This window comes from Lissotriton vulgaris, chromosome 4_1 (assembly GCF_964263255.1).
Source record: "Lissotriton vulgaris chromosome 4_1, aLisVul1.2, whole genome shotgun sequence".
Classification (NCBI taxonomy): Eukaryota; Metazoa; Chordata; class Amphibia; order Caudata; family Salamandridae; genus Lissotriton; species Lissotriton vulgaris.
Window position 1 is genome coordinate 545,417,631 of NC_141691.1, and position 72,089 is coordinate 545,489,719.

Consider the following 72,089-nt stretch of genomic DNA (forward strand, 5'->3'; position numbering starts at 1 on the left):
TGTTATTACCTATTGACTTTCCATGGAGTTCTGCCTTCCAAATGTAAGACAATGTGTAAAAAAGAAGTCACTTTGAAAAATGTTCTATAATTTTGGAGCTGTGCAAATAATTTCTGCTTCTAAACTGTACTTTTGGTCCCATTTCAGAAATACATAGGTGTTCTTGATACCTCTTTTTCCCTCTTCATATTTTACCAAATGAATTGCTATAGACCTAGTATACAATGAAAAACCATTGCAAGTTGCAGCTCAGTTATTGTCTATGGGTTCCTCGGGTTCTTGGTGAGCCTACAAGTCCAATATATCCCCACAACCAGAAGTGTCCAGCGGATATAAATGCATAAAGCTTTCAATAAAATATTGGCACAAATGGCTGTTTTTTTCAACTCATTTCCAATGTATCTAATTTTCAACTGTTAGTTTATATAAAAAAACACTTGAGTGATCTACACAAGTGATCCCTTGCTGAATTCAAAACGCTGTCTACTTCACAGAAATGTATAGTTTTCCCCCAGATCCATCATTGCTTTTACACCCATGTCTACCACTAAATTGAAGGAGGTTGAAAGCACAACAAGTAACAAAAATAACCTATGTCCCAGTAAAATGCCAAAACTGTGGTTTCTGATTAAAGTCTGCCTGTGTCTGAAAGTTGGGATGATGGTGATTTCAGCGCCACACACTCTTTGTTGATAGCATTTGCAGGGAAAAAACAGACACTTTCTTTTACAGCACTTTTTCCCCATTTAAAAAAAGAACATTTTGATGAATTTTGGATAATTTATGGGTCCCCTCCAGGGTAATCCACAAACCCTGGGTACCTTGAACATCCCCATGATGTTGGACGAAAATGACACAAATCTGATGTGGATACCTTATGTGGACAAAAAGTAACAGGGGCCTAAGCGCGAACTAACCCAAACAGCCAAAAAACAGCCTTAGTAGAGAGGAAGGCCTAGCAGCAAAAGGGTTAAATAACCACATATTTTAATTGACATATTTAATGCTGATAGTATGTCTCCTGGAATTGACTGTGTCCTGTGACACATCGCACTCTGCAGGTACTGGAATATTTGCAGTACAACTGCTTATCTGATTCAGGTTGGCAAATTGACTAAGTCCTGAGTGCCCAGGAGTCTAGAAAACATAGTTTCAGGCTTATCCTGTGTAACCTGGCAGTGGCAGTCTGAACTGTGCTACCTGGCCTGTCATTATCACCCTTTATAGTAAGATATTTTTGGCCGGTGCACACCTGAGTTAGAATAAAGTTCGATAGTACGATATGTACATTCAAATAGGTGCTCCTATGGTATGGCCCTCCACCCTTGGGCGAGTGAATTAAAGTGAAAGTGAAGTGTGATCAGTTGGAAACTGATGACATCCCTTAGGGCACTCCAGTTTTTTGGTGAAATCCTCCTCTGTTGTTCAAGAAATGATATGAATAGCTTTAAAGAGTTCATTTTCTCCTTTTATTCAAGTATAACCCATAATGTTAAAAAATTAATAAAGTTTCCATTGCAAACATATATTCCATTCCATTTCATATATGATTGAATCAGCTCCAATGCATTTCGGGCTATGCCCTTCGTCGGGGAGCATCTAAACAAAAACGACAGAATGTGCACATGTGGGTAAGGGTCGCAATTCGACAAAGGTGAAAGATACACCGGAACGCGCTAGGGTGACAGGAAGGTGAGGAGTTAGTACATTATGAACGGCTCGTTGCAACCAAATGTATCGAGCGGTCATATGAGCGAGCAATGTGGCGGGTTTACTTACTCGTTTGTTCAATGAACGGTAACATGGTTGGCAAAGTCTCCAGTTTGCGGGAATATTAACTACGGGGAAAGTCCCTGGTCAAATTTCATACGGAAAACCAGGAAGTGATGTGGTCACGTGGGTTAGTGAGCATGGTTATGGAAATAGGACTAAAGTCAACAGTGCCGATGTGATCGGTGTAGAAAGGGTATAATATGAAAATAATATGAAAATACACATTTTGAACAACAATCATGTGATAAATGAGACAAAGTGATCGTGCTAAAAAATAAATGTTACTACATGTGAATTTCATAATTACAGGCCAAGTGGAGTTTCAGAACAGAACAGAACACCCACAAAAAGTGGGGTAACTCATAAGTAACATGCAAACTCAATACGTTCATTTAGTCCATTCGGTTTAATCGAACGCAAACTCAAGACTCGCCTTAACGAGCACAAGTCCAATATCAGAATCAAAAACTTTAAATCATCTGTAGCAAGCCATTTCATTGAAATGAACCATAACATTTCTCAACTTAAGTTTATGGTGTTGGAAACCATCGACAAAATAGAAGGAAGATACAACAACAGGACATTGTTACAGTGTGAAAACCATTGGATCTACAGACTTAATTCGATTAAACCGAATGGACTCAATGAACGCATTGAGTTTGCATGTTACTTATGAGTTTCCCCACTTTTTGTGGGTGTTCTGTTCTGAAACTCCACTTGGCCTGTAATTATGAAACTCACATGTAGTAACATTTATTTTTTTAGCACAATCACTTTGTCTCATTTATCACATGCTTGTTGTTCAAAATGTGTATTTTCATATTATTTTCATATTATACCCTTTCTACACCGATCACATCGGCACTGTTGACTTTAGCCCTATTTCCATAACCATGCTCACTAACCCACGTGACCACATCACTTCCTGGTTTTCCGTATGAAATTTGACCAGGGACTTTCCCCATAGTTAATATTCCCACAAGCTGGAGACTTTGCCAACCATGTTACCGTTCATTGAACAAACGAGTAAGTAAACCCGCCACATTGCTCGCTCATATGACCGCTCGTTATATTCGGTTGCAACGAGCCGTTCACAATGTACTAACTCCTCACCTTACTGTCACCCTAGCGCGTTCCGGCGTATCTTTCACCTTTGTCGAATTGCGACCCTTACCCACATGTGCACATTCAGTTCTCTATAACTTAACACTTAATGAACTGTTCTAATCTCATGACATTGTTTCCATATCATCGTTATCTAAACCCGCAATCACACGCTGTTTACTTCTGTCGATCACGTGACTTTCCACTACATGTTTTTTTACCGTTTTTACACAACATTGACCCCATCCCGTTATAATGACGATAACTAATACTTGCACTTGTTGCTGATTCATTTCCTAGCCGAATCAAGTTTATACCTTTAGCTTTGTATTATTGTATATGTGTGATATCATACTTAGAACATTATATGTCATTTTTGTTTAGATGCTCTCCGACGAAGGGCATAGCCCGAAATGCATTGGAGGTGATTCAATCATATATGAAATGGAATGGAATATATGTTTGCAACTGAAACTTTATTAATTTTTGAACATTATGGGTTATACTTAAATAAAAAGAGAAAATAAACTCTTTAAAGCTATTCATATCATTTCTTGAACAACAGAGGAAGATTTCACCCAAAAACTGGAGTGCCCTGAGGGATGTCATCAGTTTCCAACTGATCACACTTCAATTTCACATTATCACCCTTTAGCCAGTAGGGAAAGCCTAATTTTAACTATTAGATATGTCATCCCTAAGTGCAACTTGCTGTGCAGAAGGTAGGGTACGTAATATTTTAGAGAGGAACATGTGTAGCATTAAAAATGATATGTTCCCCCAGTGACAAGAGCCAGAACAACACTGGCAGTGGTCAAGCTGCTACTCACAGATAGGAAAACTCAAAGTAAAGATTATATACTTAACCAATAGCTTTTGTCCTGTCCTTGCTACTGACTACATTAAAAGACTTTCTAATTATTAAAAATCGAATCAAATGGTAAAGTCTGATTGTTATTAAGTATACGGAAAATGTAATGTTTAGAATATTACCTTTACTCTGCCTGCAGCTGCTGGAAGCTAATTTATATTAGCTCTCCAGCAAACCCTCACCTCAATTAGGTGTGAAAGGGGTGAGAAAACAGCTCCTAGAGCAGAGACAATGGCTGGGAGTGGAGAGGTGTTTTCTTCCCTTCGCTGGAAGATCATTTGGGGTGGGCACAAAAAACTATTATGAGACACCTGGAAAGACCCCAGCTTTTCTCTCACAGCCAGGCTGTTACCAATCGCATTGAGGAAAAACTACAGCAGAACCATTTTGAGTCACCATAAATGAGGGGATGCTCAGTACCTTTGTCACACTTCTGGCTGGGCACACAAGCTCTGAACAAGGAGACAAGCTTCCCCATATTAGACTTTGAAAGTAAAGAACACTATGCATTGTTTGCAATAGGGCAGTCATTCACTCTTGTTACTCATTATGAGTTTACAATCAAAAACACGAAAACAGTCCAGCAATGAGTGTGGGGGTGTCATCAGAAGGAGTTGTCAATCATAAAAGACTAAAGTGGCCATTTAAGAGCAAGCAATCTGTCGTAGCTTGAAACAACCGGTTTCAGCAACTAGTTCAAGGGGATTCTTTTGTAGACATGTTCGCTTGGGCACAAATAGTAAATTGTTTAATTTATTGACTCTGGCATCTATTAGTAAAGTCAACTGTGAGCAATTCTAACAGGTTTAGTAGCTCAAGTTGGTTACCTAGTGAATAAAGATCAAAACACTTCACATAAAAATAATTTGGTATTTAATGAAGGGTGCCTTGGCTTAGGATATCTGTATGAATAGTATATAAAAATAGCAAAAAATGATATTGTAAAAGAGTTAAATTCATTACTTTGACTATCGTTGTGTAAATGTATTCCAGATATGCAAGTTTAATGACTGTAGGAGATTTAGAAAATGTTTAAGTGTGCTTGATGTGAACACAATATTGATCCTGCAGAAATTTAGAATACCCATATATTCAGTGTAAGTAATTGGGTTATTGATTGAGGGGGTGAATCCCTACTCAAGCAACAACCACAATCATTGTCAGGATGAACCACAAAAGGCACACAATTAGCCTATGCTTACCTCTCTGGTAGCTTGCCACTAAAGAAGTCAGACTTAATTTAGAATCACTAAGTGAAGTACTAATTCAACACACAAGCTATAATGAAGTGAAAACACAACACATAAAGAATCCCAAACCAGTTGAGACACAGAGTTAATTTTAATAAATAAAATGAAACCAAAATGACAAAGGTCCAATTAGTAGAATCGTAGATATGCAATTTTAGACTTTTAGGTAGGTATAACACTAGGCCTGGGCAGAGCTTGTGGAGTTTCTTTCTGCGGTATTCTGCTGAGTTACCGAAAAACTCTGCTAAATTCCACAGAGATCCGTGAGCAGGCAGAGTATTGCCCTGCCGCCCCCTATGAAGTCGCCTTGGATGCTGAGGGTAGTTGGGGGCCAAGATCCACTCCTGTTACCACCAGTAAGTCTCACACAGCAAAATTACTGTGAGCTTGTCTGAGGCCCTGTTTCGGTTCTTCAGCACTCTACAAATGTGCCTCCTGGAACACTACGCATTGGGGAATTTAGTCCCCTTGATGCTAAGGGTCATTGGGGGACAAGAACCCCTCCTGTTACCACCAGTGAGTCCCACACAGAAGGATTGCTGAGAGCTTGTTGGAAGCCCCTCCACCTCTCCCCACTACTGGTTGGAGGATGAACTCCCCTTGGCTGCTGAGGATCGTTTGGGGCCAAGAACCCTTATTGTTACCACTAGTAAGTCCCACACTGTGGGATTGCTGAGAGCTTGTTGGAGGCCATGCCCCCTTTCTCAACTTTTCTGCAGAAGCTCCTCCTGGCACACTACTCATGGGGGTATTAAGTCCCCTTGGATGCTTAGGGTCTTTGGGGACCAAGTACCCCTTGTGATGCCACAAGTAAGTCCCTCACAGTGGGATTGCTGAGAGCTCTTTGGAGACCCCATTGCCCTTTTCAACCTCTCTGCAAACATGCCTTCTGGCACACTATTGGTTGGGGGATGAAGTCTCCTTGGCTATAGGGGGGGTGTTTTCCGTGGCGTCTTAGAGCTAGCTGTTGTTAATCTATGCAAGGAACATAGGGATCGGCTGAGATTAAGGAGTGAATAACCATGTTTTCAGTGCTTCCCTAAAAAGCAGCAAATTAGTTTGCTTTCTGAAACCAATAGGCATTGTCTTTCATGGTTTTGGGGCCAGATGTAGAAAACGTCTGCCACCCCACTTTAAAGTCGTTATCCTAGGGACCACCAGCAGGGAGGCTGATCCTGATCTAAGCTCTCGCTGTGGTATGTTGCACCTGAATGAATGAATGAATGAATGAATGTATGAATGAATGAATGAATGAATGAATGAGGAAACACTTATAAGGCGCCTGGTTACCCGAAGGCATCCCAGCGCTATGACCTATGCTATCACCTGACATTGTTGTTGATTGAGGTAAGCTGACGCTGCCCCATACAGGGTCTTGTTCAAAATGCACATGGATTTAAAATTAATCCTTGCCTGGACTGGTAACTGGTGCAGGTCACAAACGGCTTGGCTTATGGTCACAGTTCAGAGAGGGGTTATTCGTATTCAGAATAGAATGGCGCACAACATGTAGTGGTTGAGTGGTCACAAGAAAGTAGTAATGGTTGGTGCTTCTTGTGCAGAGACAACCCTAAAACTCTGCAACCAAAGGGTGTGGAACTACCCTTATGTAAAATACAACAGCCAGTCAAGCGCACACAACAGTTGTAAGGGTATAGTTGATTTATAGTAAAGCGATCAAGGATAAGATCAAAGACACAATGTTCTTTCCATCTTTTAATTGGTGAGTGGTTGGGCCTCCTGTCCAGGAGAGACCAACAAACATAAAAGAACCAGCCGACACGTGTTTCGTCAGTAAGGGCAGTTAACCCAATGACTCTTCAGGGCTGGAGATAATACAAAAGGAGGGGGTTTGTGATGGATAACAATAAGATTGCGAAAGAACAATCAAAATTTGGAACTACAAAGGAGAGGGGAACCTAGTGTGAGTGGAAACCTGGAGAAGAAGGTGTGTGGAGAAAAATACTGGAAGTGACTGTAAGGTTCGTGGATAATAAACACCTAAAGTGCGAACAGAACAATTTAGTGCCCTCATAGTGAGTGGTGACTTAATATGTGAAAGCACGGTTAAAAACAGTGTGCTGAAGCACTTGCAAATTGGAGGACAAGGAGCAAAACTGTAGGGAAGAAACATAAGAAGCTGAGGTATACATAACTATTGTACAATCATTCTGTATGTTGTACCTGTAACGGATTATCATAAGAGACAAAAGAAATGCTACATTGAGAAGTGGGTGAAGTGAAGTGACAAACCAGTGAACAAAAACAATGGCTGATTGACTCTTCGAATCAGAGAACATGCTCGGGCTATCTTACAACAAGATGCTCGTTATCCCATGGCCATTCACATGGCCTGCTGTTCGTCACAAAGCACCACAAAAAACTTCACCTTTTTTGGGATTGATGTGACAGACGCCAGCGTGAGAGGTGGCAATCGAGAACTGAAACTAAGACGCCAAGAGGCCACCTGGATCATGCGCCTTCAATCCGTCAGGCACGGACAGAACACTGATGATGAACTACATTACTTTCTAGGTCCTTAAATGATAATATATTTTGAATTCTGTAATTCCTTTAATGCAAGACTCTCAGTTATACTGTACGTATCAACGTTGAAACTACTTAACTCTAAATATTCTATGTCACTAACACTTTTCCTTTTCCCTTTTTCTTGTTCTCTCTAAGACTTGGCTTTGCTATCTCATACTCTCTCACTTGTGTCATAGGGTGCGACCTATCACCCTTTGCTATTTAGAAGATTAAGAACAATCATCTAAACATGCTGGTACCTTTTCAGTAAAAAATTATTTTTCATTACATTTTTTTCTATTATTCTTACTTTCATCCACCAGTTATTTGACCTTTGGCACTTTTTATTTTAATTACCGGATTCGCATTGCTGATCCAATATCAGTCTTACCTTTTCAACACTTCCTTTCCCTATCCCCAGTCTTTCCTCTAAAGATAGCCACCACTCGCGCTCACTGCCGCGGGTTCGCGCTCTAGTTCTCCACCCATGATGCAGTAACGCAGTGCATTCAGGAGTATAAACCTCGCTCCATATCATGCACGGGGTGTTTCCCGCATCCGGCAATACCGCGTCTCCTGATCACCTGGCACTACTGTAAGTGGCACCCCAGACCTGTGGCTTTCATTTACGGCTCTTTAACTTGCTCACGGCATTACCGTGACATCTCCTCACCCTTCCCGTATGTACATTTTCTTTTTCAGAGCCGCTTGTGATCCTTACTTGAGGCATTACCCGCCTTTTGGACCAATACAATTTTGACATTACCGATTCTGCTACTTCTGGTGGGGACATACTTTTCTCCCACCATAAACCCGACCAGGACCGGGTTGGAAGTATCACCGGTCCCCCGGTGAGTTACCTCACCATGTGCCACTTTTCTCTAATATCCTATTCAGAACACCATGCATTAACTGCTTTGCAGCGCTCTGATTCCACCTTTTTTATTTTCTTTCACCACAGATACTGCGATCATTTACTCCCCGACAGGTACCCTTTTCTACCTCATATTTTACATTCAATCTGCTATTACTTTAACTATTCTTCCTCTGGCTGTCTTTCAGACACACGGTTTCACTATGTTAGGAATGTTCGAATGTACGACGAGCTGCACTATATTAGTCATTAACTTACGGTTGAAAATGCAAGATTAAACACAAAATTGCAATGTTTTGTATATTCACGTACAATCAAAGAGTGGTTTTAAAGCGCCATTTACAACCTGTTGATCCCCTACCAAAATTGCAATGTTTTTTACATCTATTTACAATCAACGAGTGATGTTATAGCGCCATTTACAACCTGCTGATCCCCTACCAATATTAGCAATGGGTCGGTCTCACTTATCCTTTTCTCCTCCCCCAATGTGGACACGTTAACAAGCAGAAATACCTATCCTACATGTTTTGTTTCCGAACACGGACAAATCGCATAATATAGAAATGCATTTTCTGCCCTTGTCTTTTCCTCTTATGTGCAGGCTACGATGATTGTTCTTAATAACAAGCACAACCGACATTATACTGCATACTCTAGGACATGTCATAAGAGTCAATCAGCCATTGTTTTTGTTCACTGGTTTGTCACTTCACTTCACCCACTTCTCAATGTAGCATTTCTTTTGTCTCTTATGATAATCCGTTACAGGTACAACATACAGAATGATTGTACAATAGTTATGTATACCTCAGCTTCTTATGTTTCTTCCCTACAGTTTTGCTCCTTGTCCTCCAATTTGCAAGTGCTTCAGCACACTGTTTTTAACCATGCTTTCACATATTAAGTCACCACTCACTATGAGGGCACTAAATTGTTCTGTTCGCACTTTAGGTGTTTATTATCCACGAACCTTACAGTCAATTCCAGTATTTTTCTCCACACACCTTCTTCTCCAGGTTTCCACTCACACTAGGTTCCCCTCTCCTTTGTAGTTCCAAATTTTGATTGTTCTTTCGCAATCTTATTGTTATCCATCACAAACCCCCTCCTTTTGTATTATCTCCAGCCCTGAAGAGTCATTGGGTTAACTGCCCTTACTGACGAAACACGTGTCGGCTGGGTCTTTTATGTTCGTTGGTCTCTCCTGGACAGGAGGCCCAACCACTCACCAATTAAAAAACTAAGACGGAAAGAACATCGTGTCTTTGATCTTATCCTTGATCGCTTTACTATAAATCAACTATACCCTTACAACTGTTGTGTGCGCTTGACTGGCTGTTGTGGCTTGGCTTATGGGGCTGAATTTGGGAATTTTAAGGAGTAAACGTGACGCTGCATTCTGTAAAGTCTGCAGTTTACGAATAACTCTCCTCTTTGCTCCCAAGTAGAGAGCATTGCAATAATCAATTTTGGAAGGTACTAACGCCGTAATGACCTGTTTTTCTAAGGGTCATGGGGATAAAAGGTCAAATCTTTTGAAGAACTTTCAATGTAAAAAAGCAGGAACCTGCTGTTTCCGGCCACCAGGTAGAGTTCCAAATGGAAGTATCACTTCCAAACATAACCACTTCAGTTTTTTCCGGTATTTAATTTCAAACAGTTGTCCAGCATACACGTAATAATGTGACTCATACAGTTATTAAATTTGAGTGCCACTTCCTCAGGTTTGGATGTCAAGGAGATGACTATTTGCATGTCGTCCGCATAACATACAATATTAAAACCGTGGGAATGTATGAGTTTAGCCAGTGGGGTCACGTAAACGTTGAACAAGGTAGGAGAGAATGACCATCCCTGAGGGACCCCACTAGGCAAGGCATAGAAAAGCGATCTATGTTCTTCCATCATGATGGATTCCTCTCTTCCAGTTAGGTATGAATGAAGAATATCCGAGGCTTTGTTAACGATTCCTACTTCAGCCAGACGCTGAATAGGGATATGGTGATCAACCGTATCAAATGCGGTCGATAGGTCAAGTAAAATCAATATGGTGCCCCCCCCATCAAATTGGACGTGTATGTCTTCTGTAGCAGCGATCAGTGTGGACTCCGTGCTATGGCGTGGACGGAAACCGTATTGCGCTGAGTCAAGTTTGTTGTTTGCCTCTATGAAGAATAATAGTTCCTCGTTTAGAGCTTTTTCCAAAACTGTATAAGGAAATGCTAGGCAGCAAATAGGCCTGTAGTTGCTAAACTCCATGTGATTTAGGGTTGGCTTTTTTAGAAGGGGTCTTACCAATGATTATTTCCAGGTATCAGGAAAATGCCCTGACAGCTAAATATTGTTAAGAAGAGGTGTTAAATTGTTTGCAACTATCCTGAGTGTCATGAGAAAAACAATGGTGGGACAGTGGTCCAAGGGGATCCCAACGTTGTCGACAGTATTAACTTCTCTATTCTATCCTGTGTAAGGGTCTGGAATTAATGCAGGAAGACCTGAATAGTCGCATTGATGTTGTTACGTCGATATGATTGTGTTTCAGTTTTGCTGCTAGAGAAATGGTCATAGACTTTGACTACTTTATCATAAAAGAAGTCTGTGAGTTTATCGCAAATCTGTCTATTTGGATTGAACTGTTTACTATTACTGAAATTCGTTAAGTTAGAGACTGTCTTAAAAAGTTCTGTGACAGTATTCTTGGAGGCCATAATGTTACCACCAGTAAGTCCGACACAGAGGTATTGTTGAGAGTTCGTCGGAGGCCCAAACCCTTTCTCCCAAACTCTCAAAATGCACCTCCTGGTGTACTACTGGTTTTGGGATTAAGTCTAGGGGTGAGCGCTCTGGTAAACTCTGCTTGGCTGGTGGCTGGCAGAGTTTTTGGGAACTACGCGCTCCAAGAGAAGCGTGGAGTGGCAAAACTCTGTGAACTCCGCTGGTGGTGCGGAGGTTACTGCCCAACGCATATAACACATAAAAGTGCAAAGAGCCATTCGTGGTCATGTTGTTGCACAAAACCGGGGGGAAGTCACAAGTTCAGGCCAACTGCAAAGGAGCACAGGCCAAATACAGGGACCAGGTTGCTTTCAATGAAAAAGTAACCTTCTCAAAGTCCAGCGCAAAGAGTTCAGAACTTCAAGTTTTCTCTTTTTTCTTGTAGAGTAGTGCACTCTGATGCAAGCCAAGGGTCAAGGACATGGGGAGGTACCTCTTGGGCATCAGGGACTCACTTTAGCAGAGGGCAGCAGGGCGCAGGCAGGTCCTGTTGAAGGTCCCAGCAGGTCAATATGCAGCAGATTAGCTGGGCCATAGCAGGGAGGCCTCTGGACTTGCTGTGTCACTGTAGCTCAAAACAGTAGGTCAGCCAGTGGACCCTTGTAGTCACTCTGGTAGCCTGGGATGAAGGGAGTAAGCATGGGCGAAAAATCCGTTCCGTTCGCGGATTTTGCGGATTTTCGGTAAATCCGCAATCTACGAACTCCCGCGAATTTACCGAAAATCCGCAAATCCGCGAGCGGCGGATTTTATTGCTTGCTCGCACTATTCGCGCAAGTTTGCGGCTTCCCAGTTCAATTTCGCGCTTATTCGCGCCCGCGAATAAGCGCTAAATTGCAGAAAAACGATTTTTGGAAAACTGAAACTACTTACCAGGTTCAAAAGTTCAAGCTCATCATTAGTAGCCATTTCCTGTAGTGCTTCCTGAGGGGCCCCTCCAGAGTTCAGTTGCCTACTTGCAACTATTGTGTGACCCTGCTCTGACCCTCAGAATAGTTACACGTATGCCACAAAGGTCCTGAATTACAGCTAAGGAAGACAAGCAGGAGCCAGGCTGGAAGTTCAAATTCAGTGACACATTAATCAGCCCCTAATTCATTAATGTCAGTTGGGGCAGGGGAGGTGTTGTAACTAATTTTGCAAAAATTAAAGCACTTAGCAGGTGCAAAAGTTCAAGCACATCATTAATCAGGAAGCACTAAGGAAGCAGGTGCCAGCTAAAAAAATATTCTGTGACACATTAATCAGCCCCAAATTAATTCAGGTCACTTGAGGCAGGGAAGGTCTGCTTTGCTTTGCCACAATAATGTACACTGGTCAATCAGAGGGTGCTGTGATGAAACAGAGGGTGGCATGGGTGAGCCAGAGGGTGGCATGGGTGAACCAGAGAGTGGCAGTGGTGACAGAGGGTGGCAGTGATGAAGAAGAGGGTCGCAAACAGGCTGGACACATAGAAACAACAAGTTCGCAAAACTTGCGACCCGACAGGTAAGTTCGCGTTTGCGAAATTATACAAAAACTCTCGCGAACTGGCAGAAACCCGTGCGAACACAAAAAAAAATAATTTGCAAATCCGCGGGAATTAGCGGATTTTTGTGGATTGCGAATCCGCAAATCCGCAAATTCACGGATCGCGAATCCGAAAAATCTGCCCATGCTTAGAAGGGAGCATGTCCAGTCTTTCTTTGCAGAGAGAAGTGCAGGCCTCAAGCAATCGTACAGTTCTCTGGGACACAAGGCAGGCCTCAAACTGCTTGGTAGTCCTGCGGTAGCAGCAGGACTTTTCTCTGAGGAACAATGCAGGCAGCAGGGCAGTCCACCAGGAACAAGGCAGGCCTCAAGCAGCAGGGCAGTCCTCTGGGGAAACAAGGCATTCCTACTTCTGTAATGTCCACAGTTCCAGAAGTGTACTGAGGAGTGTCTATGGAGGCCCAATATTTGTACCTGGTGCCATCCTTTGAAGTGAGGGTATTTTTTATGCTACTACCACATCTGGTTCTAGAAGGTTCTTTCTTTCTTCTGAATTGTGAATATCATCATTTAGGAACGAAATTTATGAAGTGGACCTAAGTATAGATACTACATGTTGGATACATGTCAACAATTACGTCTGTGTCAACCATTTATGTTTTAACATCTTTTTATTCAAACTTTTATAAATATATAGAATGCAACAAATACAGAGTAATCAAAAAATATTTAACAGCTTGTTTTCAATAAAATTCATGCATAGGTGTGAGACAATAGAGTTAATAGACACAATATAATTCAATTTGTTTACATCGAAATGTGCAAAAACATAACCATTCAGTTATTCAAATTTTTTAAGACACATAATTGTCGTATTATAAGGTACAATTTTAGGCATGGCTAGGAAATACGTATTTCCTACCTATGCCTAAAATTGTAAAAGTTTAAATAAAAAGATATTAAAACATAATTGGTTGACACTGACGTAATTGATGACATGTATCCAACATGTAGTATCTATACATAGGTCCACTTCATAAATTTCGTTCCTAAATGATGATATTCACAATTTAGATATTTTCCCTGATTTAGGAACCTGTTTCAGGGGTACCCCTATTCTTACACACTCTTTCTTTCTTCTGCCCATCCTCCAAGAAATCTGGGGTGACAAATGACTAATGTCTGGTTCCTTTGCGTGTGAGAGAGTCAAACCCTTTAATTGAAAGTAGGGCAGGGAACAGCTTGGCCACCAACCGTCCCAGCATCCTGCCCGCAGCTAGTCGCCTATTGTTTACTGTTTGGGCCCAAACTGCTTTCTTAATGGGGGAGTGCCCGATTAGCAGGCCCAGACAGATAGAAACCCTTAGAAGGCCTTAGAACTTTTGGGAAGAAAATTGCCAACTTTCTAAAAGTGGTCTATTCAAAATTATAATCTAAAATGTGACTTGAGCATTAAAGAGGTTTTCAAATCACAATTCATTTGAATATAAACTAGATATTTCTTTCTGCTTTCAATCAAACTTTGTCCATTTTTAAATAATATGAGGTACGCAAATGTTATCCAATGGGAGAGATAGGCATTACAATAGTAAAAAACGTATTTAGGAGTTTTTCCTTACCAGGACATGTAAATCTTAAGAGCAAATGTCCTACATTTTAAATACAACGCACTCTGCCCTGTGGCCCTTTGGGCCTATCTTAGTGATGACTTATATGTATTCAGAAGGAGGATTTAGGCCTAGAAAAAGGTTAATTTTGCCTCATCGAAATGGCAGTTTAAAACTGCACTACAGACTGCGATTTAAAGTCTGAAGGGCTATTGTAGTGGGTGGCACGAGTAACATTTAATTTACTGGCTTTGGGTATACATAGTACTGTATATTAGGGACTTATAATTGAATTAAATGTGCCATCAGGTGTAAGCCGATTTGACCATGTTTTAGGGAGCAAAAGTATAAACACTTTAGCACAGGTTATCAGTGGTAAAGTGCTCAGAGTCCTAAATATCAACAAAAACAATTTTCAGAAAATAGAAGGGGTGAACGCAAAATGTTTGGGGGAAGATCACAGCAAGGATATCAGGACATTCAGCTTATGTACCTATAAGTAAAGTGCAGCACCAATCCTAGTGCAGTTCCAGTCATATTACAACCCCAAAATGGCCATCCTTGTCAATAAAAAAATGGCCAAAGTGATAAAAGACACTACAACTAATGAAGCCTTGCATCAAAAATGTCTTGCTAACTGCCTTATTTAAATCAAACACAAAATTCTACTCTCACTGTTTGGCGTCCTTATGCAGGGCATGTGTAGGGTTTTCTGATGTTCCGGACTCACAAGGTGGGGGTCTATCTTATGATCTCTGTTTAAAAAATGAAATCCTTCTATGAAAAGCAATAATTTAATAACCACATTATTTGATGTTGAAACCAAATTATACGCTCCTCTGAATTTAAATGATTTTCAGAAGTGGTCAGACGATAAGTGCCTGATGTCAAAGTTTCAGGCTGGGTTTCGCCGCTCATGTGGTTCAATTAACAACATACTATCATCTATGATATTGGCCAATACATAAACACGCATCCACCAGATAGAATATTTTTTTATTTCTAAATACTACTAGCATTGGTGGATTCCTATATTTATTTCTTCAATGTTTCTCAATACAAAAATCCTTATATTTAGCATTAACTGTATTAAAATCCCAGACACATATGTAGATTGATTTAAACATTATTAGAGTGATAAGTACACATTAATTAAATAAATATCATGTGTAACTTGATTATAGATGTACTACCTGGTTGTGCAGGACTTGAAATACCTGCACAGAACTTGGGGGCATATTACCAAGCAATAGCGATAATTATCGCTATTGCTTGGTTAGCGTGAAAAAATGTATCGCAGATAAACCTTGGTATTACCAAGGTTTATCGCAAATGCGATAATAATTGGCCGCAATGCATGAATATCGCTGAAAAGTCCGTGATATTCATGCATTAGTGAGCTAATGCTCTTAGCCATGTTATCCACCTCCTCAGGGCAGGTGCTAGCTTCTGGAGATATTCGCGCTTAGCGCAACTATCTCCAAAAGTTGGTAATAGGAGATAGCGATGTTAGCGACTGTTTCCAGTCGCTAACATCTTGGCACGCCCACTTTGCATGTCATTAGTGATAAATATCACTGACATGGAAAGTGGGGCCCAAGATGGTCGCTATCTCCTACAAGCTGTCGCTAACTGGTGTTAGCGACAGCTAGGTAATAGGGAGATCATTTTATCTCCGCTTTCTTGGCTTTTAAAGCCAAAAAAGTGGAGATAAACCCCCTTGATAATATGCCCCTTGGTCCCTTGTGGATGCTTGGTCTCACAGATGCTGTCCTAGTACAGCTCCAAATCTTCCAGCTTTTTCATTATCCGGACTCACCAACACCGTCAGGTGCCATCGCAGCCAATTCTGCTGTGCACTTTTGCAGATATTCCTTCTTTCTCCTAACGATTTCTCTGCCTCCAGTCCGTATTTTCTTTCATTCAGAGCCATAACCATGATTTATTTCCTCCTATCAAGCGTCACGTACTTTGAGTACCGTTTAGATATCACTTACACTCCATCAGGTGTTCTCAAGTGCCTGAGTTAAAATGGTGTTCTTTTATGTATGATAGTCTTTCCTTCCCTGATACTGACCTAACCTCCTTCTACGATATTGAATTTCTTTCTCTTTTTCAGATCTCTTCTTGGGTCTGCAAAATTGACTGTCCTGATGATCCGTTATTGCTCTGATTCAACATATTGTCACCTTTAAGCTATATGCACCATAACAAGGATTACTTCATTGACTATGTGAAATTAGAACTCGTATCTGTGAAACTACAAGACAACATGGTCATGTGCTATGATTTCACACTTGAATAAACCACATGCAGCAGTCTGAATCTCTTTGAGGACCAAGCACCTGCTCTATTCACCTATTGTCTCCTTCATGCACAATGTTTGGAATTCATTAAGTTTATCTCCCTCTATGGTGTATGTATTCATTAAATTAGTATGTATGTCCACAGAAATGCTTCGTCCTCTGTTAATAGCATGCTTTACTTAATCTGTTTTTGTTTGCGGTTGACGTTCATTTTTTATTACAATTACAGTCTTGTTCTTTGCAGAAACCAATATTGTCTTGCTATAACGTATAAACCATAAGTTGTTTATGAGTTATCATGTAAGAAATCGTTTATTTGAGAGTTCATGAGTTCTTTCTCTGCATACAAAATTTTTCTCTGTGCATATAGAATTGCCTTCACCTGGGATAAGGGCACATTGTAAGTACCAGTGGCTGGTAGTACTTATGAATATCAAGGTGTCTTTAGCTGCTTCTTCCAGACCATATTGGAGATGCCTCAGAGGTATGATAGTCACTATTGCAATTCAACATTGGCATGTATATGTAGTCCATAGAAAGGAAGCAATATCATGACACTTGCAAAAGTGGGTATGAAGTTGAAGTTGAAAGGGATTTATTAAGCACTCCACTACCAGGCGGTTTCTTGGCGCTACAGAAAAGCTTATCCAAAGGGAAGCATGGAGAATGTTTAAGGAGTATAAGCTAGGGAGAACAGATGGGTCTTGAGAGCTGTACGAAAATCAAGGTATCTTGGAATAGATCTAATAGCAAGCGGAAGAGCATTTCAGAAAAGGGGGGCGAGAGTACAAAATCTGTATCCGCCGTGCTTTTTCCTGCGAAACCGGGGAACATTAAGCAGGTGATGGGAAGAAGAACGAAGGCTTCTGCCAAAAACATAGGTGCTGATATTTGTGTTGATGAAAACAGGGGCTGTGCCAGCCAGTGACATGAAGATCAGACAGCCCATCTTGAAAAGAGACGGTTCCAGGATGGGGAGCCAATGGAGAGATTTTAACGAGGGGGTAATGTGGTGTGACTTTGGAAGCCTGAAAATAAGGCGGGCAGCTTGGTTTTGTATAAGCTGCAGATGGCGGACTCGTACTCGGTAATGCCAATGTACAAAGCGTTGCCGTAGTCTAGGCGGGATGAGATCATCGCCAGGACGATGAGTTTGAGCGCATCTACAGAAAAAAAGCGAGAAATGTTACGAATGGTTCTAAGAGAAAGAAAGCAGGACGAGACAACTAAGCTAATCTGAGAGCGCATGGAAAGATCTTGCTGATCTTGATCCTCACGGAAGCAGAGGGAATAGGGGAGGGACCTAGAACGGGGGGTCAAAAGGCAGAGGTCCATGGGTTGGAAGGGCCACCGATAAGAACCAGCTCCGTCTTATCGGGGTTAAGCTTTAATTGGTTGAAGTTCATCCAATTATAAACAAATATCAAGGTGGAATGGAAATTGGAAATAGATTTGGGGGAAGGAGAAAGGTCAAAGATCAACTGGAGAACATCGACGTAATTGAACACCGTGACCTCCATTTCCTGTAACGAAACAATAAGGGGGTGGATGTAGAGGTTAAAAAGAAGGGGGGAAAGGGATGAACCTTGGGGCACCCCGCAGGAGACTGAGCAGGTGGAGGCGGAAAAACCCTCCAACCGGGCAGCCTGAGTGCGGCCTTTCAAAAAGGAAGTGAGCCAGGCTAGGGCCAATCCCCGCATGCCGGCGCCCTCGACATGGTCGAGAAGAATGGAATGATCGACCGTATCGAAGGCGGCGGATAGATTAAGGAGGACCAAAGCATGTGGGGAGTTGATGTTGGCGCTTCTCCTGAGCTCCTCCACCACCGAGAGAACCACAGACTCCGTGGAGTGTGCAGGGCGAAACCCTGCCTGATGGGCAGCCAGAAGATGGTTATCCTCAATATACGTGGAGAGACAGGAGGTGATATGGCTCTCTATAATTTTGCTAAGCAACGGGAGCAAGGAGATGGGTCTGAAGTTGGAAGGGAGAGTGGAGTCCGCGCCCAACTTCTTAAGAATGGGGATAACCATGGCTGATTTGAACAGGTCAGGAACCACTCCCTGAGCAATGGAGGTGTTGAGCAGGGTAATGGGGGGGGTCTGGGCAGCGAGAAAAGTGCTCTCTGAGAATGTGAGCAGGGCAGTGGTTGGCGGGAGAGCCCGACTTCGCTTTCCTTAACAAAGTGAGAAAGGTCTCCTTAGAGATCAAGGGAAAGTGGTCAAGAGTAACAAGAGTCGGCAGAGGTACCGGGCAGGAAAAGGAAAGGGGACGGGGGGGTATGTTCCGCTTAATGATCGCTATCTCAGTAAAAAAGTCGTTAAGAGCGTTACATAGGCACTGCGAGGGAGTAGGCCTGGAGGTAACTCTATCAGAGGCCGCCAGCTCATGTACGATCGTAAAGATCTCTTTAGTTTTATTTGCAGCCAGGTGGATTTTCTGGGTATAATACTCCAATTTCGCTGCAAGTATAGCTTTCTCATAGGCCCGGAGAAGGATCAGATATTGTGCCTTCAGATCCGGACAGTATCTACAGCGCCAGCGGCGTTCGGCCTGCCTGAGCGCCAGTTTCTGGGATTTAAGAGCGTCAGTGAAACATCTGTTAGCGTCGAAGGGTCGACGCGTTATTACCCGTTTGAGGGGGGCCAAACGATCACAAGCTGTCGAGAGCCAGCTGTTAATGGTGGTCACCTGGATGTTAGGGGAGAGATCCGTCAGGGCTGGAGCAGAAGAAGAAAGAGAGTGGCCTAAAGCAGCTAGGTCCATCCGATTCCAATTTCGGGCCCTAATATTTTTAGGGGGGGAGGAGTATTGGCCACCCCCAGGGCTAAAGTAAAGGAGATCAAGGAATGATCTGACCAAGCACAAGGGGAGATAGTCGGTATAGAGATTGACTGATTGGTGGACCAAACTTGATCTAGAATATGGCCGTGGATATGGGTAGGGAGTGAAATATGCGAAGTAAAATTCGTACAGTGAAGGGTGTCTGAAAAATGCTTGGACATGGAGTCATCGAGCGGGTCTCCAGACCAAAAATTAAAATCTCCTAGGAGTAGGACCGCTGAGTTGTTAACCACAAAGGTGGCGAGCAATTCCTGAATAGCCGGGATAAATTGAGGCATCGCTTGAGGGAGCCGGTAGAAGAGCGCACAAGTAAGCGGAGTCGCAAGATTAGTGGAACGAACCACCAGAGAGTCAACTGCTGAAATAGGGGAGTGAGGAAGAAGTTGGAACTGGAGGTTAGACCGGATTATCATGGCCACTCCACCCCCCATCTTCCCTCCTGGGTGGTCCGACCGGAGAATATAATACGAGTCTGGGAGGGCCATCAGAACATCAGGCAGAGAATCAGAGGTTAGCCAGGTTTTAGTAAGAAACAGGAAATCTGGGTCGGTGGAGTCTAAGAAATCAAATAACTCTACTTGATGCTTAACAGCCGAGCGGGTATTCAGAAGATAGGCAGAGGCCGTGAAGGGGGAACTGATACGGGCCGGGGGTGGCGGGCATAAAGAGGCCGAGGGCGAAGTGGGCGTTTGAAGGCCAGGCATAGGAGCTGAGGAAGGAGTCTGAATTTCCTGTAAGATGCCCAAACATTTAATACGGGCCAATGGGTATGCATTGTTATGTGTAAAAGCCACGCCCTCTGTTTTTTTTGTTGCTCTGAACCAAAGCTCAATTGAGTTCTTTGACATTGTTCCATTACACTTTCAGCAACAGTGAATTTGCAAGGGTGTCAGATTTGTTCATAATTCTCTGATATGATATTGAGAGGGTAGTGTTGTTAGTAGCAGATGTCTTTGCAACCTTTAGCAAAGCCCTAATGTAATGTAATCTAGCACAGCAAAGACTTGAGTCTGAATCTAAAGGGATATCTTCTCAAGAGATGCTGTGGAACGTTTGTTTGATTCAAAAAGGAGATCTAGAAATGGCTTATGATAGGACACCTTTGTGAACGAATCTTCAAGAATATGTGCCTGACTTGGAAGGGACATCTACTGCAGTTGTGTGGAATTATCTGCCTGACTGAAGAAAGAATCTAATAATACCTTAAAGGATTGCATCTATGGGAAGGACTCATCAAGATCTGGGCTTTTCTGAAGAGTGATTTGTGAAAGATTCATCACTATGCAAAAAACATTTTTTTCATGTGTAATTTAATGAAGTCAAACATTATTCCATCATACAAACAGACTATGGTTGTATAACAGCACTTCAAACGTATTGTTTGCACGCATAATTACAAATCGGGTGAGGGGTTACGAAAACAGAAACGAATACCCCGTTGTTTTTCTATATCAAAAGAGATTATACCTAATACTTATTTAAACACATAGGTGTATTCGTGTGTAAATTAAAGTCACAGTAGCAAAATTCAATTGGTATTTGAAGTAGGAAATACGAGATGTTCTATAAAGAATTATATTTTCAAATAAAAGGAAGCTATCACTGTAAATCGTCTTGAAAGAGATTCATATGAAACGGAAGCAGTAGTTGAACTGCAAATTATGTATCCAGTAAGTCCACAGATTCAAATGACCTTCATACACAAAGAGCATATAAATAAAAGAACACTATTTGGAGCGAGAAAAGCAAAACCTTGTCAACTATTTATTTACTTGCTCTTAAGATTAACGTATTCACTACAAGGTATGACATTAGCTACATTAAAAAAAATAATAATAATTTAATCTAAATTATGCAAAAGATGGGTTTTTAGCAGAGTTAACAGAATGTATTTAATTTGAAAACTCTGTCATGCTTAATACCTACCAATTTGAAAACTCTGTCATGCTTAATACCTAACAATTTACTGAGGATCTGTGGTAGAGGTTGCACAGAAATATCCAAATGAAGATGACACTTGCCTTTCCCGAACTACTTGGAAACAGTTACCAATGAAGGGGTATATTGTCAAGAACAACGTTAAAATTATCGCCGGTTTAGCGGCAGAAAACTGCTGCTAAAAAGCGGCGATAATGGGCTTGATAATATGCCCTTGAGAATTCCAATAGAATTCCATGTTCTGGTGTGAACATGGGCTTCTATTGGAATTCTCCAGGCATATTACCAAGCCATCATCGTCGCTTTAGTGGCAGTTTTGTGCCGCTAAACCGAAATGTTTACTCACAACATTTTTTGTTCGTGTCCATTGTTCCACTATTTTTACAGTTATGGAGATGTATTTGCTAAAATATTCCTTTATTGCTTTGTGGCTAGCTCAATTATTATACCATAGCCTGTTTCTGTAGTGTGACGTGGTACATCAATTTTCCTTTTTTTAATTGTTGAATGCAGATACTAATTAATGTTTTAAAAGCAAACGGAAAACAAACAGGAATGGATGGATATCCGAAAAGCCAAACAAACACTACTTATAGAAAAAGGTGACAGAACTCACCTACAATTGGTTTACGCAAGCACTTCAGTTATCTAAAATAAATGTCGGTTGGTTTTATCAAGGGCATAATGATGTTATTTATCCTTTCCCAATTCCCGCAGCCAAGAATGGATTGTATGAAAATGAACGAGTTTGGCAGAGTGGAGCTTGCCTTCAAACCCAGCATTGACAGTTTTACAACTAGATTGCCTCTCATCTAAAAAAATCCAATACTTAAAGAAGATCAGTCTAGCTGTCCAGTGCCACTAAAATGTCAATTCTCTGTGACCTCCTGATTTGAATCCCAACTACAACTCAACATGAACCCTACTGTACAGTTGTTATAGGCATTCATGTAACAATGTAAGACTCCTTGTCTTACAAAATATATAACATAGTGAAATCAATCAATCAATCAATCATTTGTAAAGCGCACTACATACCCGCAAGGGTCTCAAAGCGCTGGGGGAGGGCGTTACTGATCGAACAGCCAGGTCTTGAGTATCCTCCTGAAGGTCAGCAGGTCTTGAGTCTGTCGTAGGCTCAGTGGGAGGGTGTTCCATGCCTTGGCGGCTAGGTGGGAGAAGGACCTCCCACCGGTGGTTGTTCTTCAGATGCGCGGGACAGTGGTGAGTGAGAGGTCGGCAGAGCGTAGCTGGCGGTTGGGGATGTGGAAGAAGAGCCGTCTGTTGAGGGAGGCTGGGCCGGTCTAGAAGAGTGCCTTGTGTTCTTGGGTGAGGAGCTTGAAGGATATCCTCTTGTTGACGGGGAGTCAGTGCAGGTTTCTCAGGTGGTGGGTGAAGTGGCCAGGGTCGTGGCGTGGTACGTCGAGGATCAGTTGTGCCGAGGCGTTTTGGATGCGTTGTAGTCGTTTGATGAGCTTGGGCGTTTCCGTAGTCGAGTCTGCTGCTGATGAGGGCCTGGGGGACTGTCTTTCTTGTATCTGTCGGGATCCATCTGTAGATCTTGCGGAGCATGCGGAGGGTGTTGAAGCAGGAGGAGGAGACGGCATTGACTTGCTTGGTCATGGAGAGCATTGAGTCGAGGATGATTCCCAGGTTGCGTGCGTGGTCGGTGGGTGTCGGGGCAGCCCCCAGTGCCATCGGCCACCAGGAGTCATCCCAGGCTGAATGGTTGGAGCTGAGAATGAGGACCTTCGTCTTGTCTGAGTTCAGTTTCAGACGGCTGGTCTTCATCCAGTCGGCGATGGCCTTCATTCCTTCATGGAGGTTGGCTTTGGCGGTGATGGGGTCTTTGGTGAGTGAGATGATCAGCTGAGTGTCATCGGCGTAGGAGATTATGTTGAGGTCGTGCTGTCGGGCTACGTGTGCGAGCAGGGCCATGTAAATGTTGAACAGCATCGGGCCGAGGGAGGATTCCTGGGATACGCCGCAGATGATCTTGAAGGCTTTGGTACGGAATGGGGGGAGGCGGATGCTCTGGGTTCTGCTGGAGAGGAAGGAGGTTGTCCAATCCAGAGCCTTGTCTCGGATCCCTGTGGCGTGGAGGCGTGTGTGTAGTGTGCAGTGGCAGACGGTGTCGAATGCGGCAGAGAGGTCTAGGAGGATGAGTGCTGCGGTCTCGCCGTTGTCCAGCGGGTCCTGATGTCGTAGGTGGCAGCGATAAAGGCAGTCTCTGTGCTGTGGTTGCTGCGGAACCCTGATGGGGAAGGGTCCAGGATCCTGTTTTCTTTGAGGTATCGGGTTAGCTGTCTGTTGACGGTTTTCTCGATGACCTTGGCCGGGAAGGGGAGCAGAGAGCCGGGCCAGACGAACTTGAGGTCTCTTGAGTCTGCCTTAGGTTTTTTGAGTAGGGCGATGATCTCGGCGTGTTTCCAGATCTCCGGGAAGGTCGCGGTCTCGAGGGAGATATTGATGACGTTGCGCAGGTGGGGTGCGATGGAGCTGCTTGCTCTGTTGAAGACGTGGTGCGGGAATGGGTCTGACGGAGAGCCGGAGTGGATTGTGCGCATGGTATTGATGATGTCATCGATGCTCACGCTGGCCCAGGCTAGCAGGTGGTCGTGGTCGATGTTGTGTGGAGGGTCTGTTGTGATGCGGTCTGTTGGGGCTGTCTGGGTGTTGAAGCTGTCGTGGATGTCTGCTAACTTGCGGTGGAAAAAGGTGGCAAGGTACTCGCACAGGGCTTGAGACGGTGGTATGTCGTTGGTGTTGGAGCTGGGGTTGGAGAGTTCCTTCACGATGTTGAAGAGCTCCTTGCTATTGTGTGCGTTGTTGTTGAGGCGGTCTTTGAAGAAGGTCCTCTTTGCCGCCCTGATGAGGTGGTGGTGGTTGCGGATGGCGTCCTTGTGTGCTGCATGGCTGTCCGGAGTTTGTTCACTGTGCCATTTCTTCTCTAGTTTCCGGCAGGCTTGCTTGGAGGCTGGGAGTTCTGGGGTGAACCAGCTGGCCCTCTTGCTGGTGTCTCTGGGGGGGGGTTTCTTCAGCGAGGTGAGGGTGTTGGTGCAGTCCTCGATCCAGCGTCTGAGGCTGTGGGCAGCGTCATCGATGTTGGAGGGTGTGGTGGGTGGGCTGAGAGCGAGGTTTGCGTGTAGTTGCTCTTCAGTGATTTTGCTCTAGCAGCGGCGGGGGATCTGTTGGGTGCGTGGTGTGTGGTGGGTTTCTGGGAGGCGAAGTGGATACAGCGGTGGTCGGTCCAGAGGAGTTTGGTGGTGTGGCTGATGGAGACGTGCGGTCTTGAGGAGAAGATGGGGTTGAGCGTGTGGCCAGCGGAGTGGGTGGGCGTTGTGACGAATTGCTTCAGTCCGAGGTTGGCGAGGTTATCAATCAGGGTTGTGGAGTTGTTGTCGTTGTTGTTCTCAAGGTGAAAGTTCAGGTTTGCAAGGAGGATGTAATCGGTGGAGGTCAGGGCGTGCGTGCTGATCAATTCGACGATGGAGGCGCTGAACTGGGAGCGGGGTCTGGGGGGTCGGTAGAGGAGGGTGCCTCTGAGGGTGGAGTAAGGGTCTGTGTGGATCTGGAAATGCATGTGTTCGGCGGTGCTGAGCGCGTCGTCGTTGCTAGTTGAGACCCTGATGCTGTTCTTGTGGACGATGGCAATTCCTCCTCCGACTCCGTTGGTGCGGTCTCTGCGGGTGATCTTGTGGCCATCTGGGATGGCTATGGCGATGTCGGGTGTGAAGGAGTCGTTAAACCAGGCCTATGTCAGGAAGGTGATGTCCGGGGATGTTGTGTCGAGCAGGTCCCAGAGCTCGACGGCATGCTTGCGTGCGGAGCGGGTGTTCAGTAGTATGCATCAGAGGTGGCTGGGATCTTTCTTGGAGGGTGGTTCGTTGACTCTGAGGCTGGTGTAGCTGCAGTTCCGGCAGGTGAAGGGGCCGTGTGTGCGTTTCATGGCAGCCTAGAAGCAGGTGTGGCTCCGTCCGGAGTTGAGAGCGTGCAGAGTGCTGGCGTCGTAGTGGCAGTGGTGTCGTGGCGGGTGCGGGGGCCAGGGGTTCTGGCGCTGGGTGTGGTCCAGGCACGGACGGGCACAAACGGGCTTCCCTTAGGCGCGCCTTCGTCCGCGCAGCGGCCGGCATACATGGGGAGGTGGGAGGGAGGATCAGCTGGGAGGCGGGAGGCGGGAGGCGGGGGCAGCGAATATGTAGTGGGTAGTCAGGGGGGCGAAACCGCAGGGGACGCAACGGCGAGGGCGGTGAGGGACAACAAAGGTAACAGAAGGAAAAAGGGGCACAAAATCGAGGGAAAAACGAGTGGCACAGAAGGCAAAAGGGCACAAAAAACGAGTGGAACAGAAGGCAAAAGAGGCACAGAAACGAGGGAAAAACAAGTGGCACAAAGGGCAGAAGGGCATGAAAAACGAGTGGAACAGAAGGCAAATTGTGAAAGAAATATTGGGTGTCATAACCTGAGTTTGCAACCAGAGTTCATTCAAGTCACAAGAATCCCATGAGCCAAATTAAAGCCCTGGGTACCTACTATGCACAAGTGGTTGCTTGCACAGACCACGTAGTTAAATCTCAGGACCTTTCTTGGTTTGCACAATGGTGGCCAGTATGTACCTGCTCAAAGAGGCTATGATGTATTTTGCGCACCAGAAACATCTTTGAAATGTATGTTTCAACTGAACTACAACTCTTTCAGTGTGTAATTAGTTACAATTGTACATCAGCGTCCAAATTCAAAATACCATGTTAAAGTGGGGCTCCTTTCAGAGATTACATTCATATATAGCTCAAGAAAATTACATTTTTAACCCCTTGCATGCTGCCGCGATTCTGCGCCTGTGTGGCACATTCCGTTCGCGGATGCGGTCATGACGGCCGGGAGCCGTCATCAGCACACGAGCTTTGTGTGCCATGACGGATCCCGGCCTTCATCAGCATGCAAGGGGTTAAAGTACAGATTTTTCTCTGGGATAATCGGAAAAGAGCTGTCCTTTCCCACTATGTTACTTCAGACTCATATTAATTTCCTGTAACAAATGACTTAGGGCATAATTACAGGTCTGGCGGCCCTCGGAATGCCAGACTCATGGTGGGGAGCCGGAGAATTTCTCCTGGCTGCCATATGGTGACCTTGAAGTTCCTGCAACCCTGGAACCACCGACTCCGCCAGGGAACCCCTGTGTTCATGCACTCCCAGTTACGGCAGGGCATGGACTTCACATTCAATGCCATGCTGGAACTTCCTTTGCCATTCCCATTGCGGAGCCTATTTTAAAGCACAACTGTGGGAATGCAAAATAATCATGTGTCAATGACTAAAAAAGTAATTATATGCTGGGCTGTTCTCACACTGGTGTGGCGGTGCAGCGGTGGGGCGATCCCACCACCGCATCATCAAACCCAAAATCCCTTAGTGCAGAGCATGTACTTTTGCTTTCATCTACGTACTGCTCCATGACCTAGCATAAATAATGTATATTTACATATTTAATTATCACACCAGGCCTTGATATTAATTCACATTTTCGATATTATACACTTAGGCAGAGGAGTTGGTCTAATTGCTAGGGCGCTCGACCTCGGACCTTGGGAACTGGGTTTGAATCTCGTTAACACCGCTAAAACCTCCGGTGATTCTGGGCAAATCACTTAATCTCCCCATCTCTAACAAAAATGAATGTGTGTCCTCATGTAACGTAACTGGTGCTATGTAAAGCGCTCTGATACCCGATTCGGGTCAAGTTCGCGCTATATACAACTCTGCAAAAAAAAAACCCTAAGAATATGTTTGAAGTGGACTGACTTTATTATGATTATGACCGGTCGTGATTTAGCCACACCACACTTTTACATTTAGATATAACAAAAGAGGTTTGTGGCACAAAGTTATATTCTAATTCTGTTCATATTATCAATTGGAATTTTTTGGGATTATATTCAAAGATAAAACAACCCAAGAGGCTTTTTATTGAGCAACAACTTTGATATAATCCTTCTACAAAAAATATGGTCTACTACCCCAGTGTTTAGTGATGCCTTCAATGCTATTCTAACCTGGTTCAAATTTTCTCCGAACGTTAATATTGTCTCTATTGAGAATAATTGCAAAGCATTCTAGGCCTTCCTTGTCAGCGGCTCAATTTAATGTTACCTGTATTTCAGTAATTTCAATCATTTTGGAAACTGAAATAATCCAATCTTTTTAATGTTGTTTATTTTTGTTGATGATTTATTTTTACATAGGAATTCTTCCTTCTAATTTGTGCCAAAGTCTCTGCCAATATATTTGATTAGTGTATACAAACCACTCACACGTTTCAGTGTCTAGTGCATGAGTAGATCCTAGGGATGACATTTTAGGTGACTTTATATTGAGGCAGGACCTAATCAATGTACAGGAAATTGATCCTATCACAACTACTTCAAGTTCAATACCATGCTCTGTGGCCTTTTAAAACCATTCTTATGAGGTGAATGTATTCTAATTTTGGAGATCACAATCTTCTTCTTTTATCATTCTTACCTCCATAATACCATGTCAGTAAATTTGGGGATTAAAATAATCAATCAGTCCCACAAAATATTTATCTGAAATCAGCATGGTATCTTTTTATCCATCTTTGTTTTTAGAAATCATAATAACATCAAATGTTAGTACATTTATTGTATGTCTTTCTGGCACTGATAGTCCTGTTTAAGCTATGGAGTCCTTTATTCTTTTATGTGGCTGTATTAAAAATGTTGTTTTAAACCCGGAACGCCCTTGCCAGTATCATCTCCACGTTGGTTTAACACTTCTTGTTCTTCTGCCAATAGCTGCCTCCTTGAGGCCCTGGCTAAAATCCAAGAGAAGGTCACAATTTGCTGCACACACTATAGGCGTGCCTTAAAGAAGAGAAAAAAGGAACTCCAAGATTTGCACTGGGAATTACTCACTGACACTACAACAAAACGCTATCCTAAAATCTGTTGGCAGTTAATTCATTTTATACATAGTAAAAGTACTTTATCTATACTGGGCATCCACATTTGAAACACATCATTGGTAACCCATTTTCAGATGATCTGTAGTTTTAAAGATAATTCTACTTATGTCCCCGATGTTTTACTCAGTTTGTCTGTATACCCTAAGTTGTGTTTTGATATTGAAGAGATATTGTTAGCCATTCGTCAGAGCTCATCCGGAAAGCCCATTGACTTGACTGTGCTACTATGGACCTTTATAAATGGAACACAAGCATATGGGCATTTATGAACTTATCTAATGCATTTGAAGTGGGTAAACCATTCAAAGTTGTGGTTACATTTATTAGCACTGGACCTGGACAGTAATTTGGCAGCTAAGGCGAGGTTTGGTCCAAATGGGGAGATAACAGAACCATTTGCGTTAATAAGAGGACTGCAACAATGTTGTACATTGGTCATACTTTCATTTTTGTTATATGTAAACAATATTAGCTTCTATTTGCTGATTGGTGGTGCTGATGTCCCTATGGTTAAGGGAATTTTCATCCCAGTGTTGTTATATGCTGATGATGCGGTGCTACTCACCCACCAAGGGCACTGAGGGAGTTAGTTTTATCTTTTACTGACTCCATGTCAATGTTAGGTCTGAGTACCAACTTCACTAAATTAAAAGTTATGTCCTGTGGCCCCGGTTATTTCTGAACTGCATACACTTTATATAGATAATAACACACTAGTAAATATCCATAATTTTCAATATTTGGGAGCAGTATTTGACAGTTCTTTTTCTTGAACACCTAGGGGCTTATTTATGAGAGGCTTGCACCACCTGAGTGGCACTTTTTTATGCTCTAGCAGCGCAAACTTCTCAATCTTATCTATGAGGCAACGCAAAGCCACTCCTCATGGCTTTGCATGGCCTCATAGATATGGAGTAAGACAAAGCAGAACAAATGGCTGCCTTGCCCTACTCTGTATCAAGGAGGCATTCCATGGGCATTGTGGTGGGGTTTCCCATGCAGCACCCATGGGTTTTGACACAGCCCCTGATCTACCTAATCACGTAAGCACCAAAACCTCACACCTCCCCAGAGCAAGTGTAACAAGGAAAAATATTTTGTATTTCTCCCCGTTTCTTTCTCTTTCCCTATGTGCTGCATTCTGCATCACACATAGAAAGAGGAAAACGCCTCTCGGATTGTTTTTGTTCCAGAATGTGCCCCTTCTGGCCCAAAAACAATCCTGCCTGCAACTGAGGCACCCTTGCACTAGTGTGCAAGGGTGCCTATGTTGGCACTTGGCAGCAAGTTGTGATCCAGAGAAGGGATAAAAGACAGGAATGCGACGTATTTCATTAATACAATGCATTCCTTCCCTTTCACATTGGCATAGGGAAGTGCTGCAAGGGGAGTCTTGGTCCTGCCCTACACTAATTCTTCATAAATGAGGCCTCTAGTATTTAAGTTTATGCACTCTATGGGCTTCCCACAGAAATTGCCTTCTAAGCTATGATGGAAACCCATCTCTCCTTTGCTAGATATATACATGCTTCTATGCCTACCCGTTGTAAACCAAAAGGCTAGGCCTGAGGGTATGTTAACGTGTCACATTTACCACCTGAAGAGAGACTCATTTGCAGGCATTTTCGCTCAATATGCCTCCCACTATGCATTACCTGTGCCATGAGGAACTTACCTGAACTACAGTAAGGATTATATTAAATTGGGACCTCTTATGTGATAGATCTCCTACTGGTTGAACACCCATGCAACATTCAATCATTTAATCATTAGGGATTGTTAACGTACGATATAGGATTATTAATCTCGTGCATTAATTTAATCTACTGAAATTTGGTTCCCCTGTTGCTATTTGAGAATTCTAACAAATGCTTTTTTTTTAATATGTATGCCTCATTAGAGAAGAAACTGATTGAAAAAGACGAGTGCAAGGCAACATGTGAATTTTACAGGTTCACTCTTCCGTTTCAGGTCTGATTCTGTACGGAGCCTATTGTGGTTTCCTCTACGGCGATTCAATCATGTTGATATTTGCGCATTCCCTTGTGATGGTATCTCTAAGCAGACTCTGCTGCATTTTATCTTTTTTCTGCAATTATTATAATTCTTTTACAAGACGCACTTTAGTACATTTATTGAGAAAGTATAATTTAAAAAAAGTGTTAAGTTGTCTGTGTTTTTCATACATATGCACTCCAATGAATTGGTATGTTTTGCCGTTGGTGCATTTGTAAAATCTAAAGTGGGCTGTCAAAATGTATTGCAATTTTCTTTTTTTTGTTCCGTAATTCTTTATTGAAAGTTAAAGAAGAACATAGCAATGTAAACAACTCACAGCGTAACACACTTGTTGGGGTCTATTACATCTGTGCTATTGCAAAGGGAAACTGTACAGAACCAAGGGAAGGGAGGGGGTTGGGGGTACAAAAGTAACAAGGAAGGGGAGAAGGGGAAGGGATGGGGAGGTAATAAAAATAGGAGGGGTACATATCCACTTCAAGGAGGTAGGTGCTCTTCATAGTGTATAACACTAAGGTTGATTGTGCGGGGCTAGACCCTAATATTATGGCCTGTGATAGGTAGAAGACTAGTGCGCAGAGATTGAATACAATCGATCATGAGAGATCCACACCCATTTGAGGGTGTCGGACAGTAGGTAATAGTGGCAATTACCCTCAAAGGGGGACACGTGAGGGGGGAGTGGAGGGGTAGGTAGAGATAGAGGTAGGCAAGCGTCTCTTAGGACTAAGCTGGGTTGGGAGCATGAAGTGTTATATGTAGGGTGAAGTGCAGGTTATCAATTGCCTCTTGGCCAGGCAATTTATAGTATAACACAGGGAATAGGTCCTCCCCTGAGATTTGTGGTAGGGTAGCTTGGCAATGGCTGTTGCGGTTTCTTCTTTACTGATATTTCCCTCTAGTAAATCACTGCCTTCGCCTTTAAGGGGCGGGCGTTCAATACCCCCAAGGCAAATGGATAGTTGGTTTTCCATTGTTGGGGCTTCTGGGGTGTAGAGTTTCTTATAGAATGAGGCAAATGTGTTTACTATGTCCTGGGGTTTAGTGAGGATTGCACCTGTTTCAGTCCGAAAGGCAGAGATAGCCATCGCTGCCTCACGTTGTTTCAACTGTGCTCCGCGTAGGCGCCTGCTTTTTCACCATCTTTGTAGTGTCTGCCTTTTAAACACTTAAGGGCATATTCAGCTTCAGAGTTGTAGAGGTTATTGAGTACCATTTGGACTACTTATAGGTGTTGGCGATTGGGCACTGTGGGGTGGGAGGAGTCTAGATGGCTGAGAGAGGTAATCTGGTCTTCAAGCTTGATATGATAGAGGGCTACTGTCTTATTGGCATCTGCTGCATCCCTCATCAATTGCCCATGGTTGGTTGCTTTTGCAGCCGCCCATAGGGTCCTACTAGAATTAACAGATGTCTTGTTGTTAGTTAGGTAGACAGATAGGTGATATCGCAGTAGGGCCTTGCCCTGGGGTAAGTGGTGTCTCTGGATGTTTAGACACCATAGTTTGCAGGTTAGAGAGGTGAGGCCCACGAGTAAAACTGGGAAGTAGTTGGAAAGGATGGCTTGCATGGGGCACTCGCTGGTGAGTGCATCAACAGGATGGGATACAAGGAACTAGTGAAGTTCTTTGGTTTCTGACTTCGTCCCGTATTTGGCCGCCATTTTGTGTCTCGTCGCCATTTTGTGTTGCCCTCACTCAGGCAGCATGGCAAACGGAGTGTTTTTGCTTTCCTCAACTGCTACGTGTCCCTTCTGTTAAAGAGTAACTCCCTGCCCTTGTTTACAAAACTGATGTCAGGGTCTGGCCGAGTTCGTTAATCCATGTCTGGGTTGATTGATCCCTGTCTCGACTGACTATTTGGCTTCTCCTATTCTTTCCTTATATTATCTTATCTGAATGGCCTTGCTTTGTGTGTGTTGGGAGTATATGTCGTAAATATGTGTACTATAAGAGATTGTGCGCCACGGATTGAAGTGGCAGTCTCCTAAGAATATACTTTGTACATACTTCTGGGACAACTGTGCTTGGCTGCAGCTAATAAACCTGGTTTTCTACGCCCAACAGAGTGTCTGTTCGACAAGGCAGGTGAACCCGGGGATTTAAGGCGTGCCCTGCGCCGCCAGGCCCATAAGGCCCGGTTCTCCAACTGGCGCCCAATGTGGGGCGGCTCAGAGGTAGCGGTTCAGCCCAAGGGTCGTGAGAAGCCTTGCAAGAAAATTCCGGAGGATTCGCAAACCACGTCAAGCGACCCCTGTATGTCGAAGTGGACCGTGGCTACTCCTTTCCGACGGCTGCTGACGACTGCTGTCCTGACTGCCGCCCTGCCTTGGACCTTCTGGTGAAGACTGGTATCGCGAGACGTTAGATGGACCTCGGTTGGCATTAGAGACCACTTAGTTAAGTATTCGTGGGTAGCGCCCACTTCTTTGTTTTGTTTTTGGTTTTGTTATTCGACCATTGCAATAGCCGAAGCCAAGGGGTGAGTACGGTTGTGCTGTGTCATTTGTTTTAAACCCCTTGAAGTTGGTAAATGGACCAGTGATTTTAAGATGCCTGGTCTTAGCAAATTTCGGAAGTTTTGTTGCTTTGGTTGTAATAGGGATTCCCAGCTCGAGGACTCATGTCCGATTCCTCCGGTTGAAACTCCCACTTATGAGCTCTATTCTAAACATGGTGTTGGCCCCATTGCCATTAATGAGGCATGGATCCGATATACAAAGAAAGATGGTGTTTTACAGTGGCCACAAAACCGTAGCTTTGAGCCTGGTATATTAGACAATTTGGAAGCAATTCTGTTAAAAAAAAAAGCCCGTCCGGCAATGTTTGACCTTTTTCCGCCTTTGGCGTAAGGAAGCCAAACAGAGAGAAATTAAGCAGGCAAAAAGAGATAGAAAAGGGAAAGATATGACGATCATACAGGCTGCCCAGCAGTTTAAGGACAATGAGACTGATCGAGCGATTGAGGTCTCAGACAGACAACATTGTATGGCAATAGATAGATGCTACCCTGTGTTGCCTACTTCTCCACAGAGTAAGGATTTTGACGAAGATCCCTTAATGTCCCATTTGTTGAGATTACCTCCGCCTTATGTATCAGGTGCTAATGCACCCTTATTGTTGCCACCTGCCCAGCAACCTGTTGTTCAGCCAGCTGGTCCGGCTCCTCCGCAATTGTCCCTTTCTGCATTACAACCTGCATCTCCTTTGCCACTAACTTCTGTACTACAGTCTCCTTCATCTTCGGTTTCTCTTGTTGCGACTAGTCCTTCTCTTCCTTTGCTTAATACCGCGTCTCCAGTATTATTGTCTTCTTCTTCCCCAACTCGCAATCGGTTGGTTGATACTGTCTCAGGTCTTTTCTCCCCCCTCTTTGGACCTTTTAATAAGACTCCTGCTTTTTCTCGAAGGCAATCTCGTAGTCAAATTCCAGATTCTGCTTAACGAGTTTCGTTGGACTCTCTTGCTCACAAATGGATCATGAGTGGTCCACAGTATAGTGTACCCGATATTCTGAGTACCTTTCTCCAGTGGAATACGCCCACGCAGACATATGATTTTAATGTCATGTGTGACACTCTTGTTAAAGGATGGGAGGATATGGAGTTGGATTTAACTCCTCAGGGTCTGTTAGATATACAGGATACGTTTGATAAAGGACTTATTGTGGGTTCCGAAGTTGAGGACGCTGTAAGGACACTTGTCACTTTCAGGTCTTTATATTCTTCTCAGACTGTTCTTGAACCTGATCCTGCAGTTAGACAGAAAATGAAACATTATCCTATGAGGGAAGTTCCTCCGGTATGGAGGGAAGCGGTTCCGTAGGCAGGCAATATTCCGGGTGTCCCTGCTCATTTCCAGCGTATATGGGTACATGTCCCCTGGAAACGATCTGAAGTTTTGGCGCTCAAACAGTCTCTACCGGACCCTCTTAAAAACCCTGCTGGGTATTATAAAGCGTTGCCCCAGACTGTTGATGCGTGTATCATGAATCTGGCCGATATTGATATGCTGATGGGGAATGTGGTTCCACAAGCGAAGTGGGCTCGGATTCGTAGGGAAGACCACGACCAAGCTATAGGTGGTAATTGGGCCGCTATAATTGCCGCAGATGCAGCGCAAGTGAGTGGTGCTAAGCCAGATGATTTGATTACACAATTGCCTGGTAGAATCATCCTTTTAATGAAGACGATGATGCCTGCCTTACGTGTTAACTGGGATAAGTTGGCTGCCTGTAAGCAGAAGAAAGATGAGAGTGTTTCCGATTTCTTTACTCGTTTTGGGAAACGTTTATCGACCACAGTGGTCAAGATATGAGTACTGAAAGTGGACAGCAACTATTTGTGGATACATTTGTATTTAATTTACTTCCAGAATTATCGCATAAGTTGAAAGACTCAGAAAGTTCATTGGCAGTTTCTTCTTCTGCACAGATATTGGCTACTGCTCAGTATTATGAGAACAGGGGTAAAGAAGAAAAAGATAAGGTTGAGAAGAAGACTAAGGAATTAAAAAAGAAGGTTCTTCTTCAGCAGGCTTATCCCCCTCGTTCTGCTCAGTGCCAGTTTCAACAGCCTCCCTAGCTTAAGAGGTTGTTACAGAAACCTGAACCTTTTGTTCCGCGACCTTTGCTTGGTCCTAATCAATGTGCCTATTGTAAAGAGGTAGGCCATTTTAAAAATAGCTGTCCAGTTTTATTGCAGCGTAATGGTGGATTCCCAGGCCCGAAGGCCGTGGTGGTTTTCAATCAGCACCTAGAGGTAGAGGGCGAGGTGCGTTGCCTCAAGGACAGCGTTCCTTTCCCCCTCAGAATTCTTTGAATTATTTTGATCAGTAGAAAACTTAGTCTGCGCAATATTACAATGATGATAACTGTGTTGAGGGTGAGGTTCAGGATTTTCATTCTAGTTAGGACAGCCATGGACAAAGTAAGGGAGTCATATCAGTTCCAGTGGATCAGAATGGGCCTTATGTTGAAGTTGTTGCATTGGGTGTTGCAGAGCCATTTCTTTTGGATACTGGTGCAATGAGAAGTTCTATCATTCACTCAAAACTCCCTGGGGCACCTTTGTCCGGCTTAACTAATGTTTCTGTAGGATTTTCTGGCGCCCCAGTTACTAACCCGGTTTCTTGTCCTTTGCCTCTTTTGATTGGTCCTTAAGATCTGGAAGCTCCGCTTATTTTAACGACTGGTTGCGGAGAGAACTTGTTGGGTTTGGATTTCTTGAAACGTCTTCATGCAACATTGTATTGTTCCCCCTCTGGTGTGCATCTTACCCTAGGTGAAAAACTGGTTTCTCCTACGTATTTATTGAAGGATAAACTTCCACCTGAATTGCATTCTCTTCCTGCTACGCTTTGGGCTACAGGTCCGAATGATGTTGGTCTGCTCCAGATTCCGCCTTATGTGGTTTCTATTAAGCCTAATGTTAAATTACCACGCATTCCTCGGTATAAGATTTCCAATGATGGTGAACCTGCTTTGTTGGCTATTATTTATGATCTGGTTCAGGAGGGTGTGATCGAAGAGACGAGAGGTAATGTTTGCAACAGTCCTGTACTACCTGTTCTTAAATGCACTGATCCTTCTCAGCCGCCTGTTTATCGCTTTGTGGCTGATCTTCGGGAGGTCAACAAGATTGTTGACCCCCAGTTTCCTGTTGTCCCAGATATCACTGCCTTGCTTACTGTGATACCCGCTTCGGCGGCATGGTTCTCGGTTATTGATCTAAAAAATGCCTTCTTCAGTATTCCTATTGCTGAGGAGAGTAGGGATATTTTTGGCTTCTCCCTCGGAGGCCGAAGTTTCCGATTCAAACGTGTACCTCAAGGCTATTGTGAGAGTCCCTCCATTTACAGTCAGGCTTTGAAATCTCAGCTCGATACTTTCACTTTTCCCCCAGGTGCCACTCTTATTCAGTATGTGGACGATTGCTTAGTAGCTTCTGATTCAGAGGATGTTTGTAAGGATGTGACTGTTTCATTGTTGCAACACAAAGGAGAGACCTGTGTTTTGTAGTAGACTCAATAGGGTCAGGAATACTGACTAGAACAAAGCAATACTAGGGCAATACTCATTCCTAGAGGGTCCTTAAGTAATCACAACATAATGTAGTGGTAATGTAAATAACAAGCACTATCCCTTCATGTACCTCCAAACAATATTTGATAATCAAAATTATATACAACAGGTAAACACACCAGTGAAGTGAAAAGTATAAACACAATTTATTAAAATGCCTCCCTTTCAGGGTTACAATCTATATAAAATCCAGTAAAATATTCACAAAAAGAGAAAAAAGTTTAAAAAAGGGGTCAAAGTACAAAGGTCGACGCTGCGTTTCGGTGTGAGGTTATATTGTTTACACCTTCTTCAGGACACTTTGACAGTTCACAATTAATCTGATATTGTTGAAGTTTCTCTTTTAACCATTAAGAAGACTTCTAAACCAACCGGATATCTGTAAATCATCAGCTCCTTCAATTTGCACAGTAGCCTGGTCTCAATTTCGGGTACAAGGTAAAGAACAACGGAGGAGCCACCAGACTTCTCAAAATGAATCTATGGGGACAGCCTTAGGTCCTTTTCTGAATTTAGGATCCCACAGCTATATGTCCAATTTCAAAACGCTGTGTTTTATTCAGTTAATTGTGATTCATCACCTGATCGGTATTGGTTGGCCTCCCTGCTCCGCCGTGTTTCGCATGTGTTTATACTTTTCATTTCACTGGTGTGTTTACCTGTTGTATATAATTTTGATTATCAAATATTGTTTGGAGGTACATGAAGGGATAGTGCTTGTTATTTACATTACCACTACATTATGTTGTGATTACTTAAGAACCCTCTAGGAATGAGTCTTGCCCTAGTATTGCTTTGTTCTAGTCACTATTCCTGACCCTATTGAGTCTACTACAAAACACAGGTCTCTCCTTTGTGTTGCAATACTCTCCCCCTACCTGTGTCTAATAACCAGGGGAACCTTCCATATATTTTGTTGTTTCATTATTGCGTCATTTGTCTGACTTGCATCACAAGGTGTCACCCTCTAAGTTGCAATATTGCCGCCAAGAGGTTACCGATTTAGGTCATCTCTTGTCGAAGGAGGGAAGACGATTGACCCCAGAAAGAATTCAAGCAATTGCGCAAATGTCTGTGCCATCCACACAAAGAGAGGCGCGTGCCTTTCTGGGAATTACCTCTTATTGTAGACAGTGGATGCCAAATTTTTGTTTGTTGGCTAAACCTCTGCTGGCACTTACTCTGAAAGACACACCACAATCTCTTCCCTGGACTGATGAATGTCAGAAGAGTTTTTCTGACCTACATACTGCCTTGTGTTCTGCTCCTGTGTTAGGTACTCCAGATTACAGTAAGCCTTTCACACTTTACGTTCACGAAAGGGAAGGTTGTGTGCTGTCAGTTTTAACACAACAATTTGGAGACAAACAACGGCCATGTGCCAATTTTTCGGCTATGTTGGATCCAGTAGCCAAGGCATTGCCTAGTTGTCTCAGAACTACAGCACCAGCAGCGATCTCCATTCGCCAATCTGCTGGATTGGTGCTAGATAACACGCTTGTTGTTATGGTACCACATGCAGTGGATACTCTTCTGAACAGAACGAAAACACAACATCTCACGAGTGCTGGCTTGTCTGGATATGAGCTGACGCTCTTGGCTATCCATGTACACATCAAGAGGTGTAATACTTTGAATCCAGCAACATTGTTGCCCATTCCAGAAGAGAAAGACACCCAAGAACATCATGATTGTTTTCTCCGAACAGAGGAGGAAACGAAAGGCAGAATAGACTTAAAAGACACACCACTTGTGGATCCGGATGGGATCCTATGGGTAGATGGGTCTTGTTTCAAACTTCCAAATGGCGAGACAACTGCAGCTTATGCTGTTACCACCTTGCATACGATAGTGGAGACAGCATGCATTCCACAGAATTCAGCCTAAGCAGCTGAATTAATTGCCCTTTGTTGGCTAAGGAAAAGAGAGTGAATGTTTACACTGATAGCCAATACGCCTTTGGCGTTACTCACAGCTTTGGTCATTTGTGGAAGGAAAGAGGATTCTTTACTTCTTATGGGACTAAGATACAGCATGGTCAGTTAGTGACTGACCTTCTCGTGTCACTAGCTTTGCCTACGCAAATAGCAATAGTCAAGTATAGTGCACATAAGAAGATCACTGATGATGTGGGTCGCGGGAATGCTTTTGCAGATGAGGTAGCGAAAGAAACGGCGAGAGATGCTATGAGTCGCATGTGTGTTGCGGGCCCTGCAAGATGGGTTAGAGAGGGAGGAATGTGTGAGGACACAATAGAAAGTGTGAGAACGATTCAAGAAGAGGCTACTGAGAAAGAATTGAGTAAGTGGAAAGAAAGTACGGGAATGTTGGACACGACAAGGTTTTGGACGGAATTGTCAGAACATCAGCGTTGGCTGTTACCAGACGCCTACGTACTGCCTGTAGTTACTATGGCGCATGGTCCAGCCCACATTAGCGCAAAAGGGATATGTAAACTTCTGGCTCCAGTCTGGCAGAATGAAGGAATTCCTAAATGTGTGAGAATGTGGTGAAGCATTGCATTGTTTGTTTAATGCATAACCCAGGAAAGGGAACCCCAACTCCAGCAGGTCATTTTGCTCCCCCTGCGTACCCTTTTGAGGTAATACAAATTGACTACATTTATATGGACCGCAGTAACAACTTAAAGTATGTTCTGGTGGTGGTGTGTGCCTTTTCCAGATGGATAGAGGCCTACCCCCTAAAGGATAATACTTCTTTGTCTACTGCCAAAGTCCTTTTGAAGGAGTTTTTCCCGAGATTTAGTTTGCCGCGCATTGTCTTGAGTGACAATGGAAGTGAATTTGTTGGCCAAATTATGCAGAAAGTGTGTGCGGGTCTTGGTATTAGGCGGAAATTCCATGCGGCAAACCACTCTCAGTCAGCAGGTTTGGTAGAGTGCTATAATGGCACTCTCAGGCCTAAATTGGCAAAGATTCAGGCCAGCACGGGTCTTGCTTGGCCTGACGCTTTGCCTTTGGCACTTTTATCCACGAGAACTACTGTACATTCCCGTTTAGGACTCAACCCACATGAGGTCGTTTTTGGGCGCCCAGCAAACGTCTGGGGAGTCCCTCGACCTAAAAAGTATTCTGACATCCCATACCCAATGTTGATTGACTACTTGCATGACCTCACCACTAAATTACGTGTTCTTCATCAACAGGTTCAAAACGCTTTGCTGGAGGCCTCTGCAGATCTAGCACACTCCATCCAACACGGTGACTGGGTCTGTCTGAAAAATTTCCAGCGGAAAAAGAATCTGGAACCTTGTTGGGGCCTGAATCGGCAAATCTTGTTAGCAACAGGTACAGCAGTAAAGGTCGTCGGGAAGAAGAACTGGGTCCATGGCGTGCATTGTAAGAGGGTACCTTTGCCCTTACCTTTTGATCGGTGGGTTAGTAGGGGTACGAGCGACAGTGAAGGCGAAAGGGTCCCTCGATTTGTACCTTTCAGTAGTGCACGCCTGGATCGAACGAACTGTGAGAAAGGAGACGACGACGTATTGCAAGAAGCTGTACCATCACATCTGCGATTGAACACAGTAAATCCAGACACTTTGTTTAAGGAGCAAACGATCCCCAATAAGACTCGGTACAATTTAAGATCGAGATTAACGAAAAACAATTGAACGTTCTTTTTCCTTTTTCTGATTACACTTTTTAAGAGACATTTCTTTTTTCCACTATCCATCAAGTTTCAGGGTCACGGTAGGAGTCTTAAGCTGTGACCTGAGTAGTGACAGTAGGTCTGCAGGACTTGCAGTGGCATAGGACGGCTAACAATCACAGCTAAGTGATCCAGGAAGATTGCTGTGAGCAACGCTTTAGAGAATGGATATTAAAGTGGAAAGCAATGATAAGAATGCAAAAATTAAATGTAAATGTAAGAGATTATTGGTTAGTCAGTGTGGCATAACCTTGTGTATTTTAAAATGTGCGTGTGTTTTATTAGCTTGTGTAAGTTGGGTTGTTTACACTATGCAGCAAGCACCTGTTCCAACTTCTGTTTCCTTGTCTTTTCCTACTACTGCCTCCCCACGTCGGTTTCATACACTCCCAGAACATGAGCAAATTAGCAGAACGGAATACTTCAATAATTCATTTATTCAGTTATTGCATCAGCATCAACTGGTAATGAACACCACTGATTGTTGGGTCTGTGGGCTCATGCCCCATAACACAGAGAGAGGGTTGCCATATTTAGTCCTTCCGTTTTCCTATGAAGGCTCCGCTTGGGCCTATTTGGCCATGTTTTCTAATGTATATCAGAACCAACTACGGTATCCTCCTAGTAGTCCATATGGTGGTGGAGCAGATTTTAGCCACAGTTCTTTGATAAAGGGAATAGTGGCCATGGCTAGAATCGCTGAGATTAGTAAGATTACCGTTGACGAGAAACGAGCATATGATGGCTGGAACGTGACTCTTTATGTCACTAGCCTTACAGATAAGGCTAGATGAAGGAGATCCCCAACAATTTGGACTGTACCTCATCGAGGTAATTTCTGTTTGCAGATCAATGGCCAAAAGGTTAAAAATCCACAGGAGAAGATTGTCTGTTTCCATACGTATATCTATTCACCTCAGATTTCTTCACCGTTAGTGCCACCACAAGGCAAGTAATTTCGTCTATCATGATAGAGCCTATACGTGGCTTCCTACCTATTTTTCAGGCACATGTTATGTGGCTTTTCTTCTTCCTCCAACATATACTGCTCCATCAGGTTATCATAGGAAAAGATATGGCAGAGGGTATAGACTCGAAGGACACAGCAGGACAAGAAGGAGGTGACTTTATCAAAGGGTGCTTCCTTTTTGGGGCCCAATGGCCAACAGCAGAGACATCATACAGACAGACAGACGTGTTGTTGAGGCTACCATAAATGTAACTTCTGGAGCCTTGAGTAATCTGACAGCCGAACTTCAGGCAGATCGCCTTATGACTTTGCAGAACCGGATGGTTCTAGACTTTGTCCTTGCAGATCGTGGAGGAGTCTGTAAATTGATCTGGTCTAGTTGCTGCATTTACATTCCAGATAATGCCCCTACAGTATACCAAGCCATCTCTAAATTGCATATCATTTCCGAGTCTATACATCAGGAAGCAGGAGATTGGTCTGTGATGGCATGGTTTTGGGGACTACTGTCCACTTGGGGATGGAAGATACTAACGTTCCTTGGAATAGTTTTGACCATCATTTTCTCTTGTTGTCTCTGTATACAGTGTGGCCCTGCCATCTGTGGTCTTTGTGCTACCATGTGTGTCCCAAGGTCTGTGTCACAGAAAACAGAGAACATTAAAATGATGTTGCAGCAACAGCTCGATGATCTCATGGCCATAGACATTGACTGAGACTAACTTGAGTCCTTTGTGTTTTGCCCTAGTAATGGAAAAAGGAGGGTCTGAGGTTGTTTGGTTTCTGACTTTGTCCCGTATTTTGGCCGCCATTTTGTGTCTCGTCGCCATTTTGTGTTGCCCTCACTCAGGCAGCACGGCGAACTGAGTGTTTTTGCTTTCCTCAGCTGCTACGTGTCCCTTCTGTTAAAGAGTAACTCCCTGCCCTTGTTTACAAAACCGATGTCAGGGTCTGGCTGAGTTCGTTAATCCATGTCTGGGTTGATTGATCCCTGTCTCGACTGACTATTTGGCTTCTCCTATTCTTTCCTTACATTATCTTATCCGACTGGCCTTCGCTATTCTCTCCTTGTATTCTCTTGTTACACAACTATCCTTTGAGGCACACAAATACTTCCTACCACCTGCAAATTGGATTGCCGGTACTAGCACTGATTAATTTGTTGGGAGGGGTAACACATGGGGTTTGAGAAAGGGGCGTATTTGAGACACCTGATAGCTTGTTTTCCAACTTTTCCTATTGGCTTGCTTTGTGTGTGTTGGGAGTATATGTCGTAAATATGTGTACTATAAGAGATTGTGCGCCACGGATTGTAGTGGCAGTCTCCTCAGAATATACTTTGTACGTACTTCTGGGACAACTGTGCTTGGCTGCAGCTAATAAACCATGTTTTCTACGCCAAACAGTGTCTTGTGTCTCTGTTCGACAAGGCAGGTGAACTCTGGGATTTAAGGCGTGCCCTGCGCCGCCAGGCCCATAAGGCCCGGTTCTCCACTAGTCGATCCTAGACTGGGTGCTATGGGCTGAGGAGGGAAATGTATACTCCTTGTCTGTTGGGTGGCAAAGGTGCCAATTATCCACCAGACCGTGGTCAGATGTTATGTCTCCTAATAAGGCTCTATCTCCCTCGTTACCCCTGTCCTCTGGGTCCGTATTATCTAAGTCTGCGTCATGGGCAAGGTTCTAGTCTCCGCTGATAAACTAGCTGAATGCCCAGATTTCCACTAACAAGCTGTTCAGGCTGAGGAGAAAGGAGCGTTTGGACCCCTTTGGGGCATATACTGAACCAACAGATAGGGATCTGTCACCCAATCTTAACTTAGCCAAGACATATCTGCTGTCTGGATCAACCCAGGTTTTGACAGTTGTCACAGGCAGGGTTTTACACAGAAGTATAGCCTCTATACTTCTCCATCACGCCACACGGATTATCTGTCTTTCGTCGATTCCAAAGCAGCTACATGTATCTCTTGTAGAAGGGCAACATCCGCTCTTTTCATTTGCAGATAGGGGAGCATTTTCTCACCCTTGATGTAATGTGTCATGCTGTTGACGTTTCATGAGATAATGCGTAGTGGGTAGGAGGGAGAGGGAGCAGTCACTGCCATCTGTGATTTAAAGATTGAGAGAGTTGATTGGTCTTTGAGGAATGAAGGGGAGAGGATAGGTGTTAAGTTGTGGAGAAAGGGCAGGGGGAAGGTGGTGGGTAGAGAGGTGGATGCTGTGCTGGTGAGGGGGAGGTACTATCAAATTTACGTAGGGATGATGTAAGGGTCAGTACAGGGATGGGAAAGAGGGTTGAAGGGGGAACGGAGGGGAAAGCTTGTAGCAAGGCGGGCCAGAGATAGGAGCAAAGCTACTCTCAGATGAATCCTGATGATTTTGGGGAATGTGAGGGGGACACTTGTATAGGTGTGGAAGGGTAGGTGATGATGGGAGGGAGAACTGAGATCGGGAGTGGCTGATAAGAATAGGGAGTGTAGGGGGAACTGGTGGGCTGTGTGAGGGAGGCACTGCTCTGGGGCTCTAGGGCTGTTCACTGTGGGTCTAAACCTTTGGGGTATGTGCATCGGAGGAGCCCCTTCAGTCAGCAGGGCCAAACAAGAGATGCGCTATTCCTTTAATGTTATTGAAGTTGAGGATGATGGTCGGTCCACTGAGCAAGGGTGAGACTAGAAATAGAGGGGAGCAGTATAAATTATGTAAGCCCAGTACTAATGGAGGGAAGGGGATTCAGGAGTTGGCGTCATGCAAAGCTTACAACATAGAAAGTACAATAAAACAAGCTATTTAGCTCAACCATGGCTCTTAGACATCATGAATACATGTTTGAGAGAGAAGATATGGAGGGAGGAGAGAGTACCAGGAAGAGAGAGCCAGTATACAACAAGTAAGTTGTTACTCAGCAGGCTGTCTCCTTCAGTTGGCATCGGGGCTGCAGGTCCAAATCTTCTCATTGGTTGTGAAGGGGCGGGATTTTACTTCTAGAGTTTGCTTACCATTCTCCAGGATCCCGGACACAGGTCGACTAGACCTTTTTACCAGTCATAGAGTGAATTAGGAAAATCTATGTAAATAATGATTAGTCAATTTCAACAAATTCCCCTTACAATCCCCAAAGAACCACTGACTAGGAACTACGTTCAAAAATGTATTACAAAGCCAAAAACAACTGGATGTATAAACATCTTAGCAAAAGATTCAAAAGGTAAACAGGCACTAATACAAACATAATCCTACGGAAGAATCTCAGTCGACTCAGAAATATTACCAATACCAATACAAGAATCATCAGGCTAACAAGAATTGCTATAACCTGAGTTTTAGTAAGCATTTATAAAAGGAATAAAATCCAGGTTAGTCTGTCCCTACCCTAATCTAAATGACAACCCTACTTAACAATGTCCCATTCAGAAAAAGGTGTCAGCAGTGGTGACTCTTAAAGAGTTCACTCACTTTCCTCCAAGCTCAATCTTCAGACTACTCAGTCATAGCTAAACTCTCTGCCTGACCAACCTCTCTCTCTGACTCCTCAGCCCATCTACTCTACCTCCACCCTGCTGTCCCTAATACAAAACCCCACAATGCGATCGACACGCCTTCAGGTACGCCCCTCGAGAAGGTGTTAGTTTCCAGAATTTTCCACTATGGCACCTCTCCATCCTTGTCCGTTAAAACGTCCTTGGGTCCCAGGCTCTTCTTCGCTTCACGTTGCTTTCTTGAATTCCTCAGTTACTCCTCCATGTCTGAGCCTAGCATCCTGACACTCATACACAATGGGCCCTTCTACTACCTTATCTACTTGGTTCTGCACCTGCAAAGGAACGCATGTGAATCAGCTCACAAATCCTGAATGTTGCAAATGACTTTAGCTGAGGCAGCTTTCAACAAAAACATTTCTACGATTTAATTCTAAAAGGCATTTCAAATCAGGCCTACACAATTTCCATGAAATGGGCCTCTGCACGTTTATGTGCACCAACAGGCTAACATAAGCAATACATTTACGTTCCTTAACACCAATCTTTAATGCAAAATACAAATCTCTACCTAAGCCATTTAATCACATTTAACATTACAACTGTGAGTTTAATAAGCAAGACTAAAGGCACTATGGTGAATTATTAAACACACTCTTATTAGTGAAATTCTCCATAGCAAATGGCATCTCTATGTTAAACAGCATTATTGATTTTGAAAGCACATTACATTAGCCCTTAGTGTAATTCTAATACCATCTACATTAGTTCTCAACCGTACATTATATTTGGACACAGTTAGTAAGTCCTCTTTATATGTGGGTGCTGAGTACTTGTGAATATGATGCACCCCTACAATTTCTAACTCGGTTTTGCGCTCTCTCAGTTCCCCCCTTTGATGACCTGTGTCATCACCACCACCACACCATCCCTAAAGGTAAGAACTAAGTTATACAGAGCCTGTCGCCACTTTCCCTCGCTTGAACATCTCCATCGCTCTCAAGCTCTGATATTGACTGTCCTGCAGTCTCTCCATTCTTTGCTCTTGCGCTCTCATCGATCTCTCCAACCTAGTTGATGTATACCACTTGCACACTCTTACTAAGCCCCACAATCCAATCACACATGCCACAACTATGATGAGGGGTTTCAGTACAAATCCAAGGAAACTCTTTCCCAGGTTTGCAAACCAGTTCCCAACTTTTCCAAATCCTTTGCCAACCTTCTCCCACACATTCTCTTGCGTCAAATCCTCAATTTCATAATGAATGGCAGTAATGTTACTTATATATTTCTCCAGATCCTTAGAATGGTCTGGAATATACGTGCAACATTCCTGGACCTTCAAAAGTTTACAGACTCCTCCCTCTTTTGCTAGTAGGACATCTAAGGCAAGACGGTTTTGTAAAACCATTGTCCTTATCGACAACATCTCACCCTCAATCAGCACTAATGACTTAGCTGTATTAATTGACAATTCATCCACCACAGTTGCCAACCGCCGTATCTTCACGTCATTCAGAATCACCCCCAACATGGGTATCGCTGCTCCAAACACATCTCCAACTATTGCAGCAGCACTTTCACCTCTCTTTACTCTCGTCTGGTGTCCTCCCTCCAGGAGAGCAAAATCCTCAGTATGGTATATCTTGGGAAAAATAATCGCTAGGTAACAAGTCACATACGCATTCTTTCCGCAGACAAAATACACAGTAGGAATCAACTGCACCACGCACTGCAAGAAATCCTTTGTATAATACTCCAATGTGAAAGTGTGCTCACATGTAGTATGACCCACATACACATTCTCATAATACCTCTGTGGTCTGTGAATACACAACTTCCCCTTCTAAACCTCATCCCGAGCTATCGGACCATAACTCCCTTTTATCTTGTGCAACATCTCCTCATCCGTCAAATCAACTTTACCTTTCCCTGAATCTCGCAACTGCTTTTGCTTTCTGTACCTGTCCTCTACTTGTTCTATGAACCTTTTCTCTGTCTCTGATAGCAAACATGTCAAATTGTGTCGGTGAGCATAGGTGGTGTCTAACTCTTGTGTTGGAATGAAAAAATATCCAAGTCTGTCCTCTGACTTATAATAATCAAACTTATTCAGGTGCTTATAAGCAGGGACTTCTGGAAGCACAGCGTCATAATTCAAAAAGAAATATTCAAAATGATTTCGCCCATAAAATATGCTAAGCAGCAAACTACATGAAATTCCATATGTCAATGGAAGGTGATGGTATTTAATACCCTCATCTGCTGAACCTGGCAATTGCATACACACATAACAGTCTTTCGCATCCATTGCATCAATGTACTCATACAACAATTTTGCATACGCATTCTGCTTAAAATTGCCTTTAGACAGATCTGCATGTAACCTACGGCTCTCTTCTAATAGCAAAGCTTTCTCAGCTCCTACGTTAACCTCTTTCTTGCTAGGAGTGGAAGGTGTCGGTGTTCTCTCAACCTCCACTGCCTGCTCGTGTGGCACTAAATATGAAACTATAACTACTAGGAAAATAAAAAGTAACACTCCTCCTACAAGGGTGCCTACAATGCACTTAGCTCTACGAGTCGGGTTTCCAGCCTCCATGGTCTCAGAACAGTGTAGTTCGTCCTCAGCAACAACACAAAGTCTCTTTCTTGGCTTTTGGAAGTTCTTGAACCACACCTGGAACCAGAAATCCCCTTGTAGTTTTCAGTTCTTTATTTACATCAACATCAGGCAACCCTAACCCTTCCCCGTCCTCTGTGTAAAGTCCCTAAATTTCTTCTTCTTCCACTCGACCCTAGGTTAGTTCAACAGCTATTTACAAAGTCTTTAATAATCAATGATCACACGTGCTCCAACTGTACCTAGCACGTATTCCAAAAGTTCCATGCGAAGTACAATCGATTCGTGGCTTGGTATTTCTGGACCAAATGTAGAAAAAATCAGTCTATGCAGGATTAAATCACGTATCTTGCTTAGATAAGGTGGATTAGGAACGAACGGTGAGTGTCAGTATTCCTTTGGTCTCAAGTCCTGGTACCAACAACACCACATCCAACTTAACATTTGGGTTTGTACTAGTCACTGTCACAGCCCTCACCCTCCCTGATCTCAGTACACCGGGCATCTGTCACAGGGTAGGTCCACTCAGGAGTGGCGTATCTTCGACAAGGTACTCTCACCCTCCTTGATCTTCTTGGGCCTCCTTGCTCTATTTGCTGTTCACCTTCCTCTTGGTCAGAATCTTCAGAAACAGGGGCAAGATCTCTTTCGGAAGCCAGTCTTAGGTTCAACCGCTTCCGTCTCTCAGGCCAATGTGTCTCTGCGCTTTTCACTCTTCTGCTTCTCGTTTGCACACCCTGCTCATCACTACTTTCTGTTTGCTCTGTGTTCGAATCACTGTAGAGATGAGTCAACGCGTAGGTTAGAAGCAAGTAGTTTTAATGTAGGAATGACAACTTGACATCCACAAGAAGAGAAGGGCAGTTAACACAGCGAGATCCAACAGCAGAATGGGCTGCTGACACAGGAGCATTCTACATGACATACAAAAGTTCTAAGAACGACATCATGAAGGAATACAACACGCGGGTGCAGAGATGTGCGAGCCAAAGTTCCACGCAATTTGAAGGATGCGTCTAACGGAACTCGGCACACGGTAGGAAAAGCTAGCTTTGCCACGTTAGAAAAAGGTACAGAAAACTCACGGTTAGAGCACTAGAGATGATAAGTCCAGGGCACGACGATGAAAACGTCGGCAGTGCTTGTAGAAAGGCAGTCTTAGAAATTTTCGAAAAACTGAAACGTGAACGTTGTCATTAAATCCTTCTTGCTAGTAGCTGTAGCTGTAGTTACCCAGTCGTCGCCAGAAATTATGTAGAGATGAGTCAACGCGTAGGTTAGAAGCAAGTAGTTTTAATGTAGGAATGGTAAGAAGAAAAGAGAGGGGCTCTTAGTTACCCAAAGGGAAATGGAGCGCCAATATACTTGAAAAGTAAAACAAAAGGTTTCCCAGTGGGATATACTATTTCCTGCTCATAGATCAGGGCTCAACTCTCAACCACCATTCACACCATTCATTTTTATGGAACGGGAAAGCACTCACCAGAAAGAAAAACCACCTAATATAATAATACAGTGAAAAATATAGTAAAAAATGTACACTTTATTCTAAAATATACAACACTAATCGATAAATCAAAAAATAAAAGAACACTTAAAAAACACAATTGAATACACAGTTAAAAAGCCACCTAATGTGGACGTGGAGAAAGTTAATCTAAAGAGACACTTGAATCTGTCTTTAGTCCGTCATTTCAGGCCCTCTTTTGTCAACACTACGAGGAAAAATATTCCTTTCGTTCAGTTAATGTTGTATATTTTAGAATATAAAACTCAAAAAAGATGTCAATAAATATAGCATAGAGTTAGTTTACCCCTACATCAATAAAGACTATTACCAACAACCAAGAGAGGAAAGGAATGCTGAAAACCGGCCAATATATAATAGAGGAGCAAAGAAAGGCGTCACATTCTCAGAAACATCAGGATCAAGTAGCGAAGATGAGGGATCCACACCAGGGAATAGTGGATATAACGGTGAACAAAACGGTGGTAACCGTTTTTTAGAGAACCACCAAAGGAGGGGAGGGAAGACATACCCGTACAGGGGCCAATATCAGAGAAAACAATATCAGGCCCCGAGGGGTGGATACAGGACGAACTACCAACACAACCAGGCCCCTCAGGAATACCCCAATACCAGAAGCCAGCGATATCGCCAATAATTCCCAACAATTCAAATAAATTTCCAATAATCAACCTTTCCGACCATTTTTTAACCAAAATTGAGTTGGAGGTATTGGAAAAAGGTTTTACGTTTGCTCCCACCTCTAGCGTCAATAAGTTTAATTTAGAGAAAGATCTAAAGGCATTTTTTCGTAAGATCAGATTAAAAGAATTCTTTGAAGGAAAAGACTACACCCCTCCAAATAATGTATCAGGTCTCAAACAAAAGTCCACCTTCACTCCAGCAATATCACAAGTTAATAAAAACGTGGAAGTGTTTGAAAAGGTTGTGGAATCCAAGATAAAAAAGATCCTGGAACATACTTATCCAGATAAAAATAACATGTCCAAAGAGCATAGAATGGCAATGATAAAGTTAAAAAATGACCTGCAGTTAACCATCAAACCCTCCGACAAGGGCGGTGGGGTGGTAGTCTTCAACACTGAGGACTACGATAAGAAAATGCTAGACCTGTTAGAGGTTAAAGAACATTACCAAAGAGTCCCATTCTCTACCTTAGACGCCCTAAACAAAAAAGTCAGGGAAACTGTGAAAAATGCTTTTGACAAAGATCTTATCTGTAAACAAGAATTTGATTTTTTATATAGCAAAGATGCGAAAATTCCAGCCATATACGGGCTCCCCAAAATTCATAAGAATGTGGAGAACCCTCCCATGAGACCCATAGTTAGCTGCATCGGCTCATTATTAGAACCATTAAGCCAATATGCTGACACTTTTCTCAAACCCCTTGTATTGAAACAAGATTCATATGTGCGAGACTCAGCACATATGATTTCCTTTGTGGAAGGATTGGTGTACAACCCCAAGAAACAGATCATGGTGACCCTCGATATAGAGGCGTTGTACACCAATATACCTCAAAATGACACCATAAAGGTGGTATCTGAGATATTAGGAACCTCAGATCTTAGAGGTGCCAACTTGGAATTCATCATACAATGCATAACTCTGGTTCTAAAAAGCAACATATTCCTATTCAAGGATGAGCTTTTTCTCCAACGCAAGGGCACCAGTATGGGGGCTACTTGCGCGCCGAGCCTGGCATGTTTATACGTCGCCAGGTTCGAGGATAAACATGTGTTCAATGAAGCGTCGCCATTCTTTGAAAACATCTTGTTATGGCGGCGCTTCATTGATGACATTTTTTTCATATGGGAAGGTGAAGATGACACACTGGAGGAATTCCTAGAATGGTTAAATCTTGGAGATGAGAACCTCCGCTTCTCAGCAGAGTTTAATCGAGAATCAGTGAATTTTTTGGACATCACAATAAAAAACACTAACGGCATACTTGAGGTGGAACTGTATTCTAAACCTACAGACAAAAACACGCTATTGCACTATAGCAGTTACCATCCTCGTTCCCAGAGGGACAATGTCCCTTTTGGACAATTCCTTCGCCTTCGAAGGAATTGTTCCACCCTGGCTGATTTCTCAAAACATGCTAACACTCTAAGTGAGAAACTGTCAGACAGGGGATACCCTAAAAAGTTGATCAAAAACTCTTGTAAAAGGGCACGATTTTATAATCGGGACAGTATGATACATCCTGATCAAGGGAATAAGAAACAATCTGTAAGTGACTCAAAAATTGTTTTTGTAAGCCAGTTTTCAAGTATCAGTAATAAACTTAAAAACGTTATTCATTCCAGTTGGCACATCTTAAATGATGGGAAAGAGACCAAAATAGCCAAACCTATTTTTGCATTCAGACGGAATGAGAATATCCGTCAGAATCTGGTCCACACATACAGAGAACAGACTCAAAACAACCAACTGACAATTGGAGGCAGTAAAGCAATAGGGAATCATAAGTGCAGTAAGTGTTCAATATGCGAGAATTGCATTATTGGCAAAACGCTGACCTACAACAACTACACTATAACTGCAAAAACTTTGAACAATTGCAGAAGTAGCAACCTAGTGTACATAATTCTATGTCCCTGCAATCTAGCTTACGTAGGAGAGACTGGAAGAGAGATAAGAGTGCGTTTATTGGAGCACAGGTCTGCACTCAAAACAAACAAAGAGAATGCCCCTATGGTGGATCACTTCCACAAACTACAGCACAAACATACAGACTTCAGATGGTTTGTAATTGAAAAAATTACGATGTCCAAAAGAGGAGGCAACATTGAGATTAAGCGCAAAAACAGAGAACAGTGGTATATTTCCACGCTAGACACTGTAAATAGGGGCCTCAATACAAAAGAAGACTGGATGAAAATTGTGTCATAAGCACTCCATGAGATACCATTTACACCACTGTTACGTATATCCAATACGAAGCAGATAAAATCACTGAATGCCGTGAATAGAAAGTGACTAGCATAACACCTTAACATCTCTCTTTACTAAAGAATATTCTCGGAATAATGCAGAGGGTTCTGTGACCCTTTGTTAACATTTAAAATTTCCCCCATTTTTTAGCTTAGGATAAATAACCTGTGTGATATTACACACTATGCAAAATAAACAATATATCGAGATAAAACATTCTGCGTTTAGCTAAAAAATGTATCAAATAATACCAGTTATTTTTGGTTTATTTTTTGCTCAATTTTAATCCGGACCCTTTATGAGGGGATAATTACCCGACTCGAATACAGCCATGAAACTTGATACAAATTATAATCATAGCGATGAACAGCCAATAAAAGAACACCACAGCTTAACAACATCTAAATAGAACGGAAAACACTGTAGTTATTGTCCACTTAGAACAATAAAGTTCATTCAGGAACAGTCGCTTTCCCTTTATAAATAAATAAAAAAACAGACCAAAGCGGACGAACCCATTAATACAGACCCACCCTTTTTTAAATCACGTGATCTCTACACGAGATTAAAATGCGACGTCGAATGGGGCGTGCAAACATTTCCCTACGACAGCGGTGATTGAAAAAACGCCACAAGACAGAGCACCGGGAACGCGAGCCGTGTGCATCCACTAGGTAAGGACAGCCAGGGAATGGGTGTTCAGACTAAAATAAACGAAGCCTCCGTTACCGAGCGGAACTTTTAGTGAAACTTTTTTAATCTTCTTGCATGCAGCCACGCGTATTAAAGTACCCGGTTGCCGAACAAGAACCCCAATTAAGGAACGGGAGTGCCGTATTCCGGGTAAGATTAAATACCGGAAGCGGAATGGGTGTTTAGACTCGAATATGCTAAACCTTCCTTTCTAAATTTACTCCTTAGTAAAACTCTCATCATTTGTTTTTGCATGCAGCCCTGTGCATTATTTTAACCAGCAGCAGGATAACAGTCCCATTTATGGATAGAAAACCTACATAATTCGGGTAAGATGAAACACGTGACTTTGATACTTGGGTGATAAGTTAAACTACGCCCTGGATTTAAGCTGACGCAATGCGCCTTTCTCCGTTTTTGCAGCAAGGAACAGCACCGAAAAAAACCCTGTAAGACCCATAACTCCAAATAAAGATCGCATTGAGCGACTGTTAAGGTATTCCCCTGTTTAAATCTTGCAGAGATTAGAACAATAATCGTTAATTATATAGGGAATCATAATATGGTGTATTTCTGTTATAAATGCAGGATTGTTTAAAGCCTCCTCCTGATGAAAAATATCTCCTTTTTTTGAAAAAGACGAGTGTAATGAGAAAAAACATCGTTCAAAATATGAAGGTGAATATAATTCTAATCTAGCACATTAGGGGATAAGTGAATAAATGTAAGCTTATACCTAATTTATATGGCTGAGATACCCGCCACCCCCTCTCAACACAATCCCCAAAGGAGGGAAACCGGAAACAGTTCTTGAAGTTTTTGGAAGAGGGAGGGAGTGACCCTCCCGGCCGTATTTATTAAAACAAAATTAAAACATTAAACAGTTTCATATTAATGTACAATTTCATTACCACATTGCGATGTTTGGCCAACCTTAACAGATTCTCTAATACAGAGGTTCTCCTAGCCGAACTAACATCCTACAAACATTTACTTGAAATTATGAAATTGTACATCCTAACGTTTAAGGGCCAACGGCAAGGTCGTAACCGGTGTCAAGATCCCTAACCAGAAATACCCCCCCCACTTGTGAGGGGCGACAGCACTGAGGCGTACCTCAAGTGCAACTACCAATTTCCCTTTGACTTGACGGGGGCACCAATAAAACTCGACGCCACTTAAAGGTCGTTCGAGGACTCGTGTGAGGTATCTAGAAGGTAGCGTAGACCCCCCCCCAAACCCCGCACAACTTACCACATCTGCCGTCGCAGACGTCACTGGCCCCGGGAAATTCCCCAGGAGGGGGCTGTAACCCCTCCTACACAGGAAGGGGCCTTGACCGCCTTTCCTTTTCTTTCGGCGACCCATCCTTAGAAGGGACCGCCTCCCCATTGAGGGGCCTATGGCCACCTCTCCCGAGCGCTCCCATCCGTGTTGGGTGACGCCCACTCATAGGGATCTTCCAATTAGTGCTCACCGATCATGACCTTACCGCCCGACCAAAATAAATACGACAATGCTAACTAATCCTATTAAACTAAAATTACATTGGCATTACGACCATATTAAAAGCAAATAAATGAATTTCTTTAATCACAAGACATAAATGAAATAGACCATTCTTTATTACACACTCAAAATCAACACGATAATACCACGACCTGTAAACGAAATTAGAGTTATCCATCAACTTTTATTCAAAACAACTGGCTGTCATCAGGGGCTGGTGGGTGGGTCAAAATTGGCTCTTCGTTCCGTCTCGAGCTCACGTGCAGCGACGAGGTGCAGCTTCAGAGCACAGGAACAAGAGGATGCCTTCTGGTCTTGCGTCCCCTTTTATCCGTCTTCAGGGCGGGCGTAAACCCGCCCCTGCCTGCCCCGAGGGCGTGGCCAGCCGCGTCAGTGTCTAGGCCAGCCCACTCTAGGGCGGGAAAAAGCGCGCCCCGGCTACGCCGCTTCGGGCATACCAGCCGTGACACGCTTCCCGCCCAAGATGGCTTCCCGGGGGGATCGAGGTACTCTGCCATACGTGCGGGGGGACCGAGTGGTTGCCCCTTTCCATATGGCTGAGATACCCGCCACCCCCTCTCAACACAATCCCCAAAGGAGGGAAACCGGAAACAGTTCTTGAAGTTTTGGGAAGAGGGAGGGAGTGACCCTCCCGGCCGTATTTATTAAAACAAAATTAAAACATTAAACAGTTTCATATTAATGTACAATTTCATTACCACATTGCGATGTTTGGCCAACCTTAACAGATTCTCTAATACAGGGGTTCTCCTAGCCGAACTAACATCCTACAAACATTTACTTGAAATTATGAAATTGTACATCCTAACGTTTAAGGGCCAACGGCAAGGTCGTAACCGGTGTCAAGATCCCTAACCAGAAATACCCCCCCCACTTGTGAGGGGCGACAGCACTGAGGCGTACCTCAAGTGCAACTACCAATTTCCCTTTGACTTGACGGGGGCACCAATAAAACTCGACGCCACTTAAAGGTCGTTCGAGGACTCGTGTGAGGTATCTAGAAGGTAGCGTAGACCCCCCCCCAAACCCCGCACAACTTACCACATCTGCCGTCGCAGACGTCACTGGCCCCGGGAAATTCCCCAGGAGGGGGCTGTAACCCCTCCTACACAGGAAGGGGCCTTGACCGCCTTTCCTTTTCTTTCGGCGACCCATCCTTAGAAGGGACCGCCTCCCCGTTGAGGGGCCTATGGCCACCTCTCCCGAGCGCTCCCATCCGTGTTGGGTGACGCCCACTCATAGGGATCTTCCAATTAGTGCTCACCGATCATGACCTTACCGCCACAGGCCGGATAGTTGACCGGCTATCCGGACCCCCCACAAAGCTCCTACCTAAAGGTCATGTTTTAACGTTTTTAACCATGCTAAGAAGTCTCCTATGAGTAACTCATTCCCCACCCGAGACAAATGCACACCATCCCCCAAATACATACTGTCATCATTAATACAGCCATGCGAAATAGAATGCAATGTCCTGGAACGGAACAACCTACTCACTTTGTTATTAAGCTTTCTCACAGAGTGATTCAAAGCAGGAACAGAAATAGCCCCTCGCCACACCTTTCGTGGGATCATATGGGACCATGCAATTGTGCACCCCGGAACTCTCCTCGCCAACCAACTTACAGTGGAAAGCATTGCCTCCAGGAGAAGTCGTCTACCGGTGGTGACCAAATCATTGCCCCCTAGATGTACTATGACTATAGACGGCGGTGACCTCGTCCGCCCTAACAAACCCTCGAAAAATGCTTGAAACTGGTCAATACAGAGACCGCCTCTTCCGTAGAAGGACACACTGTACCCGTATTCCCCAGCTACGTGAATCATGTCACCTGCTTTGAATACGTCCGCGGCACGCCTCACGTATGAGTGGCCCACGACCCACACCTCCTTTTTCACAGCCGGTGATGTCTGACCGCTGGCCCGGTGTTGGGTCGACTGCATAGTCCGCCCCGCCTCGTAGGCTTGCGCAACTGAAAACCAAACAAAGAGAAGAAGCGTGAGTACATCATTACAGCTTCACAACATGTGCAACCGCACATACCTCTTATAACACTTAGAGGACCAACGCCCCACTCGTTTCACTTGTTCAACATTAAGACCCCTAGCTGTAGCTTGCAGCCCCTATCCGAAAGGAATGGGTCCCAAACTCGCCCGGGTTCAAGCCCGCAGCGGCAATTGACATCGCAAGCACCCGCTGAAACTGAAATTTCGTCAGTGGGGTGGCGTCCGCGTGTCTCAACAAGGTCCCCCCCCATGATGCCACCCTTCGTGCTGAGTAGTCTTCTAAACACTTTACCGGACACATGGAGGACCCGGGAATCCTGCGTATGATTACGCAGTCACCCATCCCATCTTGATCGGTCTTGGACCTGACAAAGGAGACAGTCATTGTCTCTCCTCTGATCTGAACGTGTTCCTGGCACAAACCCCCTGTCACATCCCGTTTGTTCCTTGCCACCAGTTCGCTTACCCGCATCGCCCCATGAAATGCCAGCGTAAAAGCGGCTCGGAACAACACCGTCTCAAACTGAGATGAACATGTGGCAGGGAGTGTGGCCAACAACTGGGCCAACCTATCCAAACCTATCGGGCGCCTCTCATCTACTCTGCGACCCTCAAGGCGTTGCCACCCACGCAGCGCTTTCTGTACAACGAAAGACGCTGTCGGGTCCTGGATACCATGAGCCCTGGCAACAAAGGAAATGGCAGCACGATGCCTCTGGGCCGTAGCCACCGATTTCCCAGCCCTACGTAAGGACATCAGAAAATTCACTACCCATTCCTCGTGGCCCCAAAGTCCCTCTCTATCCGTCCCCAAAAAGGCTAAATAGGACCGAAACGCCCCTTCATATGCCTTCCTTGTCCTTGGTGCTAGGCTCTCTCCCACGAGGTGACGAAGTTCGGGGCACCGAGAGACCAGAGAGCTTCGGGAAAGGGTGCCGGCTCTGGGTCCGCTGTGGGAAGGAAACCCGAGAAAGCCTGCATATGAAAACGAGACAGTGCATCAGCCGCCTGATTCATTACCCCCGGGACATGTTTTGCTCTGAATAGCACATTCAGTTGCATACACAGTAAGACAATTTCTTTGAGCAGTCTTAAAATCAGTTTACATCGTGCTGCCTGGCTATTGATGCACTCGACCACGGTCATATTGTCAGACCAAAATACCACAGAGTGATCTTTGAACCCTTCGGGCCAGGTTCTCAGGGCCACCAAAATGGGGAAAAGTTCCAGGAAAGCAATATTACTTGTCAGTCCATTGTCATGCCACCATGCCGGCCATCTTTGTGCCGACCATTTTGTGCCGAAGATGGCACCAAAACCTATGCTACCTGCCGAATCTGTCCATAGCCCCAGCTCTTCAGAGGACACGGCCGGTTTGTTCCAGACGACTCGACCATTAAAATCCGCCAGAAATGCTAACCAAATGCGCATGTCCTGGCGGACCTCAGCCGATAGCCTCGTGCGATGATGACCCTCCTTTAGACCGACCATAGCTTGGGCAATTGAACGGGAAAAGGGGCGGGCCATCGGTATAACCCTCAGGGCAAAATTCAACTGTCCCACCAACTGCTGTAATTGATGCAGCGTAACTTTAGATCCATTTATACACATTTGCAGGGCTGCCCTGAACTTCCCCACTTTGTCAGCTGGTAAACGAAAACAACCCTCACTGGAGTCTAACTCGATCCCCAGAAACTCGAGGCAAGTCGCAGGACCCACCGTCTTACCTGGTGCCAATGGCACACCAAACTGCTTCATTAGCACACAAAATTCGGCCAAGGCCTGGCCACATTCGAGATCCCCGGCTGCCCCAAGGAACAGAAAATCATCAAGGTAATGCATTACATGTTGGAAACCCGTCCTCTTTGTGAAGACCCATTGTAGAAAACTACTGAATTTCTCGAAATAGGCACAAGATATAGAGCACCCCATCGGCATACACCTATCCATGTAATAATGACCCTGAAACATGAAACCTAGGAGACGCTGGCCGTCTGGGTGTACCGGGAGCAATCGGAACGCTGACTCGATATCTGACTTCGCCATCAGCGCCCCGGGCCCCAGGCGATTCAACATGGCTACGGCCTCATCGAAGGATGCGTACCGCACCGAACACACTTCCGGGTCTATTGCATCGTTTACCGAAAGACCACGTGGAGCTGATAAATTATGAATCAGTCGGAACTCACCCGGGTCCTTCTTGGGGACCACCCCTAAAGGAGAACAAACAAAATTCTGCACCGGGGGTACACTAAACGGGCCGGCAACCCGACCTCGAGTAACCTCTTTCCGGATCTTATCCTGTACCACGGTCGTATGCTGCAGGACCGAAAGTTGATTTTTACACTTCTCCACACCCTGAAAGTCCCCTACTGGGATGCGGAAACCATACGAAAACCCGTTCCGCAGCACCCCAGCAGAAGTACGATCCGGGTATTCACTGAGCCAGGGAATCATCGCCAAGGTATCAATCGGGGTAGGTAAAGGCGCCCCTCGGACTATGTTAGACCTGTTTGGCGCCTCCTCTACCGCCGTTATCACCCGTTTTGGCTCTGCACGTGGACTCAGGATGGGACGACCCACACCCACTACATTCGTGTTTAAATTTACACGATCCCTGGGGCCTAGTACATTTACCTCTGTTGAAATTCCAGCAGAACCCCCTTTTCCCTGTATTGCTGGCAGGTCTCGAGTAATCGTCGGTACCCGTACCTGATCGAAAGGGCGTCCCCGCATTTTGGCGGGAGGATTCGCCAACATTACTCCCTACCAATGGCATTTTCAACATACCTGTCTCCTTCATTTTATCCCATGTCAAAGAATCGTAACAATCCCAGGTTAAGCTTTTATTATGCTCTTTAGCCTTTATAAAAAGATTATCGTAGCAGAACCAATGGTTACCCTGGTGTGACGTCGAGTACCCCATGATTCGCGACTGATATGTCGGCAACTCGGAAAGCAACTCGGGCCTACGTTCCCCCAAGATCGACGTAAAAATCCCCCATGCTTTCCCCCAATTGCCAATATTCTCATTCACTTTAAAGGCGGCCATTTTTGCGCGCCAAACACTCGGATGCATGAGGTCTTTCTGGCCCTTAACATGCTCCACCTCATAATGATCAACAAGCAACGAGAAGATGTTCACATATTCCCCCGCCCAAATCTTCTCTTTAATTGCCAAAGGCACATGTTGACCCAACCTTTCTCTACGAGAGGGTGCTGACTCATCCCTCGCAATCGGCAATGGCCGCTTACCTGCACCGGACGCTGCCTCTGCGGTCGTAATCGTCCCTTGCGGCTTGTCAACTACTGCAGCCGGCGCGGACACCTTGGCTGCATCCCGTTTCTCGCGCAATTGCTTCATCAGCGCCTGCGCGTCGACAGCCGTGGCGCCCTCACTACTTTCGCTCAACCACGCTGCAAGTTGTGCTGCCAGCTCGAGCGGCATATCTTCATTGGACACCGGGGTGACCACCACGGGAATCGGATTCCCCTCCACGGGTACTGGGGTTGGCGCTTCGAGCGGGGTACGGGGAACCGGGACGTCTCCCCCAGCTGGTCCCCTCCTTGGCCTCTTGGCTCTCCCTCCTGGGGCTGCTCCAGCCGAAGGACGTTCCGGCCCCCCTTCCCCCTCTCTCTCCGCCACCCGCTTCTTCAGCTCGGTCATCTCCTTCATGAGGACCCGAAGCATCTGTTCAGTCGTCATTCTCTTTCCGCCTTTCTTGGGCATTTCTCCAACAGAGTATCTGTAAGACAAAAGAAAGATTAAAACGCTCAAAATTGGCTCTTCGTTCCGTCTCGAGCTCACGTGCAGCGAGGAGGTGCAGCTTCAGAGCACAGGAACAAGAGGATGCCTTCTGGTCTTGCGTCCCCTTTTATCCGTCTTCAGGGCGGGCGTAAACCTGCCCCTGCCTGCCCCGAGGGCGTGGCCAGCCGCGTCAGTGTCTAGGCCAGCCCACTCTAGGGCGGGAAAAAGCGCGCCCCGGCTACGCCGCTTCGGGCATACCAGCCGTGACACGCTTCCCGCCCAAGATGGCTTCCCGGGGGGATCGAGGTACTCTGCCATACGTGCGGGGGGACCGAGTGGTCGCCCCTTTCCATATGGCTGAGATACCCGCCACCCCCTCTCAACACAATCCCCAAAGGAGGGAAACCGGAAACAGTTCTTGAAGTTTTGGGAAGAGGGAGGGAGTGACCCTCCCGGCCGTATTTATTAAAACAAAATTAAAACATTAAACAGTTTCATATTAATGTACAATTTCATTACCACATTGCGATGTTTGGCCAACCTTAACAGATTCTCTAATATATCATATAATCATAGGTGGGGCAGGAAAGAAAAGCCAGGTGACTGTCACGGGAGCAAAATTGAGGATCATCATACATTGGGTGGCCTCTTTACGAAAATAACAATCATTACGGTTAGTGTATTATCGCTGCCAGTGAGTATGATTGAAGCATGAATGTGGTATTTCTTGCAATAGAACGTGGATAACATGAACCAAAAGGCAAAAAGTTTTTTTATAGAAAGCGAAAAAGAACAAAGGTCTCTTACGTTGTAATTAGGTTTGAAAATGGATGGACATATGGCTTTAGATGTAAAGATGTGTGTTTTAACTGGGAACGTTTATGTGTAGTTATCCTGCTCTGATGTGTAGTCATTCTGTTGTTGTTTTTTTTAAAAATTAGGACCCCGTGTGGTAGATGCTAATCTCGCAGGGTGAAAACGCTATGGAAGCAGTGTGCAAAAAGAGGATCTAGACACATAAATTGGTTGTCAGCCCGACATGTTATTTTGTGTTTATGTTACTTTTAAATTTTTCCCATGATTGTAACTGGGTGTATAACCAACTCTGTGTAGGAAATGCTTAGTATCTCGCATGGGAATTATGTAAAAAACAAGGCCTCAATATTACTGACAAACCTACAGGGATTATGAACTGTTGTTGCTGTTGTTATCGCCCTTATCGTGATTTATAAAATGAGCATAAATTTTGTGTGTAACCAAAATAGCAATGTCAAAAATAGTAATAAGTGTAAAATAGAAGAGGGTACTAATAGTTATATTTTATGTTATTTATACATTAGGTTGTCTATCAAATTGTGGAGAAAACGTATACAAACCGTCCTGAGGAAGGAAGCCCTTATCAATTCTTAAGCTTCCGAAACGCGTCGACGCCAACTCCAAAGTCATATTCGGCATTGCCAACATTCTAACTGAACGAAAGGAATATTTTTCCTCGTAGTGTTGACAAAAGAGGGCCTGAAATGACGGACTAAAGACAGATTCAAGTGTCTCTTTAGATTAACTTTCTCCACGTCCACATTAGGTGGCTTTTTAACTGTGTATTCAATGGTGTTTTTTAAGTGTTCTTTTATTTTTTGATTTATCGATTAGTGTTGTATATTTTAGAATAAAGTGTACATTTTTTACTATATTTTTCACTGTATTATTATATTAGGTGGTTTTTCTTTCTGGTGAGTGCTTTCCCGTTCCATAAAAATGAATGGTGTGAATGGTGTTTGAGAGTTGAGCCCTGATCTATGAGCAGGAAATAGTATATCCCACTGGGAAACCTTTTGTTTTACTTTTTAATGTAGGAATGACAACTTGACATCCACAAGAAGAGAAGGGCAGTTAACACAGCGAGATCCAACAGCAGAATGGGCTGCTGACACAGGAGCATTCTACATGACATACAAAAGTTCTAAGAACGACATCATGAAGGAATACAACAATCACCTTCCCAGCAACTTCCCCATTCAGTGGTAGACTCAGAGTCGCTGTCGTCGTGATTTCCTTTAGCTCGATCGGATGAGCTACCAGCTTCCTCGGACACCCCCACAGCTTGGCTTGTCCCCTCTAGTGGATCTTCCTCCACAGCTGGATTATCATCTACGAGAGGAGCTGTTTCTTCCAGAGGTGCTGGAACTCGTCAGGTGTGAGAAGCATGGATCCAGTTCGGCAATCCTCCACACTTCACAGCAGTGTTCGTCACCAGGATAACCTGAAATGGACCTCACCAGCGCACATCCAGGCAGCTTTTCCTCACGTGCTTCCGCACCAGGACCCTGTCACCTGGACACAGGTCGTGACAAAGGTCTCTAGAAGCCGGGATTTCAGCAGTCTGCACCTGAAGAGACACAGAATGGATGACATCAGAAAGTCCCTTGCAGTAGTCAAGAATCAAATCATCTGTGATATTCAGCAAGGCTGTCGAAGGAACAGAGGGTAGCCTCATAGCCCTCCCCCTCAATATCTCATGAGGTGAGAGACCTGTTCTCCTGTCTGGTGTACTGCGCATACTCATTAGCACCAACGGCAAAGCATCTGGCCATTTCAGGGACGTAGATGAGCACACTTTCGCCATTCGGGCCTTGAGTGTTTCATTTACTTGCTCCACTATGCCAGAAGCCTCTGGTCGATAGCTACAATGGAGTCTCTGGTCAATGTTCAGTGCAGAGCAGAGCATTTTCACGATCTCGCTATTAAAATGCGTCCCTCTGTCTGATTCCAAAGAGGTCGGAACCCCGAAACGTAGCACTAGCTCCCTCAACAATAACTTTGCTACTGTGAGTGTATCACACCTACGTGTTGGGTATGCCTCGACCCACCTGGAAAACACACACACGATCACCAAGACATACCTGAGGCGGTTACACCTCTGCATCTCAATGAAGTCCAGTTGCATCCTATTAAAGGGTCCGCCGAACATCCCAATATGACTCAGGGTGACTGGTGTTCTTTTCCCAACGTTCATTTGTTGACATGTAACACACCTCTGACATACCGCTTCCGCAGCCATTCTAAATTTTTAGTATACCACGTTTGTCTGAACACTCGCATCATCGCGTCTCTTCCCAGATGTGCAGGACCATGTATCTGTTGTGCCATTGGACTCACCAGCTCATTCGGCAATACAGCTCTCCCATCAGCCAAAACCCACAAATCCAACTCTCCTTTGACACAACCAGCTGTCTCCAACACCTTTTTCTCATAGTCCGACACCTGCTCTTGCATGCACCTCATCTCATCCCAAGTATCAGCCACTTCCAGTATCATGTTTAACTCGGTCCTTCCCTGCGTCCCTTCAACAGTTTGTTCAGTAAACGAGTATCCTTGCTCGGCACAGTAACGTGCAACTTCATCAGCATAACGATTTCCCAGGGACACAAAGTCAGTACCCTTGCTATGTGCAGTGCATTTCACAACGGCTATCTCTGCTGGACCCTGCAAAGCTTCCAGCAGTAATCTGACAAATTCTCCATTCCTGATAGGGGAACCTGATGATGTCATGTAACCCCTTTGAGACCATAACTGCCCGAAGTCATGAACCACACTGAACCCATATTGGCTGTCAGTGTATATGGTAATCCGAATCTTGTTGGCTGCCAAACAGGCACGCGTCAACGCAATTATCTCAGCCACCTGAGTGGAGTGTACTCCTTCTAGGCAAGCCGTTTCCACAATTCCAGAAATCGTACAAACAGCAAAAGCTGCTCTCAACTGACCAGTATTGTCTCTTACACATGAACCATCAACAAAGAAAATTTCATCAGGGTCTACCAATGGCTCATCGACAATATCCGGTCTGGGTTTGGTACACAATTCGGTCTCATCAAGGCAATCATGGTCTTCACAATCATCGTCTAAAGCATTTGCTAATGGCATCAAGGTAGCAGGATTTAAGACCGAGCACCTTTTAAGGGTCATATTCTCCGCAGCAAGTATAACCTGCTCGTAGCGTGTGAGCCTATTATTTGTCAAGTGCTGTGTCTTGGTCCTGGTCATCAACAAATCCACTGAGTGAAGAACATGTACCATCAGTATATGACCCATCACAATGCTTTCACACCTTTCAATGCTGACACCTGTTGTGCCAACGGATTTGAGACATCCGGGCAACGCTGAGGCTACTGGGTCTAAGGTAGCCGAGAAATAAGCAACTGGTCTACGGACACCTCCATGATCTTGTGCTAAAACTGCCAAAGGACATCCCTCTCGCTCACAACAGAACAATGAAAATGATTTGGTGTAATCAGGAATTCCCAGAGCCGGAGCGCAACACAAGTCCTCTTGCAGCTCAAGAAAAGCCATCATACAATCTTTGTCCCATGGTACCGGATCGCTTACATCCTTGTGTGTCAGTTTCTGCAATGGCTTCGCCTTCAGGGAAAAGTTGGCAATCCACTGGCGACAGTAGCCAACCATCCCCAAGAACATTCTAACCTCTCTCTGGGTCGAAGGCACCATCATTTTCATGATCGCCTCAATCCTGTTAGGCGACACTTTCCTCTTTCCCTTCTCTATCCTGTGGCCCAGATACTATACTTCAGGCAAACAGTACTGTAGCTTGTTGGGGGACACCTTGTGTCCATTTTCTGCTAAATGGTTCAACAAGGCAATGGTGTCAATCCTACAGGCATCTTCTGTCTCTGACGCAACAAGGAGATCGTCTATGTACTGTACGAGAACGGAGTTCTGCGGCATTACTAGATTCTCAATATTCTTCTCAAGCAGCTGATTGAAGATCGATGGGCTCTCGGGATACCCGTGAGGGATATGACACCACGTTAATACACGATTTTCCAGCTTAAACGCAAAAAGATATTGGCTCTCCTTGTGCAATGGAATCGAGAAGAAAGCCTGACAAAGGTCAATCACAGTAAACTACTCAGCTTGGAACGGTATCTGAAACAGTATCACTGAAGGATTCCGTACCACTGGACAGCATGGAACAAGTATGTTGTTCACTTTTCGTAAATCCTGCACAATCCTGAACTTCCGGCTAGGCTTCTGCAAGCCCATGATCGGGGAGTTGCATGGACTGCCCATAACTTCCTTCAGAATTCCCTGTTTAATCATGGATTTGATCACAGGTTTTATCCCTGCAATCGTTTCCGGAGTCAGATTGTATTGGGGTGTTCTTGGGAACTCAGCATTCTGTTTCACTTGAATCTTAACTGGCTCTACTCCTTTGATCAGACCAATCTCTTCTCCTGTAAAGTCCCACACTTCCTGTGAGACTGTGTCTCGCAAATCCCAAGGGAGTTCCTCCACAGTCAAAGCTGGATACAGTTCTATACACACATGCACATTTGCAACCTTAAAGGCAGCATCATCATTGTTTGTCTGCAACTCCACTCCCTTGGGGGTGCAGTAGATAATACAATTGAGTTTGCACAGGAGATCCCTCCCTAACAGGCACACAGGACTGGAATCACACACTACAAATTGGTGTTTATCCCTAAAACTTCCTATCTTCACGGGGACTGGCTCAGTCAGTGGATTCGTCATTCTCCTGTTTGCAACGCCTACAACTTGGATAGCTTGGATAGTCTGTCCTGAAAGGGGTAGGTTGGGGACCACTGCAGATCGTACAGTAGACCGGGTACCACCAGTATCAACCAAGAAGGTGGTGGGATGGCCATCCACTTCGGCCTCTACGAATGGTCCTCTCTGATCCACCTCCAGAACTCGCCCGAGGGTACATTCCTCCCCCCCAATCAAGCGTCTTCCTGTCACTGGGTCAAAGAAATAACACCCGTCCCCTTTGACCATGAAAGGCATCTGCTTGTAAACCTTGTTCCCTGCTGAAATCTTCGGTGGCTGGGGAACCGGAACTTTAGGAGCTGAAGTCCCCCCTTTAACCATCTTAACCTTTGATATTGCTACCTTCTGCACCGGAGGGGCCTGAACCTCCTCCTCTTCTACCTCTTGCTCTTGATTCTCTGGGTTATGGTGACACTCGCGCCTCCAATGTCTGATCTTGTGACACTGATGACACTTGGCCGTCTTCTTCAAAGTTGCAAAATCTATCCTCGGTCTTGTACCGTCCTCATTGTCTCTTTTCTGACCACCCGATTTTCTCCCTAAGGTCCCACCCCCTGACTGACCCTGTCCTCCCAATTGCATTTGAACTAGCATCAGCTTATCTTTGAGCTTCTTGGACTTAGAGTCTATCTCGTCACTGCAGTACCTGGCGTACCTCAAGATCTCATCTAGGGGCTTGTTCTGCCAACAGATAAAATGTTGTTGTATCATGAGACAAATATCGGGTCTCAGTCCTGGAACAAACTTAGATACAAACTGTCCCATGTCCCTTGGATCCATCACATCCAATCTGCTGTACTGCTTAAATATCTGCAATAATCGCTCATAGTACTCGTGAACCGTCTCCTATGGTTCCTGCATAGTTCGATCTATCTTCACCCAGTCGATGTCCTGTGGTGGTACCTTAGTCTTCAACCACGTGATCACTTGCTCATACTTTACCATCACCCTAGGTGAGGGTCCATTTGTGGCAAGGTCTCGTTCTGGCTCCACTGTGGGCCACTCAACACTGACCTTACATGCTATCCACAGGTCCCCTGGAACCACAATGTCAAACAGAGTATTCAGATCAATCCACAGCACCTTGGAGATCTTAATGAACCTCTCTACCTGTTTGTACCATTTCACTGGACTCTCACGCAACTTCGGAAATGAGTTTGTAAATGCAGCCAAATCTCCCCTACTCCAGGGTACATGTACATTTTTCCCGTGAGCCACCTCCCGCAAGGGGTTCGCCTCCACATGCATCAACCCTCCTCCCGGAGATGTCTCAACAGCGCTCCGCCTAACATTCTTTTTCTTCGACCACCTTTCTTCCCATTTGTCCAATTGGACCCATGTTCGGAGTCCCACAATCAGTTCCCTGATGTGGGTTTTTAATCCGATCACCCTCTTTTCCTCTTGATCTTGGTCCGAGTACTGCAATCTATGGCCACCCTGTAATGCTTTTGTCCTCGTCAAATCCACAGCATACTTGTTCGCTAATTCAGACAATTTCTCATGAGCTGTCCTAGCCCTTCGAGTAACGTCTTTCGCCCCAAACAACAGTTCATCTGGTTCGTGAAGTTCGATCCTTTCTAGTGGTAAGGTGCCTTCCACTATTTCCTCCACTTCCGATTTGAGTCTCAGCACATCAATCCTTCTTGCCTTTATTGCCGCCCTCAACGTACCCTGACTCGATGTTCCATTAGAATCCCCTCTACTGCATTCCAGACTCACTCGTCTCTCCTCTTCAGGTGTGTTATGGGGAACCCTTCGGTTTTCCCAACATTCGCGGTCCCACTCTGATCTGTTATCGCTAGGTGTGTTGTTGGATACCCACCTACTCTCCACACTCCTGCGATCCCATTCCTGCCCGTTTCCGCTAGTCGTGCAGTGAGACACCCCCCTATCTCCCTGACTTCCGTGGCCAAAATCATCCCTCGACCTGTCGCTCTGGGTATCCACAACCATCACCCAAGTCCTCAAATCAGGCCTTAATTCCCTAAGCGACCTTGGCCGTGGTCCTCTCAGATCCATCGGTCCTCTCAAACCCCCCTGCTCTCTAGATGAGTCTGCAGATGCTGCCAAAGGGGTGCTCCTTTCCACAGGCCTCGGTAATTGGCTCCATTTGTCCGCCACATTACTCCTCCCTTCGCTGACATTTCTTTCCCTGTCTGTCTGTGGCAGACCCTCGCTTTGTCTCTGTTCTGGATTGTACACTGATACCATGGGACCTATTGTAACAGGTACGGTAAGAGCGTCTGGCAATCTCTGAGACTCGACACCCTCTTCATTTTGTACATTTTGTACCGTAAATCTTCCCACTACTCTCGTTCTTGGAGAGAGTTGAGGTGCCCTTTCTCCCTCCACCGAGCCGGACCTGTCTCCTAAGGGGCCCAGACCGCTTGCCAGTGGGACGCCACGTCCATGACATAAGCTTCCCTGTCCATCACTGATGCGGGTCTTCAATCAATCAATCAATCAGTGACACTTATAAAGCGCGCTACATACCCGTAGGGTCTCAAGGCGCTGGGGGGGGGGGGGGGGGTGCCGCTACTGCTCGAACAGCCAGGTCTTCAGCTTCTTCCTGAAGGAGAGGTGGTCTTGGGTCAGGCGCAGGTCGGACGGGAGGGAGTTCCAGGTCTTGGCGGCCAGGTAGGAGAAGGACCTTCCTCCTGTAGTCGCTCTTCGGATGCGGGGGACGGCGGCGAGGGCGTGGTTGGCTGATCGGAGGTGGCGTTTGGGAGCGTAGAAGTTGACTCGGCTGTTGAGGTAGCTCGGGCCTTGGTCGTGTAGGGCTTTGTGTGCGTGGGTGAGGAGGCGGAAGGTGATTCTCTTGTTGACGGGGAGCCAGTGAAGGTCTCTCAGATGTCCGGAGATGTAGCTGGATCGTGGGATGTCGAGGATGAGTCTGGCTGAGGCGTTTTGGATCCGCTGGAGTCTCTTCTGGAGCTTGGCGGTGGTACCGGCGTAGAGGGCGTTACCGTAGTCCAGTCGGCTGGTGACGAGGGCCTGGGTGACGGTCTTCCTGGTCTCTGTGGGGATCCACCAGAAGATCTTCCGTAGCATGCGTAGGATGTTGAAGCACGCCGAGGAGACGTTGTTGACTTGCCTGGTCATGGAGAGGGAGGAGTCCAGGATGAAGCCCAGGTTTCGTGCATGGTCTGTCGGTTTGGGTGCGGTGCCCAGGGCGGGAGGCCACCAGGAGTCGTCCCAGGCGGAGGGTGAGGAGCCCAGGATGAGGACCTCCGTCTTGTCCGAGTTCAGTTTCAGGCGGCTGGTCGTCATCCACTCGGCTACCTCTTTCATCCCTTCGTGCAGGTTGGCTCTGGCGGCGGCGGGGTCGTTGGTCAGGGAGAGGATCAGCTGGGTGTCGTCGGCGTAGGAGATTATGCTGAGGTGGTGTTTGCGTACGATGGCCGCGAGGGGGCTCATGTAGACATTGAAGAGGGTGGGGCTCAGGGATGATCCTTGGGGGACGCCGCAGATGACTTCGGAGGCCTCTGACTTGTACGGTGGTAGGCGGACTCTCTGTGTTCTTCCGTCGAGGAAGGAGATGATCCATTCCAGCGCCTTGTCCTGGATTCCGATGTTGCTGAGGCGCCGTACTAGGGTGCGTACTAGGGTGCGGTGGTCTTCCCTCTATCTCAGGATTATATGGAGGTGGTCTCTCCGACAACAGCCTTTCTATCAGGCTATCATCTGTCTCACTGTCGTCATCCTCGGTACTCCTTCTCTGCGCATCCCCTGCATTGACCAACAACGGGTACAACCTGTCCCCTTCGATGGTCTGCACCCTCCACCTCTTAGCCAGTGCACCCCACCGTGCATCCTGAACCGCCCTAACTGATCTTTTCACTCTTTCTTGTCTCCTATCTCTGTTCTTTTCATGGGCTGCCCTGATCCACGCATTCAATGCTTCAAACTGTGTTGGTCTGGGCAAAGGCCGCAAAGAGGCCATAATCGCTTTTAACTGATACAGCACTTCCAATTTAAACGTTCTGTATCTAGGAAAGGTCAATTCCTCACTTCTGTCAGTCATCTTACACCAGTTCTCAAGCCACAATATGGTGTGCAACCAAACATTCGTAGCCATGTAATGGGCTGGAGTATCCTCGGGTAGAAGCTCTTCCCCACCCTGAGGTTCTAACTTCTTTTCACCCTTGAAACAATTCTGCAACACTTTTAAACATTTCATGATGAAAACCACAATGTTTCTTTGTTTACAGCGCCCTTTCACTTCCCGATGACAATCCACCGATCCCAGCGCGGCTTCACAGTAACCGTCCTATCCCAGCGCGGCTCTTCCAGCACAGCTCTTTCTGACGTCACTCGCCTCCGCTTTGCAGCAGTTCCCCTCCTCTCTCAGCTCGTCTCCTGGTCATGCATGCGTCCCAATCATACACTTGAAATGATCACTTCCGACCAAGCAACCACTTCCTTGATTGTACGTCCACAGTCTGACAGTAATTGTCACCGAACTGGCAAATGTCTGTCCACGAAACGACCGGACAATCGTCTCAACTGATAGGTTACAAACACAGGGCAACTTCCGACCAACGTCGGTTGCCCACACACTCACACATACGTTCCCCCTATCTCGGTCCTGCGGGCGATCAATGGTACCTCATGACCCCCTTACAATGGTCGACAATTACTATGAGTGTTCGATACACTCGAACCACTTAAACTCTCCTTGAGCCTAAGATTTTCACCGGTTGCGCGCGCTCATAACCTGATCACCTTTCACACTACAGGCACTCAACTCCGCAAGACAATACAACACAACACAGCAATTCAACGTAACCACAATCCAAAAACGCATGACCCTTTTCATACTCACTCTCTAACGACCTGCTGCTTTCCGCCACACCGTCACTCTCCGTCAGTTTCCATGGAACGCCATTCTCCCTCCGCGGTTCTCTGGACGCTCATCACTAGATCTCTATGGGCCTTGGGGAAATCTTAACCTAATCTAGATTACCCTCACTCTAGAAGGAAACCATCCTACTCTGCTACCAACTGAAGGGGCTGGATTTTACTTCTAGAGTCTGCTTACCATTCTCCAGAATCCCGGACACAGGTCGACTAGACCTTTTTACCTGTCATAGAGTGAATTAGGAAAATCTATGTAAATAATGATTAGTCAATTTCAACAAATTCCCCTTACAATCCCCAAAGAACCACTGACTAGGAACTAAGTTCAAAAAAGTATTACAAAGCCAAAAACAACTGGATGTATAAACATCTTAGCAAATGATTCAAAAGGTAAACAGGCACTAATACAAATATAATCCTACGGAAGAATCTCAGTGGACTCAGAAATAATACCAATACCAATTCAAGAATCATCAGCCTAACAAGAATTGCTATAACCTGAGTTTTAGTAAGCATTTATAAAAGGAATAAAATCCAGGTTAGTCTGTCCCTACCCTAATCTAAATGACATCCCTACTTAACAATGTCCCATTCAGAAAAAGGTGTCAACAGTGGTGACTCTTAAAGAGTTCACTCACTTTCCTCCAAGCTCAATCTTCAGGCTACTCAGTCATAGCTAAACTCTCTGCATGACCAACCTTTCTCTCTGACTCCTCAGCCCATCTACTCTACCTCCACCCTCGGGGTGCTGTCCCTAATACAAAACCCCACAATGCGATCAACACGCCTTCAGGTACGCCAATCGAGAAGGTGTTGGTTTCCAGAATTTTCCACCATGGCACCTCTCCATCCTTGTCCGTTAAAACGTCCTTGGGTCCCAGGCTCTTCTTCGCTTCACGTTGCTTTCTTGAATTCCTCAGTTACTCCTCCACGTCTGAGCCTAGCATCCTGCCTCTCATACACAATGGGCCCTTCTACTACCTTATCTACTTGGTTCTGCACCTGCAAAGGAACGCATGTGAATCGGCTCACAAATCCTGAATGTTGCAAATGACTTTGGCTGAGGCAGCTTTCTACAAAAACATTTCTACGATTTAATTCTAAAAGGCATTTCAAATCAGGCCTACACAATTTCCATGAAATTGGCCTCTGCACGTTTATGTGCACCAACAGGCTAACATAAGCAATACATTTACGTTCCTTAACACCAATCTTTAATGCAAAATACAAATCTCTACCTAAGCCATTTAATCACATTTAACATTACAACTGTGAGTTTAATAAGCAAGACTAAAGGCACTATGGTGAATTATTAAACACACTCTTATTAGTGAAATTCTCCATAGCAAACGGCATCTCTATGTTAAACAGCATTATTGATTTTTAAAGCACATTTCATTAGCCCCTAGTGTAATTCTAATACCATCTACATTAGTTCTCAACCCTACATTATATTTGGACACAGTTAGTAAGTCCTCTATATATGTGGGTGCTGACTACTTGTGAATATGATGCACCCCTACGATTTCTGAATCGGTTTTGCGCTCTCTCAGTTGCAAGAGGCTCGATCAGCTACAGTTCACGATGCACCCTCCTCGGATGGAGCGGGCTTTAGAGGGGAGCGTAACTTGTCCCTGTCTGTTTCCTGCATGAGGGCGGCCACTACCTGTAGAGCCTGGACCCTGTCTTTCAGGGAGAGGGCGGGCTGGTCCAGGTCTAATCCACTGCTCTTGGATTGGCTTGAGTTGCGTTGGAGCCAGCCAGAGGACATTGGAGAGTTTGATGGTGGGCATTGGGATCTGTGGCACAGTCCATGCTGTGAGGAGTAAGGCTGTCCATAAATTGGCGAAGGTCCTCAGGTTGAAAAATTATTTGGAGATTCCATCCTTGTTAATCCGCAGAAGTGCAGGGTCGAAGAGGCCATACTTGATGTCCAACTGTTGTAGGCGGGGTCATTTGTTTTCTTTGAGAAGTCCACCGCCATTCTGATCTCATGGCCCTCGAATTCTTACGGGCCA